The sequence below is a fragment of the Bufo bufo genome, chromosome 3 (genome assembly GCF_905171765.1).
Source record: "Bufo bufo chromosome 3, aBufBuf1.1, whole genome shotgun sequence".
Taxonomy (NCBI): Eukaryota; Metazoa; Chordata; class Amphibia; order Anura; family Bufonidae; genus Bufo; species Bufo bufo.
Genome location: NC_053391.1, coordinates 146,857,522 through 146,929,610, shown reverse-complemented (window position 1 = coordinate 146,929,610; position 72,089 = coordinate 146,857,522). Strand labels below are relative to the sequence as shown.

Here is a 72,089-nt window from a genome sequence, read left to right as displayed (position 1 = left end):
AGAAAATGGCTCAGGAGAGTCTAAATTGAAAATAAATAAATAAAGGATGGGGACATTAGGGCATTTCTACTGGCACACATAATAAGGAGAATTATTACTACTGAGGAACTATGGGGACTCTGATTACTAGTAGGGGCACAATGGGGACATTATTACTATTAGGGGCACTGTTAACACTAAGTGCACTCTTGCAGACAATTATTACTATGGGGTGCACTATTACTGTAGGGGCACCCTGGCACAGTATCAGTTTAGCACAATTAGTTTTGGGGGATGCTATGTTTACTGCACTATTAGTGTCAGGGGCACTATTTGCTTGGTTCAGTTATTTTTTAGAGCACCATGTGCCAATAATTATTTCAGGGGGGCTATCTGTTAGTGATGAGCGGGAGGTGCCATATTCGATTTCAACGAAATTTGCGAATATTCGCTTGAATATTCGTCTCATATTCGTCTAAATCGAATATTCGTCATTATTCTAGTTATCGCGATTAATATGCGATTTAAATAATCGCGTATTGCGATTTTAACTTAAGGTAACTTTCCTATTGGTTTGATATCTAGAATTAGCGAAGATGACGAATATGACGAATGTATTCGTCATATTCCTCAAAACGAAGATAACAAAGTATTCTCCATCTTCGTTTTAGCTCCATATTCGTCAACTTCGCTAATTCTAGCAATCAAATAGGAAAGTTGACTATAGAGACAGCTGTGTTTAATTCACTATGCGATTATATTACTTTGCTTTTTTTTAAATAAATAAAATAATTATAGTACTTGATAATTATTATAATTATTCTATTTATAAAAAAAAAGCAAAGTAATATTATCGCATAGCGAATTAAACACAGCTGTCTCTATAGTCAACTTTCCTATTTGATTGCTAGAATTAGCGAAGTTGACGAATATGGAGCTAAAACGAAGATGGAGAATACTTTGTTATCTTCGTTTTGAGGAATATGACGAATACATTCGTCATATTCGTCATCTTCGCTAATTCTACCAAGCCAACCATAGTAAACCAGGTCTAAGTTGAAATCGCAATGCGATTACTTCAAGTTATAATAATCGAATTGCGATTTCAACTTAGAGCTGTGTTTCTAATGGGTCTGCTTGCTAGAATTAACGAAGTTAACGAATATGGAATATAGCAGTGCTAAGTTGAAATCGCAATTCGATTAATATAACTTAAAGTAATCGCATTGCGATTTCAACTTAATTCTCACACCCGACAGTACATTCTAGTATGGAGGCGTTCCCATGGTGATGGTGACGCTCCATGAGCACGGAAGTCGGCAGAAGCGGCAACGGGCACTGACTGGAGCAGCCAGGAAGCCAGTAATCCTCAGGACAGGTAAGAACTACTTTTGGGAAGTGGGAAAGAAAAAAATATAACAATAAAAAATATATATATTCAAAATAGTGAATTTATAGTGCTATATTCTAAATATTCGCGAATTAGCGAAGTGCCGATATTTGCTAAAAAAAATCGCTATTCGAATATTCGCGCTCAACACTACTATCTGTGTGGTAATAGTATTCAGGGGTACTGATTCTGCATAGTATTTGAAAGTACAATGGGCACAATATTGGGGGTGACAGGATGGGGTGTTCAGAAGGTGGGAGGATGATGGAAAATTAGGCAACTGAGATGTCTGTTTGTCAAACTGTGCAGAGACAAGAGATGGCTGAAAAAAATCATCACGGCAGTCTGGTCTGAATGGGGAAAGAGAACATCTACATCAAAGGGGAGTCATTACCCGATGTAAGCGGTATGGGGTGCTCTATTACCCTGTAAGAATACCTCCCAACTGTTCCGGATACAGTGGCACAGTCCCATTTTGGTGGCTGTCCCGCAATCCTAAAATGGCTGAGGTATGTCCCACTCTCAACTGTCTCTGCATCAATAGGACACAAAGACAGTTGCTTGTAATGGTGACGCATGGAGCTGTCTACTCCCCGCTTCACCATTCAGCTCAGCTGCCAGTGCTCCCCACTGCTGCACTGTGTAGGAGGAGCAGGGCAGGCCGGGAATCAGCCTCTGCTCTTCCTAAACAGCCCAGCTGAGTGATGTATGGCAGCATCCTGCCTGTTGCTGCTGGGGAGCGCAGGGTGAGCTGTGATAATCATCGTCAGAACCAGGTGAGTATTTATTTTATTTTTATTTTTACTTATTGGGAATCAAAACCATCTGGACATAACTAGTGTGAAGGGGGCACATGGGGCCATAACTGGTGTGAAGGGGGTACATGTGGGCCTAACTATTGTGAAGGGGCACATCTGGGCATAAATTCTGTGAAGGGGGCACATCTCATTATAACTACTGTGAAGGGTGCACATGTGGGCATAATTATTGTGAGAAGGCACACTGTGGGCATTGCTACTGTAAAGGGCACAATGTTGGCATTGCTACTATAAGGGGAACAATGTGGGCATTACTACTGTGAAGGGGGCACATTTGGGCATTACTACTGTGAGGCTAGGACATTTGGGCATTGCTACTGTTGGGGTCACAGTGTGGGCACTACTACTGTGATAGGGCACAATGTGGGCACTGCTACTGTGAGGGGCCCAATGTGGGAACTACTGCTGCAACAAGGCACAATGTGGGCATAACTACTGCGACAGGCACAATGGGGGCAACTACTGTGTGGTGTCATAAAGAGGAAATAATTACTATGTGGGGGCATTAAGGGGATTGGATTGGATTGGGGGTGTATAGTTATGTTTTGGACGGAGTTAGAGGTGTGGCCTAGTATTAAAAAAATTGCTGCGGCACACATATTGTACCTCTTTGTGCTTTTCAAAAGTTGGGAGGTATGCTGTATATTTTGTAGCAATGTTTTCCAAGTATGTCTTTAGCAGTAGGCCAGGAGGAAGGGGTTAGGTGGAGAATTTGGCATTGGGGTGGAAAGGGGGGGCATATCAATTTTCACATCAGGCAGCAGAAAGGCTAGGTGCACCCCTGCCGCTTGCCACAAAGCACGGATAGGGGGCTCAACATTATATATTTGGGAACCATCATATCTAGTAGGTTGTAAAGGAATGTACTTATGATAAGAATTTACTAATCAAACAGTTTATTGCCTTTATATGATATCTGACTAAGGTTTGTGTGGCCTAAGTGTACTTTGTGTTCTTGAAAGATCCTATGAGTCAACCCATTCTGAAATTGGTTTTTACTTTAATAAAGTCATATAATTATTCTCTTGGTGACAAATGTTTTTATTGTAGTTTCGTATTTGCTTTTATTTCACCATGTTTGTCCCATGCTCCACATCAGTTGTTTCAGATCAATCTGTAACCAAAACATTAATTATTCCACTTAAAGGGGTTGTCCACTTTCTGGTTATTGTTGACCGATGTGTTTGTGAGATGATTATATGGCACTTACTAATATAGTCTTTGTTGAAATTCTGCACCATGTTCTACAGTTCATGAGGTATGCCCCCTTGTTTATAAAGTCTTTTGTGCTGTTCACCCAGAGATCCTGTCCATAAGATGGCTGCTGATGGAGGGTCATATGCAGGGCCGGACTGGGGATAAAAACCAGCCCTGGAAAAAGTTGCACACCAGCCCCACAGCATTGCGTCATTATTTACTTGTTTATAATAGGAGAGCATTCATTTTAAAACACGTGTGTAAACACGAATATGAAATTTGCCCCACGATAGCTCTTTTGTAGAACCCCCATGAAAACTTACAATTACTTGGCTTGGCCCTTGGGGATCTCGGACACCACTTCCACACTTTGGCCGGGGGCTCGGTGGAGCTGATGTTGTGCTTTATCCTAATGAGAAAGATTTCATAATAAGGATTTTGAGAAGGGGCAGAGGGATAGCAGAGCAGGGAGAGGCTGGTGCTGCTACTAGGGGGGTCATACCATGGGGGAGTAATAAAGCCCACCATAATGCCCCCCCAGTAGTAATAATTCTCCTTATAATGTGCAAAACATACCCCTTTGTAATGCCCCCAGTTGAGCTAATGTTCCCATAATGTGCCAATATAAAATACCCCTTCTCAGTGCCCCCGTAGATGACCCCCATAGTGCTTCTCCCCCCTTCCCCATAGTACCCACCATAATGTGTCCCAGTATAAAATGCCCCTATAAAGAGCCCCCATATAAAATACCCCTTCTTTTTAGCCTCAGTAGATGCCCCTATAGTGCCCCCCAATAATCTGCCAGTAAGATGTGCCCCCATAGATGCCCCCAATCATGTGCCAGTAATAAGAGCCCCCCCACCATCATGTGCCAGTAGCCAGAGCCCCCCATATCATGTGCCAGTAGCCAGAGTGCCCCCATATCATGTGCCAGTAGCCCCCCCATATAATGTGCCAGTAGCCCCCCTGTAATGGATCTCCTGGCACCCCGTTACACCCCCCATATCATGTGCCAGTAGCCAGAGTGCCCCCATATCATGTGCCAGTAGCCCCCCCATATCATGTGCCAGTAGCCTCCCCTTATCATGTGCCAGTAGCACCCCTTCTCATGTGCCAGTAGCCCCCCCTTATGTGCCAGTAGCCGCCCCTTATGTGCCAGTAGTCCCCCTTATCATGTGCCAGTAGCCCTCCTTATCATGTGCCAGTAGCCCCCCTTATCATGTGCCAGTAGCCCCCCTTATCATGTGCTAGTAGCCCCCCTTATCATGTGCCAGTAGCCCCCTTATGTGCCAATAGCCCCCTTATGTGCCAGTAGTCTCCCTTATGTGCCAGTAGCCCCCCTTATGGGCCAGTAGCCCCCCTTATGGGCCAGTAGCCCCCCTTATCATGTGCCAGTAGCCCCCCTTATCATGTGCCAGCCCAGTAGTCCCCCCTTATCATGTGCCAGCCCATTAGTACCCCCTTATCATGTGCCAGCCCAGTAGTCCCCCCTTATCATGTGCCAGCCCAGTAGTCCCCCCTTATCATGTGCCAGCCTAGTAGTCCCCCCTTATCATGTGCCAGCCCAGTAGTCCCCCCCTTATCATGTGCCAGCCCAGTAGTCCCCCCTTATCATGTGCCAGCCCAGTAGTCCCCCCCCCCCTTATCATGTGCCAGCCCAGTAGTCCCCCCTTTTCATGTGCCAGCCCAGCCCAGTAGCCCCCCTTATCATGTGCTAGTAGCCCCCCTTATGTGCCAATAGCCCCCTTATGTGCCAGTAGTCCCCCTTATGTGCCAGTATCCCCCTTATCATGTGTCAGTAGCCCCCCTTATGTGCCAGTAGCCCCCCTTATGGGCCAGTAGCCCCCCTTATCATGTGCCAGTAGCCCCCCTTATCATGTGCCAGCCCAGTAGTCCCCCTTATCATGTGCCAACCCAGTAGTACCCCCTTATCATGTGCCAGCCTAGTAGTCCCCCCTTATCATGTGCCAGCCCAGTAGTCCCCTCTTATCATGTGCCAGCCCAGTAGTCCCCCCTTATCATGTGCCAGCCCAGTAGTCCCCCCTTATCATGTGCCAGCCCAGTAGTCCCCCCCTTATCATGTGCCAGCCCAGTAGTCCCCCCCTTATCATGTGCCAGCCCAGTAGTCCCCCCTTATCATGTGCCAGCCCAGTAGTCCCCCCTTATCATGTGCCAGCCCAGTAGCCCCCCTTATCATGTGCCAGCCCAGCCCAGTAGCCCCCCTTATCATGTGCCAGCCCAGAAAAAAAAAAGAAGAAAACACTTATACTTACCTCCAGCGATGTGATGCGATGCAGGCCGTCTCTTCCGGCCTGTGTCCCTCGCTATACGGCTCAGGCGACGCGATGACGTCATCGCGCCGCCTGCAGCGGCCTCTGATAGGCTGCCAGCACTAGGCCGGCAGCCTATCAGAGGAACAGGGGGGGACACACCTCTCCCTCCTCTGACGCAGCACAGGCATCTGTATTGCAGTCCTGGGGACTGCAATACAGATGACTATGGAGATGAGCGCTTCCACAATGGAAGCGCTCATCTCCTGCTCTGCCCTGCCGCCGGCCGCGGCCGCCCCCACTTGTCACCAGGGCCGCGGCCTTGCGGCACTCAGGCCTGCCGGCCTACCGGGAAATTTCCCGGTATCCTGGCAGGCCAGTCCGGCCCTGGTCATATGACCAGGCAAATCACCTGTATGTGATGTCTCTTCCATGCAAAGAGACAGTGATTTGCCTGGTCACATGACCCTCCATCGGCAGCCATTTTATGAACATGACCTCGGTGTGGACAGCACAAAAGACTTCGTAAACAAGGAGACATACCTTCAAAATATAGAAAATGGTGCAGAATTTCACGATAGGTTATATTAGTAAGTGTCATATAATCATCTCACAGCAGTGACCACAAAGTGGCCAACCTCTTCAAAGGTGCTTATCCTTGTGATAGTTTGATTCAGTATTTGAGGCTAATGTAATGTGAGAACTGGATTGTAATGGGAGGGTACGTACTGTACATAGCAAAACATTTTCTTCTTTCCATTTTTGGAATCTACAAACAATTTAGCTTCAATAACTGCAACAAATAGCTGCATCGAAATGCTGCTTGTGTGAAAGTACTTTACATGCACTTACACTGAAGTCAGCATTGTATAGGTCAGGAGATAAATGTACAGTTTTGTGGTTTAACATTCACGTTAGGGCTCATTCACACGACCCTATGAATGGGTCCGCATCCGTTCCTCAATTTTGCGGAACAGGTGCGGACCCATTCATTTCAATGTGGCCGCAAAAGATGCGGACAGCACGCAGTGTGCTTTCCGCATTCGTAGTTCCGTTCCGCGGCCCCACAAAAAATATAGAGCATGTCCTATTCTTGTCCACAATTGCAGACAAGAATAGGCATTTTATATTATAGTGACAGCCATGTGCTAGTGGCAGCCATGTGCGGTCCGCAATTTGCGGAGCGCACACGGCCGGTATCCGTGTTTTGCGGATCCGCAAAACACTACGGTCATGTAAATGCACCCTTAACTTGTAATTTATTAATTTAGATTCCAGATCACGGTTTGATTTAAGAGTCCAGTGGGAGGTACCATTCAGTGATTCAAGGCTATAGCTGTTGTCAATCATTTAATTGCCCACTGTAATTTTAAAGGGACACTTCCATAAAAAATTTTTTAGCACATATTAACTGCCTATATTATATGTAACTTTTTAAATATAAAACGGCTCCCTAACTTTCACTTTGTTTGGACTTTTAGCATGGCAAACAGACTCACTTAACCTTTTCAGTCCAGCCATCGCTGTGACCAGAGAGGGCCCCCTCATAGTGACTTAATTAGAGCATCACCCATTACACTAGTAAATGTAATGCTCTTCTGTGCACATTTTTATCTAGGCCTATCAAGAGAACAATATAGCTGTCATAGTGTTATTTCAATTCTACACCTATTTTTATCATGAGCATTACCCTTCAGATAAAATCTTCCCCTCACAGCAGCATTATACTGACAATGGATTACCCACCTACTGCATATAGGAGGTTTTATCATTTGTATTGGCTGCTACAGAAGGACAATTTTTGTATTAAATTTTTATGGTACTGGGAAAATGAAAAATAAAAAAAGCCAGAAATTAAAAATGTATTGTCTATGAATGTTGAGTTTAACAAATATCCATTTCTGATGGGTGTCCTCTCATAGGAGAATGGCAACATATCATATATTCCCAGGACAGGTGATAAGTGTCTGATCAGTGGGGATCTAACCTCTGGGCTTCCCCATAGACCATGAGAACAAGGGCCCCGAGTCCCCTATTTGAATGGAGCGGCACACTGCCTTTATACTCACAGTCTACAGGGCAGCCGGCTATTTCTGGCAGTGCACATGTTTGACAGTAGCTCCATTCAAGCAGTGGACACAGGACCCCCTTTTTTGATGATTGTCCCAGTGGTTAGACCCTTGTTGAACAGACACCCAATACCTAAGGTAAAGAGTTGTAATTTGGGACACAAAAGTCCAATATGTCAAAAAAGTACGATATGGGAATACTTCTTTTAGGACCAGCCTATTTTGAGCATTCAGATACAAGCAATTTTTTTCGACACTTTCCAGGAGTTATAAATATTTTATTTCTGCTGTAGACACAGCTATACGAGGCCATGTTTTTTTGTGTATTTTTTATTTTTATTTTTTTGCAGGATGAGTTGTATTAGAATGATTTTTAAGGACATAATTTATTCTTAAATTTTTGTTACATTTTGGGGAAGGAGAATGAGACAACCCCACCAATGTGCATACCAAAAGATAAACCTGAATGAACCATATAATTTCAGAATACTTAATACTAAATATTTATTTTTATTATGACCATACATGCTACTTTTTACACAGGCCTAAGTATACCCAGTGATCATGGCAGCAGTTGTATAAAACATTTGACCATTTTTACAGCCACTATTGCCATGAGTTTTATAATTTCATAATAGTGTATTTCTTAGTCATACATACTATACAAGTAAACCACAATTTTGTTATATGATCATATGAACAAGACACATACTATTCATACTGCCTCTATTGGCAAAGAGGGATTAGGTAATTTAAACTTTGAATATGCTGAGAATAATACAGATTATGGTCTGCTGTGAGGAAACATTTTTGCCATTATGGGCATATGATGCTGTGGATTCCGTCTCAACCAACTATTGTATGACCCATGATTAGAATCACAATTTAAAGGGTTGTCCAGTTGTCCCACATACTCTATTGGGGAATTTGAAGTTAATATACAGGATTCCTCTGTTCAGAATTGTCATCTCATGGCCTAAGTAGGCATTTTTCACTCAGGTGGACCTGTCCTGTCCTGCTTTACACACTTTACACATTCAGGTGATTTCCATTAAAACTGTAATGCTTAAAATAGTTGTCCAACTTCTCAGTGTGTTTTAAATAACCTCCCCACCCAACAGGACCTGTCAAGAGAAGCATACTTGCCTGTCTGCTCCCTGAGGCTCGGTTATGGCTCCATGGGTCTACAGCTGTCTTCATGTGCTTAGGTTCCCACACATAAACTTGTTCCCGCTGCGGGGACCATAAATGTGGGGACCATAAGTCCAGAAATTGTGTGTTTAACCCCAATTTTATCTCCACGATTGCTGGATTGGTGGATTTTTCCTGAGTCAATCAGATTCTTCCCCTGCTGTGTTCTTTCCCTCGGACTTCCTATACACTTACAAGCTGTCAGGCTGGATACAATTTCAGAATCTAGTGGGGGCACCCTCAGTGAGCATCTTTGAAATCACCCATATAAATTGGGCTGAATTTGAATATGCTAGGCCCCCTACCTACCTGCTTACCTGCCTGCTCCAGTGAAGACAGCGGCTCCCCCATGGAGCTGAAACCAAGTGTGACTCCCTTGACAGGTTCCACATTGATTTAAAACATACTTAGAAGTTGTAACAATGTATACTGGTAAGTGGCTCAACCAAAATCACAGAAAATGACCAGGTGCACACCCTGCGGTATGCCCAGTACCGAAATAGGAGTGAATATTGGATAGACAGTGGGGGGCACTCTATATCTGACCACTAATGGACAGCAAATAAAACTAATGACTAATGGACAGTAAACAAAACTATTTATTCTAAAATGTCTAAAACTAGGAAATACATAGATGAGAAATCGATAAAATGTACAGATACAGTACAGACCAAAAGTTTGGACACACCTTCTCATTCAAAGAGTTTTCTTTATTTTCATGACTATGAAAATTGTAGATTCACACTGAAGGCATCAAAACTATGAATTAACACATGTGGAATTATATACATAACAAACAAGTGTGAAACAACTGAAAATATGTCATATTCTAGGTTCTTCAAAGTAGCCACCTTTTGCTTTGATTACTGCTTTGCACACTCTTGGCATTCTCTTAATGAGCTTCAAGAGGTAGTCCCCTGAAATGGTTTTCACTTCACAGGTGTGCCCTGTCAGGTTTAATAAGTGGGATTTCTTGCCTTATAAATGGGGTTGGGACCATCAGTTGCGTTGAGGAGAAGTCAGGTGGATACACAGCTGATAGTCCTACTGAATAGACTGTTAGATTTTGTATTATGGCAAGAGAAAACGAGTGGCCATCATTACTTTAAGAAATGAAGGTCAGTCAGTCAGCCGAAAAATTGGGAAAACTTTGAAAGTAAGGGCTATTTGACCATGAAGGAGAGTGATGGGGTGCTGCGCCAGATGACCTGGCCTCCACAGTCACCGGACCTGAACCCAATCGATATGGTTTGGGGTGAGCTGGACCGCAGAGTGAAGGCAAAAGGGCCAACAAGTGCTAAGCATCTGTGGGAACTCCTTCAAGACTGTTGGAAGACCATTTCAGGGGACTACCTCTTGAAGCTCATCAAGAGAATGCCAAGAGTGTGCAAAGCAGTAATCAAAGCAAAAGGTGGCTACTTTGAAGAACCTAGAATATGACATATTTTCAGTTGTTTCACACTTGTTTGTTGAGTATATAATTCCACATGAGTTAATTCATAGTTTTGATGCCTTCATAGTCATGAAAATAAAGAAAACTCTTTGAATGAGAAGGTGTGTCCAAACTTTTGGTCTGTACTGTATGTCCTCAAACAAATAGCAGCATACACTTTAAAATATGATCTTTACATATGATGGCAAGTGTCATTCACTTTCATATGTCCTTCTGTATTAATCCTCAATGGGGCTATATTGTAACCTCAATCCAGGTTCAGAGGTCCCCCGATTGATATGGGGTGTGACCCTCACACACAAAAACAAAAAAACCTAAATAACGCTTGGAGAAGAAAAGGGTAAAATCAAGGTAATGTTCCAGTATATAGGTGTCTGCAATATAGATTACTTCTGTCAGCAAGGTTAAATAAAGTCACTACATTGGAGCTAGGTTAATATATTCAGACTTGTTGTACAAGAATGGATAGAAGATCAAAACCAGTACTTTATTAATCTGAGCTGGTTAAGTCTGTACAGTCCGGCTCTGAAGCTCTTGTAGTCAGCTGTGTGTGGCAGATTCAGTAATCTGTATGTTCTGTGAGATATAAGGACCTACGAGGTGTCCCACGTGGTCCTCTGCTCTCTCCCTCTCTGTACACGTGACGGGAGTTTGCAGGGAACTGGGTCCTAGAGTTCGGTCATTATATTCCACCGGCTGGGTTCTCCTGCTTTCGCTGAATATAACAGACAAGTTCGCAGTGTTATGTTGGTATTATCGTCTACTCAGCTGAAATTCGATCCCTCACTGTTCATAACCAGACACGTTTCGGGGCTGAAAGTGCCCCTTCCTCAGTGGGAGATCACTGAGGAAGGGGCACTTTCAGCCCCGAAACGCTTCTGGTATTGAACAGTAAGGGATCGAATTTCAGCTGAGTAGATGATAGTACCAAGATAACACAGCTGACTTTTCTTCTCTAAGCGTTATTTAGGTGGACTTAGTTTTTTTCAGTTTTGTGTTTTTTGTTTTTGTGTGTGAGGGTCACACCCCATATCAATGGGGGGACCTCTGAACTTGGATTGAGGTTACAATATAGCCCCGTTGAGGATTAATACAGAGGGACATATGAGAGTAAATGACACATGCCATCATATGTAAAGATCATATTTTAAAGTGTATGCTGCTATTTGTTTGAGGACATATCTGTACATTTTATCGATTTCTTATCTGCGTATTTCCTAGTTTTATACAATTTAGAATAAATAGATTTATTTACTGTCCATCAGTCATTAGTTTTATTTGCTGTCCATTAGTGGTCAGATACTTAGAAGTTGGACAACCATCTTAATTATCCTGTGGTGGCTCTGCAGGTAACTAAACCCTTACTGCCATGTCCCTCAAAAATTACAGGTGATCACTGGAGTCCCAGAAGGAGATTGCTTTTAATCTGGTTATTTTCAAGGAAACCTACTAACAAATGGTGATTCTCCAAAGTACAGGGTGGGCCATTTATATGGATACACCTTAATAAAATGGGAATGGTTGGTGATATTAACTTCCTGTTTGTCGCACATTAGTATATGTGAGGGGGGGAAATTTTCAAGATGGGTGGTGACCATGGCGGCCATTTTGAAGTCGGACATTTTGAATCCCACTTTTGTTTTTTCAATAGGAAGAGGGTCATGTGACACATCAAACTTATTGGGAATTTCACACTAAAAACAATGGTGTGCTTGGTTTTAACGTAACTTTATTCTTTCATGAGATATTTACAAGTTTCTCTTTGTTTACAGCCATTGACATGTCGCCGAGGTTAACACGTGAGGAGCGGATAGAAATTGTGTTGATGTCTGGTGAACGCAGTAACCGGGTCATTGCAGCAGATTTCAATGCAAGACACCCTACGAGACCACCCATCTCCCATGCTACAGTTAGCAAACTGCTTGCTAAGTTTCGTGAAACTGGTTCAGTGTTGGATTTGCCAAAATGTGGACGCATGAAATCTGTCTCTAATGAAGAAATATCAGTGGCTGTCCTAGCTTCATTCAGCAAGAGCCCACAGCGTAGCACTCGCCGCATGTCACTGGAGAGTGGCATTAGTCGAACATCACTTCGGCGGATATTAGCTACTCACAAATGGCACCCTTACAAACTCCAGCTACTGCAGCATCTCAACGAGGATGACCCAGATCGGCACACTGAATTTGCAGAATGGGCAAAACAAAAATTGGAACAGGACTCTCAGTTTACTCAGAAGATTTTGTTCAGTGATGAGGAAAACTTTTATGTGAATGGTGAAGTTAACAAACAAAACCACCGCTATTGGTCTGACACTAACCCACATTGGATATATCCCTACAAGACTGTTGGAACAAAAAAATTGATGGTATGGTGGGGTATATGGGGTACAAAGATAGTGGGGCCATTCTTCATCAATGGAAACCTCAAGGCCACTGGATATGCGAAATTGCTACATGCTGATGTGTTTCCCCCTTTATGCACTGAAGCTGGCACTTTCCCTGAGTTTTTCCAGCAAGATGGTGCACCACCACATTATGGGTGTCAGGTCCGAGCATTCCTAGATGAACAGTTTCCTGGAAAGTGGATTGGTCGTCGTGGGCCAGTTGAATGGCCCCCAAGGTCTCCCGATCTGACCCCCTTAGACTTTTATCTTTGGGTTCATCTGAAGGCAATTGTCTATGCTGTGAAGATACGACATGTGCAGCACCTGAAACTACGGATACTGGAAGCCTGTGCTAGCATTTCTCCTGCGGTGTTGCTATCAGTGTGTGAAGAGTGGGAGAAGAGGGTTGCATTGACAATTCAACACAATGGGCAGCACATTGAACACATTTTATAAGTGGTCAGAAACTTGTAAATAACTCATGAAAGAATAAAGTTACGTTAAAACCAAGCACACCATTGTTTTTCTTGTGAAATTCCCAATAAGTTTGATGTGTCACATGACCCTCTTCCTATTGAAAAAACAAAAGTTGGATTCAAAATGTCTGACTTCAAAATGGCCACCATGGTCACCACCCATCTTGAAAAGTTTCCCCCCTCACATATACTAGTGTGCCACAAACAGGAAGTTAATATCACCAACCATTCCCATTTTATTAAGGTGTATCCATACAAATGGCCCACCCTCTAGATAAATCCTTTAATACTGTTCCCATTAAAACACTAACATACCCCAAAATGAAAAAAGTGAGACCCACAAGCTCTGATAATCTAGGTATGACCTCATACTATACACATACAATATATACTATAGAATGGTGCATATGAGATACAAAGATATAAGATTGGATAGATAAATAAATCATATCTATTCATCCATTTACATATCGATCTATCCCTCATGTATGCATCTCATATCTATTAGACAGGGAGATAAATATATTAGTAGATAGATAATATCAAGTCTAAACGTAGCTCCAAAGGCAAAACCAAAAACACAAATGCACTTTTTTTTTTCACAATCTTAACTAGATTTGATAATACATGAATTGCATGCCATACAAAATATAAGAAAACCTTAAAAGGGGTATTCCAGCAGAAAAAGAAAAACATTGCATGGCCATGAAACGGTAAAAAAAAAAATGACTAGCTCATGACTTTACTAATCCCCCAGTGCTGTTGGTGTTTCCATTCCAATTGTGCACAATTTCCCTCTGCACTCTTCTTCCTGCTCCTGTCTAAACATGGAAGGAAATAATTGGGAATGGCGCTAAGCCAATCACTAGCTGCAGCGATGACCCGCCTCAACCAGTGATTGACTGAGCAGCACTCCCATCTATTTCCTGCTGTGTCAAGACATCAGCAGTAAGCGGAGAGCAGCAGGGACTCAGGATCCATTGGTACAGCAAAACTGGGGGATTGGCAAGTTGAGTATAGTTTAGATTGTTTCTTTTTAACCATTTGAAGGCCATACCACATATTTCTTTATCTAATGGAAGACCACCTTAATATCATACTCAAGAATATAAACTTATAGAAAGGGATTTCCATTAGTTCAAAAAAAGTCCGCCATAATGAGTCATCTGTCTGTAAGAGTAGATGATGAAATTCCACAAAATGTTTATGTCTAATTCCGTTGATAATCTCAGGATTGTTTTCGGGGATCTTTTAAACCTTTTGAAGTCCTTCATCAATTGCCTTTCCATTTAGACAAACTGTACTATTTTGCAGATTATCCTTGGTCTCCTCATCTTCATTAAGTGCAGGTGTCTCCTCGTATCTCCTTCGATAGATCATTCGGCTTAACACCGTGGTCAGGAACATTTCCATGATGAGAAGCTGCTGATTCATGTCTGAAATGAAAATGAAAATCGCTCAATATAAATTTTAGGATAAATTATAGGCAATAGGGGGTCATTTATTATCCAGAAATACGCCTATATTAGGCGTATTTCTGGTGCAGATTGCGATGCAAATGTTATTTGATATGCAATCTGCGACTTTTTCCCTCTTATACCAGGTTTAAAAAAGTGGGTTTGGCGTGGGAGGGGAAGAATAGCAATGTAGCGGGGGCGCAGACCTAGCGGAATGCGTCTTGACTTGGAGGGGGGGACTTCAGGCAAGGTAAGGGTTAAGAGTTGCGAGTGTGGTAAGATGGGAGGTAGTTAAGGGGTGGAGTCGGAGTCGGTTTGGCGGGCATTATAAAAGAAAGAGAGGGAAGGGGCTAGGGGTAGTTGAAGAGAGCGAGGAAGTTATGGCGGACCTGGAGGCTTTGATGGTGGCATTGAGAGACGCGGCGCGGCAGCACGGGACGGCGTGGCTGCAGGATCAACTGTCTGGGGCTTTGCATGCGGTTCCTAATCCGAGTGGAGCGGTGGAGGTGAGGACCAGGACGCGCCGTTCGGTACCTCGGCGCAGCGAGAGGTCAGTGGCGGCTCGGGCCGGGTCGGCGGGGGGGGCTCAAGCATCTGCTGGGTCTGCCCCCAGGTCCGTGAGGGAATCGCGCCTGAGCGGGAGACAGAGGTCTACGGACTCACCTGCTGACGCGGGGGGAGTCCTGCTGGATAGAGGTGATGCGGTCGGGCGGGAATCTGCTGCGGCCTTGCGCGAACCGGAGTGTGAGGAGGGAGCGCGACCGGAGGCCTCAGCCGGGAGGAGGGGACAGGCGCTGAGGGCTGCAGCAGGAAACAGTCGAGGTGGTGGCGCGTCGCGGCCCCTCGCGGTGGGCCGGCGACAGGACGATGGAGCGCTGGCTGGGGGTCCGGATGTGCTTCCGCCCCCGGTGCGGCGGTGTGGCAGGAGCAGAGCGGCAGGAAATGAAGGGGAGACGGCGATTTGTGGGTCAGTGGGGAATGCGGTGGCCGGGGCCAGGAGGTCCTTAGGCTCAGCGGTTCGACAAGGAGGCAGGGACCAGGAATCAGGTTCCCACACCCTCGCTAGGAGCCATAGCGGTGGGTCATCATCTGGACGGAGCATGGAAGAAGGAGAGCTTGAAGCGGATCCTCCCCAGGCGGCAGGTGTCTTAGCAGAGGAAGAGGTGCCTGATGCTGTGCCATTATCGTGTGGGGGCCCGTCGGTGACATATGGTGGAGGAGCGACGGCTGCTGGGTCTTCTTCCCAGGGACGGCCAGGTGAGAGGACATCTGGGCATGTTGCGGTGAGGGCAGGGCAGGGATGGGGGATGCTGTGCCTAGTCAGGTTGGGGGAGGGGGTCCTGCGTTGTTAGCACAGGAACTGTTAACTGGTATGTTGACGCTATTAACAAAATTGGGGCAGGGAGCAGCGGTGTCGCCGGCGACTGTTTGGGAGCCTTTGCAGGGTGCCAGTGGTACGGGAGTGGTTGCTGGGGCTGAGAGCACGGTTTCTCAACCTGTGTTGTCTGCGGGACCGGCAGTGGGGGAGTCAGCAAATCAGGGGAGTATGCTGGGTGATGGTGTGCGGTTGGCGGATGCGGCTAAGGGTGAAGTTTACGTTTGCTTCGAGGGTCCGTTGGGTGCGCACCTGAAGCAGGAGGTTAAGGAGAAAATATGGCGGGATGAATATGTGGAGATATTCTCCCTGCTTCCGTTAGAGAAGTTTAATCTGGATAGGGGAAAACCTGACGAAAGTAAGCGGGAGGAGGAGGAAAAACGGAGGTATAGGCTCATTCCGCGTACATTTCAGAATTGGCTCCAAGCGTTTGCCATTTTTGCTAGTGTGGTGGGGGAAAAGGCTCCGGAACATTGCTCGGCGTTGTTCGGTTATATGGATGCCATCGGAGAGGCTCATCGGGTTTATGGGGGTGTGGCGTGGCTCAGATACGATGAGCAGTTTAGGCAGAGGAAGGCGGTCAGACCAAGCATTAGATGGGATCATAAAGACATTAGTCTTTGGATGAAATTGATGACGGCTCCTAAGGGTGGGTCTATGCCCTTTCGAGGGGGGGCCGGGGGTTCCTCGGCCGGTGAGGGGCAAGGCGTTGGGAGGAAGGGCTGTTGCTGGCAATACAACGAAGGCCATTGTCGGTTCATGGCCGAGTGCCAGTTCAGACACGAGTGCTCCGGTTGCGGAGGCGCCCATAGTCTGTCAAAATGCTTTAAGAGGGGGAGAGGCAAGGGACCCGAGGTTGGGCAAAAGAGGGGTGACACCGGTGAAGGTGGGAGAGATGGTGCCGTATTTAGAGAAGTACCCAAATAGAGAGGCGGCTGCATTGTTGATGGCAGGTTTTCAGTGGGGTTTCAAAATTCCGTGTCAATCGGTTGGTGATGGTACCGTACCGCGGAACCTGGCCTCGGCGTTGCGTTGTCCTGGGGTGGTGGCTGAGAAGATTGAAAAGGAGGTTGCTGCAGGAAGGGTTGTTGGTCCTTTTGTTTGTCAGCCGCTGCCAGATTTTTGGGTATCACCGTTGGGGCCAGTGCCAAAAAAGGAGCCCAAAAAATTTCGTTTAATACATCACCTGTCCTTTCCGCTGGGTGGGGCGGTGAATGATGGGATAGCGGAGGAGTTGTGTTCAGTTTCATACACTTCTTTTGACGCAGCAGACCGATATCGAGGCCGCGTTTAGGTTGTTACCGATTCATCCAGAGAGTTTTCACTTGTTGGGTTTTCAGTGGGAGGGGAGTTTTTATGTAGATTGCTGTTTGCCGATGGGTTGTGCGATTTCCTGTTCGCTGTTTGAATGTTTTAGTACGTTTTTGGAGTGGGTAATCAAGATGGAATCTGGGTTGAATTCGGTATTACACTATCTTGATGACTTTTTGTTTATCGGCCCCGCGGGATCACGGGTTTGTTCGGTTTTGTTGAGAACGATGGAACGGGTGGCGGCTCGTTTTGGAGTGCCATTGGCCCAGGAAAAGACGGAAGGACCGGCAACGGTGCTTCGTTTTTTGGGGATTGAAATTGATAGTGTGGATATGGAATGTCGGTTGCCGGTGGACAAGGTGAGGGATTTGTTGGAGGATTTGGCCTTTTTGGTGCGGGCTAGGCGGGTACAGTTGCGGAAGGTCCAGTCAGTGCTGGGCAAGTTGAATTTCGCCTGCAGGATATTGCCAATGGGTAGGGTGTTCTGTCGACGGCTGGCACAGGCCTCGGCGGGAGTAGTGGTTCCGTTTCACTATTTGCGTTTGTCCTCGGAGGTGAGGGAGGACTTACGGGTATGGCAGGCCTTTTTGGTTGGTTTCAATGGCCGGGCAATGTGGATGAAGGCGCCTGTCTCTGATGTGGACTTGGAGTTATTCTCGGATGCATCGGGTTTCGGCGGTTACGGGGTATATTGCGGTAGACAGTGGAGTGATGGGGCCCTGGCCGGTGGAGTGGCAAGAAGCAGGTTTTCTTGGGAACTTGGTTTTGTTGGAGCTGTTTCCGATTGTGTTGGCTACAGTACTGTGGGGTGATAGGCTACGTAATAAACGAGTGCGTTTCTATTGTGACAACATGGGGGTGGTGCAGGTGATTAATAGTCAATCGGCGTCGTCTCCTCCGATGTTGCGATTACTTAGGTTGTTAGTGTTACAAGGTTTGCGGTTGAATGCTTGTTTTGTTTCTGTTCATCTGCCGGGGGTTGAGAACGCCATAGCTGATTCTCTTTCTCGTTTCCAGTGGGATCGTTTTCGAGGATTGGCACCGGAAGCTGAGGTTCAAGGGTTGTCCTGTCCCCAGTGGCTCTGGAGCGTGGCCTTGGGGTCTCGGCTGACTTGATTCGGCGGTCAGTGAGTAAGGGGACGTGGTCGTCCTACTCGGCAGTGTGGTCGCTTTGGGAAGGTTTGTTGGAAAAAGTGGGGGTGGCTGATGTAGCGGAGGAGTGGCAGACCTTGTTGGTATATTGGTTGGGGGTATCGTTTAGTGAGGGGTTGTCCTTCTCTGTTGCTTCCAAGAGGTTAGCGGCAGTGTCCTTCTGGTTGCGTTTGCGCGGGATGGCGGACGTGACCAAGAGTTTTTTGGTGCGGCAGGCTCTAAAGGGCTATCGCCGTGGGGCTGTTCGCAGGGATTCGCGGCGCCCAGTGTCTTTTGAAATTTTGTTGCAGTTATGGGAGCAGGCTGGGGGGATTTGTGCTTCATCTTTTGAGGTAGTGCTTTTTAGGGCGGCTTTTTCCTTAGCGTTCTTTGGGGCGTTCAGGATATCAGAGTTGGTGTCAGCTACTCGGAAAGGGTCCGGGGGTCTGTTGAGGGAAGATGTTAGTGTTCAGGAGGGAGTATTGCGATGTAAATTGCGCAGGTCCAAAACGGATCAGGGTGGTAAAGGGGCAGTGTTGTGGTTGCGGCCTTTGATAGGGTCCGTACTTTGTCCGGTGCGCTGTGTGGAGGAATTTTTGGCGGTGCGGCCACGTGGTTCCGCTTCGTTACTGGTGCATCAAGACGGATCTAGTTTGTCGGTTTTTCAGTTTGTGGCTGTGTTTCGGTCTTGTTTGAGGGCAGCTGGGTTGCCGGCCCAGGAATATGCGTCGCATTCGTTTCGGATTGGCGCAGCGACTGAAGCGGCCCGGTGGGGCCTGGGGGATAATGTGATTAAGAGGATTGGCCGGTGGGAGTCGTCATGTTTTCGGTCATACGTTCGGCCACATTTGTTGTATGGAGGTTCTATGTAGATGCGGCCTTAGGGAATTTTCTTTTGCTGGGTTTAATGTCAGTGGTTTGTTGTTTTGTTTTGTTTTGTTTTACAGAACCGGAGACTGGATTGGCGTGGATTTTCGGACACTCGTATGTCTACTGGGGTGCATTGCGGGCGGACGTGCGGCGGAACGGTCGGCTTTTGGGGTTTTCCCCTGAGCAGTTGCAAGTACGGTGGATCGGGCTGCGGGGCCTCATGTGGGGTCGTGTGTTGCCGGAGTTTCAAGCTTACGTAGCCTTGGATCGGGCTCCTGATATTGTGGTGATGCATGTGGGGGGGAATGACCTGGGCGTCCGTAGGTCACGTGATGTTATAAGAGACATTAAACTTGATCTTCTCCGCTTGCTGTCACAATTCCCGGATCTGATCGTGGTATGGTCTGATGTAGTAGCCAGGAGATCCTGGCGATTTGCGCAGTCGGTGGACCGTATTAATAAGGCCCGGGCAAAATTAAATAAGGAGGTAGGGCGTTTGTGCGTCGCCAGGGTGGCTTGGTGGTTCGGCATCAGGAGTTGGAGGCGGCTTCTCCTCAATTTCTGAGGTCGGATGGAGTACATCTGAATGATCTGGGGATTGATATGTGGGCTTTGGGGATTCGAGATGGTTTAGAGATGGCTTTCAAGGTGTGGCGTGACTCCCACAGGTGAGGTGTCACCGGTGGTCGTTGGTGGCAGTTTCTGATGTGGGATCCTGGGGGGCAATTCATGGTTAAGAGATGCGCTAGATGGTGGAATGCGCGTCTATTGGAGTTAAAATAAGCTGGTTAATGCGCTTCCTGTTCGGCCTAAGTTGGCTAGGGGAGTTGTATACTTGGAATTGGTGGATCTGGTGTCCTTGGATCGGTGAACGCGGCCAAGGGCAAGGAAAGTCAGGAGAAAAGGAGATCCGGAAAAGACGTGTTTTGGGGTTGCCTCCCAGGATCTCTTGGAGGGTTAACAGCGGATAATGTTAAGATAATGTGTGATATTATTGTTAAAGAATATGCATGTTTGGAAAAGTTGTAAGTTATATGTTAAATTAATAAAGGTGGCCTTGTTCGGCCATATTTTACCAACAAGACTGTGGTTGAGTATTATTAAAGGAGGAGGGGGTTGTGGTAAGGGTATGGGGTAGCCGGAATGGTTCTTCCATCCCATTAAGTCATCCTATTCATCATTTTCGGCGCCTGTTTTAGATGTAGAAAATGGTCTAAGTGTAAGACAGCTAGAAAGATGGCTTACATTTAGACTGGCTCTGGATGCGCAAAGTTACCGAATGTAGAGGCCGGTGCCTCTTCATAACTTCGGTGGATCCACCACCAGATATGGGGGTAATTAAGACTGGCGTCATAAATGCCGGTCTTAATAAATGACCGCCTAGGGATTTTACTTTGGTATTGCTGGAATGTACGGTAAATTAAAGTGCACATTTAAAATCAGAATAAGGGTGAATTCACATCACCGTTATGGATTCCATTTTTGTTTTCCTTTATAACATGGTTATAACGAAAAATAACGGAATCCATAAGACGAAAGTCAAGACGGAAACCTTTAAGAAGCATTCCGTTTTGATCCTTCATAACACAAGTCTATGGGCAGCATAACGGATCCGTCCTGGTTTCCATTGTGCAGGAGTCCAGTCCTGCATAACGGAAACCAGGACGGATCCGTTATGCTGCCCATAGACTTCTATTATGACAGAATGCAACACGGTAGCCTTTAAGAGGCATTCCGTTTTGCTTTCAGTCATAATAGAAGTCTATGAGCAAGCATAATGGATCCGTCTGGTTTCCCTTATGCAGAACGGAAAAAAAGTCCTGTCGACAGGACTTTGTTTTCCGTCTTGCAGAATGGAAAACAGATGGACCCGTTATGATTGCCCATAGACTTCTATTATGACGGATCAAAATGGAATGCCTCTTAAAGAATGCCTCTTCCTTTTTGGCTTCCGTTATTTTCCGTTATAAACACGTTATAACTGAAAACAATTCCGGAATCCATAACGGTGATGTGAACTCACCCTAAGTAGCACATGACTAATGCGTACATATGTCATAGATGTATATTAGATAGATACATGAATAATGCATACATAGATGTATAGTAGATAGTTTGTGTCCCATAAATTGTGTGTTTAACCACAATTCTCTCTCCATGCTTGCTGGATGGGTGGATTTTTCCTGGTTTGATGCAAGAGTGACATGCACCCTGAGTCAATCAGATTCTTCCCCTGCTGCTTTCCTGCCCTCAAACTGCCTATAGACTTACAATAGCTGTCAGGCGGGATAGAATTTCAGAATCTAGTGGGGACACCCTTAGTAAGCAGCATATACATCACCCATATAAATAGGGCTAAATTAGAACATTCTAGGCCCAATAGCAAACTTTTGAAAGGTTGTGGGAAACTTCAAATTCCACTATGGCCTAGCCCAGTGATAGGCAAACGGAACATAACGCAATTCTATGATTTCCTGCATAACGGAAACAGGACGGATCAGTTTTGCAGCCCATGGACTTCTACACTGCGTGCAGAATTATTAGGCAAATGAGTATTTTGACCACATCATCCTCTTTATGCATGTTGTCTTACTCCAAGCTGTATAGGCTCGAAAGCCTACAACCAATTAAGCATTTTAGGTGATGTGCATCTCTGTAATGAGAAGGGGTGTGGTCTAATGACATCCACACCCTATATTAGGTGTGCATAATTATTAGGCAACTTCCTTTCCTTTGGCAAAATGGGTCAAAAGAAGGACTTGACAAGCTCAGAAAAGTCAAAAATAGTGAGATATCTTGCAGAGGGATGCAGCACTCTTAAAATTGCAAAGCTTCTGAAGCGTGATCATCGAACAATCAAGCGTTTCATTCAAAATAGTCAACAGGGTCGCAAGAAGCGTGTGGAAAAACCAAGGCGCAAAATAACTGCCCATGAACTGAGAAAAGTCAAGCGTGCAGCTGCCAAGATGCCACTTGCCACCAGTTTGGCCATATTTCAGAGGTGCAACATCACTGGAGTGCCCAAAAGCACAAGGTGTGCAATACTCAGAGACATGGCCAAGGTAAGAAAGGCTGAAAGACGACCACCACTGAACAAGACACACAAGCTGAAACGTCAAGACTGGGCCAAGAAATATCTCAAGACTGATTTTTCTAAGGTTTTATGGACTGATGAAATGAGAGTGAGTCTTGATGGGCCAGATGGATGGGCCCGTGGCTGGATTGGTAAAGGGCAGAGAGCTCCAGTCCAACTCAGACGCCAGCAAGGTGGAGGTGGAGTACTGGTTTGGGCTGGTATCATCAAAGATGAGCTTGTGGGGCCTTTTCGGGTTGAGGATGGAGTCAAGCTCAACTCCCAGTCCTACTGCCAGTTTCTGGAAGACATCTTCTTCAAGCAGTGGTACAGGAAGAAGTCTGCATCCTTCAAGAAAAACATGATTTTCATGCAGGACAATGCTCCATCACACGCGTCCAAGTACTCCACAGCGTGGCTGGCAAGAAAGGGTATAAAAGAAGAAAATCTAATGACATGGCCTCCTTGTTCACCTGATCTGAACCCCATTGAGAACCTGTGGTCCATCATCAAATGTGAGATTTACAAGGAGGGAAAACAGTACACCTCTCTGAACAGTGTCTGGGAGGCTGTGGTTGCTGCTGCACGCAATGTTGATGGTGAACAGATCAAAACACTGACAGAATCCATGGATGGCAGGCTTTTGAGTGTCCTTGCAAAGAAAGGTGGCTATATTGGTCACTGATTTGTTTTTGTTTTGTTTTTTAATGTCAGAAATGTATATTTGTGAATGTTGAGATGTTATATTGGTTTCACTGGTAAAAATAAATAATTGAAATGGGTATATGTTTGTTTTTTGTTAAGTTGCCTAATAATTATGCACAGTAATAGTCACCTGCACACACAGATATCCCCCTAAAATAGCTAAAACTAAAAACAAACTAAAAACTACTTCCAAAAATATTCAGCTTTGATATTAATGAGTTTTTTGGGTTCATTGAGAACATGGTTGTTGTTTAATAATAAAATGAATCCTCAAAAATACAACTTGCCTAATAATTCTGCACTCCCTGTATTATGACGGAATGAATACCGGAATGCCTCTAAAGGCATTCTGTTATACATTCCGTCACAGAATTGTGTTACGGTCCGTGGTAACGGAATCCATAATGCAATTCAGCTTTTACCAGTAAATGAAGTGTGAACGAATTTCAAAATATGAAATTCGCTCATCTCTACTGCTTGCAGTCTAATTGATCCTTGACAGTCCCACCAAGTTTGAATAAAGCACCAATGTGAATGCTTTACCTCAGCACCATTGAGATGGTGAACAAAGGACCGTGGGGGTCTCACCAATCAGGAACTCATGACCTATCCTGTGGATTCGTTTTAACTTGGGCCAACCTCTTTAAGGGTCTACACATGTTCTAACGTTGGACCAACTGTTCCAAATCAGCAGCAAAACTGAAATTTGCAGGTTTATTTGAAAACAAATATTTTTCAAAACAAGTAATACATTTACTGGAAAATACCGTAAGACATTTATTAAACGGAAAAATTGGTATTTTAAACAAATTCATTATTCTCGTTCTGTCTTAGTCTCTTTCCCTACAGATATGTAAAATGGAGTAAATTCTGTAAACTGTGGCTCCTATTGTAATTCCAGGACTACAAAGATGTGTAACCTCCGGTTTTGTTGTAAGGTGATAACTAATCATCGATCACACTTCCAAAGTGCATAGTAGCCCCCGTGTGTTGGTATGAGATGATAATAGAGGAAGGACAAAAGCTACACAACAAGCCTGATTGTGCCTGACAGCATATTACTTTTCTTATAGATACTGAGGATAGATTTTAACAAACTCTCAACCTCTTCTCTAGTTCCTATTATTAGTTTTGTTACATTTTCCAATTCCCTTTGTTACAAAATGTACTGTAGCCTCAATAACAGGTTAAAATAATGATACCCCAGACTATAATCTGTCTTTAGGTGGCATGTTCCATAGCTACATAAATGTTGATTTTCTATTTAATTGTGCAATTTGTTTTGTCTTGATTGTAACAAGTATTATTTATTGTAAGTATTATTATTATTGTTAGTGACAATCAATAAAAGATGCTACCAGTTCCTGATTTTTTTCATTATTACTATTACAGATCAGCTAGTGTGGATCCACTATGCCAACTAACTGGTTTAACTAAGGTCCCTTTCACAGGAGCGAGTTTTCCGTGCGGGTGAAATGCGTGACGTGAACGCATAGCATTCGCACTGAATCCTGACCAATTCATTTCGATGGTGCTTTGTACATGAGCGTTGTTTTTCACGCATCAGTTCTGCGTTGCGTGAAAATCGCAGCATGTTCTATATTCTGCGTTTTTCACGCAGCCCTGGCTCCATAGAAGTGAATGGGGCTGCGTGAAAAACGCATTGCATCCGCAAGCAAGTGCGGGTGCGATGCGTTTTTTCACTGATGGTTGCTAAGAGATGTTGTTTGTAAACATTCAGTTTTTTATCACGCGCATGAAAAACGCATCAAAACGCATTGCACCAGCGCGGAAAAAACTGAACAACTAAACGCAACCGCAGACAAAACTGACTGAACTTGCTTGCAAAATAGTGCGAGTTTCACTGAACGCACCCTGAATGCATCCGGCCACAATCCGCAACGCCCGTGTGAAACCAGCCTTAGGGCTAAACCCTAAGGCCTCTTTCACACGGGCGTTGCAGGAACACCCGCGATTTTTCCGCGCGAGTGCAAAACATTGTAATGCGTTTTGCACTCGCGTGAGAAAAATCACGCATATTTGGTACCCAAACTCGAACTTCTTCACAGAAGTTCGGGCTTGGGTTAGGTGTTCTGTAGATTTTATTATTTTCCCTTATAACATTGTTATAAGGGAAAATAATAGCATTCTGAATACAGAATGCTTAGTAGGTGATCAATTGAGGGTTAATTTTTTTTAAAAAAATTAACTCACCTTTTCCTCTTGTTCGCGTAGCTCCCGTTCTCTTCTTTACTTCTTTAATGATGGGCTAAAGGACCTTTGGTGACGTCAGATCACATGCTCCAATCACATGGTACATCACCGTGGTGATGGACCATGTGATTGGAGCATGTGATCTGACGTCACCACAGGTCGTAGCCGATAGTTCATCTTTTGAGAAGTAAAGAAGAGACCGGGAACTACGCGAACAAGAGGAGAAGGTGAGTTAATTTTTTTAATTTTTTTTTTACCCTCAATTGATCACCTACTAAGCATTCTGTATTCAGAATGCTATTATTTTCCCTTTTAACCATGTTATAAGTGAAAATAATACAGTGAATAGACTGTCACCTAGCAACCATGCGTGAAAATCGCACCGCATCCGCACTTGCTTGCGGATGCTTGCGATTTTCACGCAACCCCATTCACTTCTATGGGGCCTGCGTTGCGTGAAAAACGCAGAATAAAGAGCATGCTGCGATTTTCACGCAACGCATAAGTGATGCGTGAAAATCACTGCTCATGTGAACAGCCCCATAGAAATGAATGGGTCGGTATTCAGTGCGGGTGCAATGCGTTCAACTCACGCATCGCATCCGCGCGGACTACTCGCCCGTGTGAAAGGGGCCTTTCATTTCTATGGGGCTGTTCACATGAGCGGTGATTTTCACGCATCACTTGTGCATTGTGTGAAAATCGCAGCATGCTCTATATTCTGCGTTTTTCACGCAACGCAGGCCCCATAGAAGTGAATGGGGTTGCGTGAAAATCTCAAGCATCCGCAAGCAAGTGCGGATGCGGTGCGATTTTCACGCATGGTTGCTAGGTGACAGTCTATTCACTGTAATATTTTCCCTTATATCATGGTTAAAAGGGAAAATAATAGCATTCTGAATACAGAATGCTTAGTAGGTGATCAATTGAGGGTTAAAAAAATAAATAAAAATTAACTCACCTTCTCCTCTTGTTCGCGTAGTTCCCGGTCTCTTCTTTACTTCTTAAAAGATTAACTACCGGCTAGGACCTGTGGTGACGTCAGATCACATGCTCCAATCACATGGTCCATCACCATGGTGATGTACCATGTGATTGGAGCATGTGATCTGACGTCACCAAAGGTCCTTTAGCCCACAGCTCATCATTAAAGAAGTAAAGAAGAGACCGGGAACTACGTGAACAAGAGGAGAAGGTGAGTTAATTTTTTTCCTTTTTTTTTAACCCCTCCAGCGCTATTGTACTGTGCATTCTGTATTCAGAATGCTATTATTTTCCCTTATAACCATGTTAATAATAACATCTACACAACACCGATCCCAAACACCGATACCAAACATGCACGATTTTTCTCACGCGAGTGCAAAACGCATTACAATGTTTTGCACTCGCGCGGAAAAATCACGGGTGTTCCCGGAACGCACCCGCACATTTTTCCGCAACGCCCGTGTGAAAGAGGCCTAAGGCCTCTTTCACACGAGCGTGACGGATTAGGTCCGGATGCGTTCAGGGTGCGTTCAGTGAAACTCGCACCATTTTGCAAGCAAGTTCAGTCAGTTTTGTCTGCGATTGCGTTCAGTTGTTCAGTTTTTTCCACGCGGGTGCAATGCGTTTTGATGCGTTTTTCACGCGCGTGATAAAAAACGGAAGGTTTAGAAACAACAACTCTTAGCAACCATCAATGAAAAACGCATCGCACCCGCACTTGCTTGTGGATGCAATGCGTTTTTCACGCAGCCCCATTCACTTCTATGGTCGCAGGGCTGTGTGAAAAACGCAGAATATAGAACATGCTGCGATTTTTACGCAACGCAGAACTGATGCGTGAAAAACAACGCTCATGTACACAGCCCTATTGAAATGAATGGGTCAGGATTCATTATCCAGTGCTCCCCTGATATTCACCCTTTAACCACTGTGCAAGGTTCTGGCCTTTGCAGTAGGGAAGCAATTGGACTGCTACCTGGATAATCCTGGTGTAGTTAACAGCTAACTCATGGGGCTCAAGAACTCTGTTGCACTATAAGCTCAGGATTATGACATATGCAGTGCTCTGTCCATTGTCTCTGGTGGATGCTGGCCCATTATGACATATACAGGGTTCCGTCTATTGTCACAACAGGATTCTGGTCCATTATGACACATGCAGTATTTCGTCAGTTGTTCCTTGGAAGATGTTGGCCCATTGTGATGAGGGCAGTGCTCTGTCCATTGTCTCTGGAGAATGCTGGCCCATTGTGACATATACAGAGTTCCATTTATTGTCACAGTGTTCCGACCATGGTCCCTGAAGAATTCTGGCACATTCTGACATGCACAGTGTTCCATCCATTATCCCTGGATGATGCTGGACCATTGTGGCACATGCAGTGTTCCATCCATTGTCCCTGGACAATGCTAGCCCATTTGGACACAAGTGGAGTTCTTTCCATTTTCTCTGGAGGATGTTGGTCTATTGTGACACATACAATCTTCCGTCCATAGTTACAGTAAGATGCTGGCCCATTTTGACACACACAGTGTTCCGTCAGTTGAAAGATGCTGAACCATTGTGACAAGGGCATTGATTGATGCTGGCCTTTTGTCACATACGCAATGTTCCAACTATTGTTCCTGGAAAATGCTGGCGCATAGCAAAACGGGCAGTGTTCCATCCATTATCCCTGGGTGATTCTGGTCCATTATGGCACACACAGTGTTCCATACCACCCAACTTTTTTGATGGTCATAGATAGATACTTGCAGCTCAATATGTGAAAGATCCAATCAATGGCTGAGGCCGTTGATGTAGCCAATGATTGATTGAGCAGCATTCATAGCCATTGCAAGAAAGTAGCAGGAATTGAGGTGTAGCAGGGACCTGAACTGTCAGAACTGCAGGAGCTGGGGATCCGTGAGTAGAAGTTTGCATGGGGATGAGTGATGGCATAGTGATCACTCCTACCCATGCTGTGGGGGACATTGCTGCATGTGATAGCAGTGGTCTCCTCCGCTAGCGAGCAGGCGATTGCTGGGAGGGAAAGCTTCCACATCAGGTTGTCTAATACAGCCTTAACTCAAAGTTAATCAACTGTTATCAATCGGCCTCTGCAGGGAAAAAAGTAGCATTACATTCCGGCCATTTAAATAACTAAATGCATGGGCAGAACAGGTTCACTAGAATGGCACCTGCTATTACAGAGTGGCTCTCCATTCTAGCTCATAAAGGTGGGTTCTCGAGAGTAGGAGCTACTTCTACAACATTCATATCTCCAAACTGATCATATAGACATGGATTGTCTTTATGAGACAATCCCTTTTTTTAAATCAAATTTTTTTAGATTGCTAAAGAGATTATAAAAGCTCTGGACATTTTCTTTAACTTGAATGACATTTTCCCCATCCAATAATTGTGATGCAATGATGCAATAATTTTCAAGACCACTTAGAATTTTAGGCTGTTGAAGTCTATCAGATCCATGGGGTCTGGATAAAATATGTATAGGGACTTCCAGATATTCCTTTAACATCTGATGGCTCTACCAAGAAGGCTTTGTCTTTTTACACTCCATGGAAAAAACATGCAGGCCTGACCAATCAGGTGACTAACTACAGTCAGGTCCATAAATATTGGGACATCGACACAATTCTAACATTTTTGTCTCTATACACCACCACAATGGATTTGAAATGAAACTAACAAGATGTGCTTTACCTGCAGACTGTCAGCTTTAATTTGAGGGTATTTACATCCAGATCAGGTGAACGGTGTAGGAATTACAACAGTTTGCATATGTGCCTCCCACTTGTTAAGGGACCAAAAGTAATGGGACAATTGGCTTCTCAGCTGTTCCATGGCCAGGTGTGTGTTATTCCCTCATTATCCCAATTACAATGAGCAGATAAAAGGTCCAGAGTTCATTTCAAGTGTGCTATTTGCATTTGGAATCTGTTGCTGTCAACTCTCAAGATGAGATCCAAAGAGCTGTCACTATCAGTGAAGCAAGCCATCATTAGGCTGAAAAAACAAAACAAACCCATCAGAGAGATAGCAAAAACATTAGGCGTGGCCAAAACAACTGTTTGGAACATTCTTTAAAAGAAGGAACGCACCGGTGAGCTCAGCAACACCAAAAGACCCGGAAGACCACGGAAAACAACTATGATGGATGACCGAAGAATTCTTTCCCTGGTGAAGAGAAGAGTATGGAGAAGGAAAGGAACTTCTCATGATCCTAAGCATACCACCTCATCAGTGAAGCATGGTGGTGGTAGTGTCATGGCGTGGGCATGTATGGCTGCCAATGGAACTGGTTCTCTTGTGTTTATTGATGATGTGACTGCTGACAAAAGCAGCAAGATGAATTCTGAAGTGTTTCGGGCAATATCATCTGCTCATATTCAGCCAAATGCTTCAGAAATCATTGGACGGTGCTTCACAGTGCAGATGGACAATGACCCAAAGCATACTGCGAAAGCAAGCAAAGAGTTTTTAAGGGAAAGAAGTGGAATGTTATGCAATAGCCAAGTCAATCACGTGACCTGAATCCGATTGAGCATGCATTCCACTTGCTGAAGACAAAACTGAAGGGAAAATGCCCCAAGAACAAGCAGGAACTGAAGACAGTTGCAGTAGAGGCCTGGCAGAGCATCACCAGGGATGAAACCCAACATCTGGTGATGTCTATGCGTTCCAAACTTCAGGCTGTAATTGACTGCAAAGGATTTTTATGATTATTATTGTGTCCCATTTCTTTTGGTTCCTTAACAAGTGGGAGGCACAAATGCAAACTGTTGTAATTCCTACACTGTTCACCTGATTTGGATGTAAATACCCTCAAATTAAAGCTGACAGTCTGCAGTTAAAGCACATCTTGTTCGTTTCATTTCAAATCCATTGTGGTGGTGTATAGAGCCAAAAATTTTAGAATTGTGACGATGTCCCAATATTTATGGACCTGACTGTATATCACGAGTTTATTGAAGAAGACTCCGCTAAGAAATCTTCCTACATATGTGACCAGCTTGTCACTGTAGACATATGGATTATCAGTTAAAATACTTCTTATCACTCCATATCTTATCTATGGTTAGCTCAATCTCCAGGTCAAACCTTCTGTATTCTCGTTATGGCTGGTGTTGTATGCACTATAAAATGTTCACATACTTGTGGCGGGGACCAGATGAGTATCATCATAATTGCAAGTCAGCCATGTTGGAGGTCTGCTTTAGTATCAGATAACTCCTTTAAAGTTATGTCAGACAGAATTATATGTAGATACATTTTTTGGCTTGTCATGACTATACGCCTCATTTTTTTCCCCAATAACTAATGCAACTCCCTCAAAATATTTGCATACACAGAAATTATATGATCCAATAGCAAAACTCACAATGGGCCCATCCCAAAAATGGGAGGGGAAAAAAAAAAAAATATCTACTATCCCAGCTAAAACTGGATATTCTGTGTATATATGTTTGTCCATAATGATGTGCAGACTAGCTGTTTATAGATCACGCAACCATATATTTGCAGTGATTGGTCCTGGTACTTAAAAATTTACCACTGTAGATTTATGGCACGGGTTGAAGCCAGCTATCTGAACGATGGCTACAGCTTATTGTCAGGTGCCCAGCTGTCAGAGATTACCAAGCACCCAGGGCATAGGACAGAAGCGGATCCAACCATTTCTCTCTTCTATGATTTCACATACAAAGCACTGATGTAGCGCTGTGTATAAAATACAGGTGGCAGCAGTATTTACTCCATTTCAGGGCTCATGCCCACGACTGTGTGCCGGCTGGGCCCGTATTGCGGCCCTCAAACAGCAGGTCTGCCTTCTGGCACCACATCACGGATGCGGACCCATTCACTTGAATGGGTCAGGAAACTTGAAGGTCGGTGCGGAACTAAGGCACGGAATCCCACGGAAGCAATACGGAGTGCTTCCGTGGGGTTTCTGTCTGGGCCTCCACACCACAAAAAAGTAGTGCATGCACTACTTTTTTGCGGTGTGGACCGTCGTATGCGGATCACGGACCCCACTCAAGTGAATTGGCCCGCTATCCGCATGCGGCGGGCCCACGGTCGGTGCCCGTGCATTGCAGACCACAAATTGCGATCTGCAGCATGGGCCCTGCCGGCACACAGTTGGGGGCATGAGCCATAAGGCTGTATTACACAGCCCGATGTGGCAGACAATTGTCAGGAGGGAAGCATTACCTCAGGGCAATCACCTGCTCACCAGCGGAGGAGACCACTGCTATTACATGCAGCGATCTCCTCTGTAGCATGGGGAGGAGCGATCGCTATGCCATCGCTCGTCACCATGCTGTAAAGTGGTTTGCCGGACGCAGATCGCGGCGTCTAATAACAATCTGCCGAAAACGATAATTTTTTAACACGTCAAAAGAATGTGATTGCCCAATAAACTGGTCACAGAAAACAAATACTGCAAAAATAAAATTGATGATCCAAAAAATAAAACATTATAGTCATGCGCTAAGCTAGCATGCACTGAAATGGCTAACATTTGTTCTTGAAGGAACAAAATCCCCCAGCCCTGAACAGACTAATTTAATGATATGTTTATAGTGGCAGCCTCTATGGTAGGCAGTACCTAACTGTGCTCAAAATATATGGATTAGGGTCCTGTAAGAAAACTATTTTGGATTTTTATACCAAAAAAAATCCAAAGATTGAGGTGAAAAATGCTGACAGGTAGAGGTTAAAAGTAACAGGTTTTTAGTTAAAAGTAAATACTTAACCCTTAAAGATTTCTTTTTTCCCCACTTCCCCAGCCAAGGGTACCTTTGGGGAAATCCATATTCACCTGCTCCCTGCCGCTCCGTTCTTGAACCCGAGCTCACTAGATTTCAGGTCCCCATCACGTGCGCTGCTGCAGCCAATGATTATCCTCAACGTTATCATGTCTCCAAGCAGAGCATGATCCAGCGTTGATGTGCCACTTGGGGACACGTCACCGCTGATATCAGTCAGTGGCTGCAGTGTGCATGTGACTACATCCCAACGGAAGTTGACAGACAGGGATTGGAAGTCCAGTGAAGAGAGCCTGGAAGCCACGGAGCTAAAAGAAGGCAGCAGGGAGCAGATGAGTATGGATTTTTACACAGGTACCCTGCTTGGGGGCAAATAAAAAAAAAAAACCCTTAGGTCTTTTGCACACGACCATATGCCCTTCGAGAGATACGGTCCGTGAGCGGGCCATATGTCCCGGGGCAGCATTATTTGCGCGCATGGGAGCACACAGCATCATAGATTACAATGATGCTACGTCGGGCCACCCGCGAGGCTATTGTCCCGCACTCATACGATCTTATGAGTGCGTGACAATAGCCCCGTGGGTGGCCCGACGTCCACAGCATCATTGTAATCTATGATGCTGTGTGCTCCCATTCCGCACGATCAATGCTGCTCCGGGACATATGGCCCGCTCAAGGACCGTATATCTCGAAGGGCATACGGTCGTGTGCAAGGGCCCTTACTTATAATATTCATTGCATATTATGTTCCCCGACACATCTCTCTCCAAGTTAAAACATATTACTATAAATTAGTAAGTGACATTACTAATGTCTCATGGAGAACATGACTATAAGTTGGTAAGGCTATGTACACGTTGCATTTCTGCATTCAGTCTAAGGCCTCATGCACATAATCGTATGTATTTTGCATTCCGCAAAATGCGGATCCACAACATACAGATGGCATCCATGTTTATATTTGTAGTTGCAGACCCATTGACTTTAATGGTTCCGTGGTCCACATTTTGCTGACAAGTATGGCCTTACGCACCCAACAGTGTCCTTATTTTGCTCAGCAAACCACGGATCCGCCAAACATATTTTTCTCACTCCCATCACTAGAAATGACTATTCTTTTCCACAATATGGACAATAATAGGACATGTTCTATAATTTTCAGAAAGGACACACGGTTGCGGAGAGTTTCTGGATGACATCCTTGTGCTGTGTATTTGTTTGCCAGACACCATAGAAATGAATGAGTCTGGGTGCAATCTGCAAAAAATGCAGATCGGACACGGATGCTAAATACAGTCGTGTGCATGAGTCCTATAGGACATGTTCTATCCTTTTGCAGAATGGACATACGGATGTGGAAAGCACACAGATAATGTGCTTTCTGCATCTGTATGTCCGTTCCACAAAACATAGAACATGCTCTGAAAAATGTGGACTGTGGACCTATTGAAGTGAATGGGTCACCAAAAAGTAAGATGCAACACGGATGTCACAAGGACGTCATCTGTATTTTGGGGATCTGTGTGTTGCGGACCACAAAATACGTACGATCGAGTGCATGAGGCCTAACATATGCATTAATGTTTCCATAGGCTCCTTATTCACCTGACAGAAGCCAAAAGGGTCAGGCTGGCATGTATCTACATACCCTATTCACGTGTATAGGAAACAGCAGAATAATATGCTTTCCTATATAGAAGGCCACTGAAAAAAAACATACTATACTGTGTGATTTACTTTTTTTAGATGTCCCTTTAGGGAAAAAATTGTTACAGCGAGTACTTTGTCATAATCACTCAAGACATTGTAATAACTACCCTCAAGCTTTATGTCAGGAATATTCTTTTGTTTTATGACCCTTTAAATCATCTATCACACAAAGTTTATAGATTGTTAAAATGATTGTTACTCACATGATGCTCTAGATGGGCCAGGAAGTGGCGGGGCACATGAAATAACACCCGTGGTACCGAGAATAGTAATTATTGATGTCTGAAGTTGGCTCAGAATGACAATGAACTGAAAAAAAAAAAGCTAATGAGAATACATCAACAGCAGAGTTGGCCGATTAGATTTTGTATATTATGGAAATTTTTCTTGCCATCTTACGGGAACAGGCAGCTATATTACAAGAACTCGTTAGGTCCCTGGCAGGTTTCCTTTTCCTTAAAAAACTTTTTTCTTTTCTTTCTAACAAACATGTATAATCCGTGATTTTGAAAAGTGTGTTTGGCTCCGTGACAAAAATCATCATGAAGAAATATTTCTGGAAAAAGTATTGTCATCCTTGCAAGCATTATTTAAAGGAAGTTGTGAATACAGTAACTCTATGTTCAGACACACAAGGCTATGTTCGAAGAATTTAAATCCAATGTTTTTTCGCATCGGCAGAAATCCAAGGCTGACCTTCATGCTGCAGCCAAAGATTTGCAGTTTGTCATATTGCAGATCCGCATCCAGATTAGCCCTACTCAATTCATTATTTTTTTTCACTTTAATTCAACGTTATTGTCATTATATCAATATGAAACTGTACAGGATAATGAAACACTTCTCCAGTGTAGTAATACATGAAGAGAAAAGATAAAAAAGCACTAGCAGCTTAAAGGGGTCGTCCAGGTTCAGCCCTGAACCCGGACATACCCTTATTTTCACCCAGGCAGCATCCCTGATGTTGGCATCGGAGCATCTCATGCTCTGATGTGCTACCTTGCCCTGCGCTAGATTGCGCAGGCTCTTTTGTTTACAATAACATACTGCCGGGTGTAAGCTTCCGCCCGGCAGTGTGTTCGGTGACGTCACCGGCTCTGATGGGCATGCTTTAGCTAAAGCCAACCCATCAGTGCAGGTGACGTCACCGGGCTTCCTGGCAGCCCCATGGAGAGCCCGGTACGTCACCGGAACTCTTGAAAATGCCTTTGCCCTGCGCGATTTAGCGCAGGGCAAAGGAGAGCATCGGGGCATGAACTGCTCCGATGCTCAAGTCAGGGGGGCTGCCGGGGTGAAAATGGAGGTATGTCCAGGTTCAGCTCTGAACCCGGACAACCCCTTTAAGTTCAATTCAAGTACAAGGTTTCAACATAAAAAATAATATCTAATAATAAAACAATATGAAAATATACCGTACACAGTTTCAATAAAAATGTGGCGTGCATGCAGACCCGTGAGCTGATAAAGCTCATGCTCCAGTTGGTACTGCTGCTGTGATTGTTTTAACAGCTCGTGGGGAAAAATATAACTATTCCTGAATCTGATAAAGGCTGAAACAAAAAGTGTACAATCTGGCAAAATATTGCAAGTGTCTAGTATGAATGGTAGGGCCGCTGCAATCATGTACTGGGCAGTTTTCACTCCTCTTTGCAGGGCTTTATGTTCAGCAGCAGTAGCACTGACACACCAAACAGTGATGGATCTGGTCAAAATGCTCTCCACTGTGCACCTCTAGAAGTAGTGCAGAACCTGCTGTAGCAGGTTGACTCTCTTCAACCTTTGGAGGAAGTGAAGATATTGTAGGGCCTTTTTGATAATGTGTAATCAATCAGGGACATAGCTAAAGGCTCATGGGCCCTGGTGCAAGAGTTCAGTTTTGGCCCCCCTTCCCTCAGGGCTTTGTGACCAGGGGCTGGGAAGCACATAGCCTTGGTGCTGCCTGAGGCAAAAATAGAAACGCCCCGGCCCCCCATGCCAAATTCTTGACCTAACCCTTTCCCTCCAGCCAGAGGTGTAACTTGACCAGCATGCACTTTCTGTAATACTGGTGTCTTCGTATGTGGCACAAGGCTCCTGGGCCCGGTAGCGACTGCTACCTATGCACTCCCTATAGCTACGCCCCTGTGTGTAATGTATTAAGTGATCAAGTAAATCTTCAGCTATATGGACACCAAGGAACTTAAAACAGCTTACCTGTCACGCTTAGGTGTGGGAGGGAACCCACACCGAACGTAGGAGGGAAAGGGGTGAGGGGACAAGGCCTGGTAACTATGGAAAGGAGCAGGTCACCTCCTAGAGAGACCCTAATCAAAGTCCTGACTGACTGCAAGTATGATATGACCCCAGAGGTAGGTGAGTTCATACACGGGAACCTAAAGTCCTAACTCACCCTGTAGTTCCCTGTTACTGTCAGGACAATAGACAACCTGTTCCTCCAAACGGTAGGACAAACAGAAGTCTCCCTCAGGCCTAAACACAAATGGCAGGGAAAAGAACAACACAAGAGACACTTAACTTCAAATGGCTATGGAAGCTTTAAACCGTACAGCATGGTGGGAGAAGCCACAATAAATAGGGAAGGTTAAATGACCACATAAGCAACACCTAAGGCAAGGGGTGTGGCCATTACCAGAAACAACACAGACACAAATTGATCCACAAGGAACATGTCAGATCAAACCACGTGTTGCCAGTCTCACTGATCTCCTGTCCCCTGGCAAGGGAACGTCTGTGACATTACCATTGTCCCATCAATACTTAAAGGAAAGGTGTCACCAAAATGTTATCTGCCAGTTCAGATGCCCAAAAAAAAAGTAGCCTTAGTAGCATTTTATAATATTTATAGCATTTGAAGCATTATAGAGTAAAATAATAATATTATAACTATCTGCTATTACCACTAGGGGGAGTTTAGGTGCTTACTGTATACTATTTTATTGCTGAGTTCAATGTATAGTTTGTAGCAAGTAAGCTATTAGGCCCTCTCTAGTGGTAGCTGCAGGTAGCCAAAATGTTTATTATTTAGCTCTTTGTCTATGCTGAGGGTTTGGGGCTGTGTATAAGAAAATCTGAGCTACAATCTCTATAAAGAAATAGAACAAAATTAATCAGCACAGAATTTTGGACCTCTTTAGATTTTAGGGCCCGATCACATAACAGATATTGACACTGGTTTCTGCCACAGTTGTTCATTTTGCATGCCATGGACCAGCACGCAGCTTAGCTCTATTGAATTGTGCTGAATTGCAAGTGGACACCCTCCATGGCTTCAACCAGCAGGCATCTCTACACTATGCCAAGAAGGGTGTCCACTCCAAAATTCCGACAGCAAATTCCCCCCTGTGAATAGGACCTAAGAGAATTCAAAGGTTGAGACGTTCACAACATTGGACTTTACCCTATATTTCTGTCAGTCATAGTTTTGCCAGCATATTTGTGCTTAGAACTCAGTATCTCACCTCGTAACAGGCAAATTTTGAAGTAATGTTTTTATCCGCTAAGGAAGGTCTAACCAGGTTAAACAAGATTCCCACAGCCCAGAGTGCAGTAATAGTGATCACAGCAACGAACAGGTTAATGTAGATTGTAGCCGAGTCTGCGCGCGACTGCAAAAGAAAATAGCATACAGTAGGTATTATAAGAGGTCATGTCTTATTACATTATTGCATGCTGATATAATTGACTAAGGCTGGGTTCACATGACATTTTTCCCATCCTTTTAACATATACAAAAAACGTATACTTTAAACGGATGCCTCAGTCCGATGCCATACAGTGGCCTCCGTTCCATTGTAAAAAATTAAAAAACATATAAGTTTTCTTTACTGGACTGTGCAGGATACAAGAGCACGGTGTGCTGCGTTTTTATATCCTTTTTTTTGTAACTTATACGTCAAAATGAGGCATAAAATGTGATGTGAACCCACCTTAAACTAGATATTATTTGGCAGGAGCTATATTTATTCATAATACTACTACTACTAATACTTCTAAGGCCTCATGCTCACGGACGTTGTTTTGGTCCGCGTCCTAGCCGCAGTTTTGGCGTCTCGGATGCGGACCCATTCACTTCAATGGGGCCGCAAAAAATGCGGACAGCACTCCGTGCGCTGTCCGCATCTGTTGCTCCGTTCCGTGGTCCGCAAAAAAAAAAAACATGTCCTATTCTTGTCCGCGCTTTGCAGACAAGAATAGGCGGTTCTATTAAAGGCTGTCCGTGCCGTTCTGCAAATTGCGGATCGCACACGGATGCCATCAGTGTTCTGCGAATCTGCAGTTTGCGAACCGCAAAACACACCACGGTCGTGTGCATGAGGCCTAATACTGTGTAATTCTGCTGACCACAAAGTCATCAAAGTTTTTCCTATAATAGAAGTGACTTAGAAACGTAGTGGATAGTGTCTGACTGTCATTTACATGCCGTATTGGAAAAACGATGACATTCTTGAGAAGCAGTTCAGAGAACAGTAAGATTTTGATCAGGCGGAATGAATTGTACGAAGTGTTGGACTGAGGTGCCTAGGGCCCATCTCTAAAATTCACTGTATGCCTACATGCAAATATTACCTGACCCCATCATTCTCAAATCTTTAAAACTGTGCCAACACACACTTTCCATGACATTATACACTTCTCGCTTCCATGGTTACGACCACCCTTCGATCCAGCATCGGTGGTCATGCTTGCACACTGTAGGAAAAGCACTGGCCTATGTGCACTCCTAAGGTCCTGACTAGAGATGAGCGAATTGACTTCAGATGAAACATTTCAATACTGTATGGAGCGAGCTCTCCATACAGTATTAGAATGTATTGGCCCCTCGATGAGCCAAAGTTATTACCACTTGGAACCCAACCAGAGTTCGGGAAATGTTTTTTTACAGTGTAAGGCCTCATGCACACGACCGTTGTGTGCACCCGTGGCCGTTGTGCCGTTTTCCGTTTTTTTTCGCGGACCCATTGACTTTCAATGGGTCCGTGGAAAAATCGGAAAGTGCACCGTTTTGCAGCCGCATCCGTGATCCGTGTTTCCTGGCCGTGAAAAAAATATGACCTGTCCTATTTTTTTCACGGCCAACGGTTCACGGACCCATTCAAGTCAATCGTTGGTGACGAAAAAACGGTCACGGATCATGGGAAAACGGAACCCCGTTTTGCGGACCGCAAAAAAATACGGTCGTGTGCATGAGGCCTAAATCAATTTATAAAGTTATTACGCAAAGTAATAACTTCGGCTCATCAGAGCCAATACATTCTAATACTGCACGGAGCGCTCCCTCCGTACAGTATTAAAATGAAGTTTTATGCAAATCGACTTCGGATGTTTCATCCGAAGTCGATTCGCTCATCCCTAGTCCTGATCACCAGAGAGGCCAGTGTTTTTTTCTATAGTGTGCAAGCACGGCCACAGATGCTGGAGGTGGTCATAACCATGGAAACGAGAAGTGTATAATGGAAAGGAAAAATTAGTCTAGCCAGCAAAGCAATATAGATAATAACTATACATTAGTAAGTGCATTATATTAACTTTCCATAATAAATGCCACTTGCTGAAGTGAGACAACCCCTTTAACTCTGCTGTGGATCAGAATACTTCCTAATAAGCCTAGTGTGTCAGCAGTCTCATAGAAGTTTGTCAATGTACTATATCCAGACCAGAATTTGCACAGTAACAGAACAATACTTACATTGCCAATGGTGTATGTTCCATTGGTCCAAAGCACAACTGCCAGAAACATAATTATTGGCCTCAGCAAAGCAAACTGGAAGGTCCCCAACTTCAGCATAAATAAAGTGCAGCTGCAAAAATGGCGTATTAAAAGAGAATATTATTTATACTTACTACATATTACACATATTTTATATTATAATTTTATAGTTTAGTTTACAGGGATAATCAAATTAAAATCTCAGCCATACAAATTTTAATTATAATTCTGCAATAATATTAATTACATTTAAGCATTAATAATACTAACTAATAACTACCATAACATAGCGAAATATATCTTATTAAAGAGTATATGTCAACAGGATTTTTTTGATTACATAGAACAGCAACAAACCCTGCAGTAAAACCGCTTGAGTTGCAGTAATACCGCTATACGTTTTTTGGCTGCATAGCATACACAAAACAGATGCATTTCAATGTGCTTAACCTGCAAAAGCTGTGTGGCCTAAAACCTTTTACTGTGTTTTTTTGATGCAGTGCACATGCGACAGTTGTACAGTCATATTGCCAATTTATTCATGTGGAGATTCAACTTCACTGCTCATTCTTTGCTAACCTGGATTCTGCTTTTACCGCATCCAGCAATTGCAGCTAAGTAAGAGTTAATTTATCTTCAGTTCTCTGATCTGTGCAGAAGTTACTAATTATGTAATCCAGATCTTGCTATATTACCCAGCTTTCCCAGAATTCCCTTGGCAGTTATTGAGCTTTCCACCTGGTTTCTCTGTTGTGCCTGTTTAGGCCTCATGTACACGGCCGTAGTTTTGTGCTGCATCCGATTTGCATTTTCTGCATCCTTTCATTTTAACAGGGCCCTAAAAAATACGGACAGCATACCGTGTGCTGTCCACATCCATATGTCCGTTCCATCATAGAACACGTCCCGTACTTGTCTGTTTTGCAGACAAGAATATGGCTGTTCTCTAAACGGGGGGGGGGGGAGACGGCATGCTCACAGTCTGGATCCATGTTTTGCAGATCCGCGATTCGTGTACCATAAAACCGGCTGTGTGCATAAGGCCTTACTCAGTAGATATCCTGTGAAACTGAACTTGGCTTTGCTTCTGACCACTTCTTCTGGATTTACTCTTGACTGACTGATGACTACTAATCTGACTTTTAGACTCTATTTTGCCTTCTTGTACTTGTTGTTGTCTTGTATGCTTGGGAAGCCCCCCTGACAGATTAGATGGCGGTCTGACATTCTTCTCAATTGTATGGCCACCTATGTGTTGACAACAAGTTTTAGGTCTCCAGCAGAGGGAAGAGTAGGCTTCTGAGTGCTATGAATGAACCACTGGCCACCAGAAAAATTGTTGCATAGAAACCACATGAAAAGCAAAATGTTTAATTGGTTCTTCCCCTTTAACTTCATGGAGTTATTTAGTGATGTCTATGCCTGGCCACATTTCTGCAGTAGGAGTTAAGTGTACATGCGTCCGTACTAACCTTTAGGTGGGCTAGGAGGGGCCAGGAGAGTAGAAAATACTTAGGGCGTCATTTATTAGGACCGGCGTTTTAGACGTTGGTCTTTATAATCCCTGCGCTGGCAGTAGATCCGCCAAAGTTATGCACAGTAGATGCTCCGGCCTCTACATAACTTCAGCGGATCCACCACCAGTCTAAATCTACGCCAGCTTCTGTGCTGGTGTAGATTTAGAACATTTTCTACTCCTAAAACACTCCTATATCTTTGTATATCTGTATATATCTTTTACCATAGCTTAGTAAACACTTTAGGCATCTAAGTTGTGTTAAAGGAGTTGTCCCACAAAAATTATGCTACATTTTTCAAACCAGCACCTGGATCTGGATACTTTTGTAATTGCATGTAATTAAAAATTTAGCATAGCCACTGAGTTATTCAATAAAATGTATCTGTATACCGCCACCTGCTGTTTTTTCTTTCTTATTTCTTTGACCTGCTCACTGAGAAGGCCACATGTGCTCAGTTTCATCCTTCAACTGCCTTCTGAGCATGGGCGTAGGAAGCGGGGGGGACGGGGGGGACGGATCCCCCCCAGAAAATAATGCGGGGGGGACAGGTTTGGTTAAATCCCCCCCAGGCTCGAGGGTTGCCACCCGTCTGAGACTCCGATCGTATATTTAAAACTATCAGTCCCTCACTTCTGCGGTGGCCGGGTGATCAGCTGAGCTGTGCTCCCGAGCCTCCCCCCTCCTCCTCCAGTCTACACTACAGTCAGTGATGCGGCTGCCAGTGCCAGGCAGTGCAGCGGTTAACTCACTGTTCAGTCTCCGGACTGCTCGCTCCTCCTCTGCCTCCCAGTCCCTCCCTCCTCTCTGATAAGGAAGTCAGGTCCAGACTCCACACAGGAAGTGACATCAGAGAGAGAGGCAGGGAGGGAGAATTTAAATAAATCATTCTTCTTCTCCAGAGTAGACTCCAGTCCACCAGCAGCCTGCCCAAGTAGTGCCCAGCCCAGTGCCCACTGTGCCCTGCCTGCAGAGTGACCAAGACAGTCCTGACACCTGTCCTAGACACTTCTAAAAAGGTATATAAAACATTTGAAGTGTGTAAAAGTCTGTTTCTAATGTTAGTCCCTGCAGACATTTTTGCTAAAAAAAGCACTTTTATTATATGCTAATGAGCCTCTAGGTGCTATGTGGGCGTAAAATCAGCACCTAGAGGCTCCGTCCACTCACGCTTTATCCCGACCAGGTCCCCTGTTCTGCCCGCCCAGCTCCTCTTGATTGATGCGACGGTTCGCAGCAGCGTTGACAAAATCCCGCTCCTGCGCCGTTCACTTCTGTCTTCGGCGCAGTCGCAGTGAGTGAAGGCCGCTCTCCTGATGCCGGCTTCCTCACAGTGACGTAGTCGGCACAGGCGCAGTGAGGAATCCGGCACCAGGATCGCATCATTCACTCACTGCGCCGAAGACAGAAGTGAACGGCGCAGGCGCGGGATTTCGGCAGCGATGCGGCGGACCGTGCCATAAATCAAGAGGAGCGGGGCGGGCACAACACTGGACCTGGGCGGGATAATGGGTGAGTGGACGGAGCCTCTAGGTGCTGATTTTACGCCCACATAGCACCTAGAGGCTCATTAGCATATAATAAAAGTGCTTTTTTAGCAAAAATGGCTGCAGGGACTAATGTTAGAAACATACTGTTATGTAGTGCTGACATTAGCGCATCGCTAAAGTCAGTCAGCTACATAACAGTAATTCTGGTGGTAGAAACCATTTAAACAGGTTTCAGAATCTGTCAATCATCAGAAAAAACGTTACGTTATGTAGCTGACTGACATTAGCGATGGGCTGATGTCAGCAGTACATAACAGTTGTATAGTAAGGACCAGCACTCGCTCTAATAGTAATTTCAAGTAGATTTAATGGTCACATACAAGTGATAAGTGACGCGTTTCGGCTACTGTGAGCCTTTGTCAAACGTAATGGATACAAGTTGCAAACAATTTAAATAGCCCGCAGTGGAGCCGGAAATGACATCAGGTTACCATGACAACGTTGTAAACAGAAGACACAACAATGCAGAGATAATGATTAAACAAGTGGATGAACAGATAACTATCATTGCTTAACAGGGCACCATGCTTTGCAGTGCTACATTCTATTGATCATCATAATATTATTATAGTATAATGTTCCATACTGGATGCTAGAAACTGTAGCAAACTTATACAGAAGAAAAAGGGAAAAAAAGAACATAATTAATTCTCAGTGCACCATGCTTTACAGTGCCACATTTTGCTAAACCTTATATAATGATGTAAAATACTGAATGCAGAGGTGCTACAATTTTGCGTGGTAAACTTACGCCCTGATCAAGCACTAAATGACACGGATTGGAGTCAAGTTCTCTGTGAAAGAAAGAAAGAGGGAACATGTTGAAAGGGTTACTGCACACTGTGGCTTACAGAAAACTATTTACATCATAATCACGATTTAATCCCTTTGGTTCTAGGGTTTGCAGGCGATGAATCCAAAAGGCTTCTGTTTTTTTGAGCATCTTTCACCTGTCTCCTCCTCTCCTGGGTAGTGATACGTGCTCTATTATCTGGAAGCGCAGCTGGGAGATGGCATGTCGGTGTTCCTCAAAATGATATGGGATGGGAAGTAGTAAATTTTTCTTTCTAATGGTAGATTTATGTTTGCAGAAACGGTCTTTCATCCTCATGGAGGTCTCACCGACATACACAAGACCACAGGGACACTTCAAGAGATAGACCACGAAATTGCTATTACAGGTAAAGAAGCCATTTATTTTACATTTTTCCCCTGTGTACGGGTGGGTGAAGTGTTCTCCTTTAATGGCACTAGAGCAGTGTATGCATTGAAGGCATGGGTATGTCCCATTCTTGGGTGTTGAGAGCGTGGCCTGGCGCAGGGTATGTCTGTCGCTACCTACATCAGCCCTGACTAAGATGTCTCAGATATTTTTACACCTTTTGTAGCATATCATAGGTGGGGATTGAAATTCTGTAACATTGGGGTAGGTTCTGCTGAGAATACTCCAATGTTTATTGAGGATAGTCCTGCATTTATTGACCCAAGGGTGGTATTTCACCACAAAGGGAACTCGTGGCTGTTTAACACTAGTAGTGGAGCTGTCTTTAGGTGGTTTCGCCTGTTGTGTATTTAATAGGTCTTGCGGATAACCTCTGTCACGAAACTTGTCTAGCATTTCTTCCTGACGTGCTGTTCTCATATTGGTGTCAGACACTATCCTATTTGCGTGTGGCGGGGCGACATTCGAACACTTGAACAATTCAGGCAGTACATCAACTCTGTTTGGAAGGAACTGCAGTTCACCGTGAACTCAGATATGTCTAAAATTAATTTCCTTGACACATGGGTCATAAAGGATGAGAAGGGGCAGATACACACAGACCTATATACCAAGGATACTGACCGTAACAGTCTGCTGCACTTCACCAGTAACCATCCCCCTGCAGTCAAAAAAAATCACTCCCCTAGTCACAACTCCAGAGAGTGAACAGGATAGTGTCTGACACCGACATGAGAACGGCGCGTCAGGAAGAAATGCTAGATAGATTCCGTAACAGAGGTTATCCGCAAGACCTATTAAATACACAACAGGCGAAACCACCTAAAGACAGCTCTACTACTAGCGATAAACAGCCACGAGTTCCCTTTGTGGTGAAATACCACCCTTGGGTCAATAAATGCAGGACTATCCTCAATAAACATTGGAGTATTCTCAGCAGAGCTTACCCCAATGTCACAGAATTTCAATCCCCACCTATGATATGCTACAAAAGGTGTAAAAATATCCGAGACATCTTAGTCAGGGCTGATGTAGGTAGCGACAGACATACCCTGCGCCAGGCCACCCTCTCAACACCCAAGAATGGGACATACCCATGCCTTCAATGCATACACTGCTCTAGTGCTATTAAAGGAGAACACTTCACCCACCCGTACACAGGGGAAAAATGTAAAATAAATGGCTTCTTTACCTGTAATAGCAATTTCGTGGTCTATCTCTTGAAGTGTCCCTGTGGTCTTGTGTATGTCGGTGAGACCTCCATGAGGATGAAAGACCATTTCTGCAAACATAAATCTACCATTAGAAAGAAAAATTTACTACTCCCCATCCCATATCATTTTGAGGAACACCGACATGCCATCTCCCAGCTGCGCTTCCAGATTATAGAGCACGTATCACTACCCAGGAGAGGAGGAGACAGGTGAAAGATGCTCAAAAAAACAGAAGCCTTTTGGATTCATCGCCTGCAAACCCTAGAACCAAAGGGATTAAATCGTGATTATGATGTAAATAGTTTTCTGTAAGCCACAGTGTGCAGTAACCCTTTCAACATGTTCCCTCTTTCTTTCTTTCACAGAGAACTTGACTCCAATCCGTGTCATTTAGTGCTTGATCAGGGCGTAAGTTTACCACGCAAAATTGTAGCACCTCTGCATTCAGTATTTTACATCATTATATAAGGTTTAGCAAAATGTGGCACTGTAAAGCATGGTGCACTGAGTATTAATTATGTTCTTTTTTTCCTTTTTTCTTCTGTATAAGTTTGCTACAGTTTCTAGCATCCAGTATGGAACATTATACTATAATAATATTATGATGATCAATAGAATGTAGCACTGAAAAGCATGGTGCCCTGTTAAGCAATGATAGTTATCTGTTCATCCACTTGTTTAATCATTATCTCTGCATTGTTGTGTCTTCTGTTTACAACGTTGTCATGGTAACCTGATGTCATTTCCGGCTCCACCGCGGGCTATTTGAATTGTTTGCAACTTGTATCCATTATGTTTGACAAAGGCTCACAGTAGCCGAAACGCGTCACTTATCACTTGTATGTGACCATTAAATCTACTTGAAATTACTATTAGAGCGAGTGCTGGTCCTTACTATACAACTATCTGTGGATCTTCTCCGGGACACGCGCACCGCATCACTGAGAGCAGAAGTGCCGCTTGTATCTTCTTTTGGAGCAGTACATAACAGTGTGTTCTATAACTCCTTGCCTGCCACAGGCCGCCGTTCTCTTAAAATAAAGACTTATAGTATGCTAATGAGCCTCTTCAGGGGCGTAACGATCGCGGTGTGACAGCGACCAGGGGTGGAGGCGGGACATGGGCATGGCTGGAGGCGGGGGGGGGGGGGCTGGACCGTCTGGTATTACTGGCACATGATTCAGGGGTCTGGTATTACTGGCACATGATTGGGGGGGTCTGGTATTACTGGCACATGATTGGGGGGGTCTGGTATTACTGGCACATGATTGGGGGTCGGTCTGGTATTACTGGCACATGATTGGGGGTCTGTCTGGTATTACTGGCACATGATTGGGGGTCTGTCTGGTATTACTGGCACATGATTGGGGGGGTCTGTTATTACTGGCACATGATTGGGGGGGTCTGTTATTACTGGCACATGATTGGGGGGGTCTGGTATTACTGGCACATGATTGGGGGGGTCTGGTATTACTGGCACATGATTGGGGGGGTCTGGTATTACTGGCACATGATTGGGGGGGTCTGGTATTACTGGCACATGATTGGGGGGGTCTGGTATTACTGGCACATGATTGGGGGTCGGTCTGGTATTACTGGCACATGATTGGGGGTCGGTCTGGTATTACTGGCACATGATTGGGGGTCTGTCTGGTCTTACTGGCACATGATTGGGGGTCTGTCTGGTATTACTGGCACATGATTGGGGGGGTCTGTTATTACTGGCACATGATTGGGGGGGTCTGGTATTACTGGCACATGATTGGGGGGGTCTGGTATTACTGGCACATGATTGGGGGGGGTCTGGTATTACTGGCACATGATTGGGGGTCTGTCTGGTATTACTGGCACATGATTGGGGGGGTCTGTTATTACTGGCACATGATTGGGGGGGCTGTTATTACTGGCACATGATTGGGGGTCTGTCTGGTATTACTGGCACATGATTGGGGGGGTCTGTTATTACTGGCACATGATTGGGGGGGTCTGTTATTACTGGCACATGATTGGGGGGGTCTGTTATTACTGGCACATGATTGGGGGGGGTCTGTTATTACTGGCACATGATTGGGGGGGTCTGTTATTACTGGCACATGATTGGGGGGGTCTGTTATTACTGGCACATGATTGGGGGGGTTCTGTTATTACTGGCTGATGAGAGGCACTGGGGGCTGCTATGAGGCATGGCATGGGGCTCTTATCTGAGGTCTGATTGGGGGTCATTCATATCGGGGTCTGAGCTGAGGTGTGATCTGAGGTCTTATTAACATTGGGGATCTTACTGGGGCTGTTAGCTGAGGTCTGATTAACATTGGGGGTCTGATTGGTGGTCTGACCTGAGGTGTAATGAAAAAAATTTTTTTCTTATTGTGCCCACTTCCAGCCCGGAGCCCAGCTGCCCAGAGCACTGATCCGGAGCAGCTTGGAGAAAAAGGCCTCACAGTCTCCCACACTCCTTCTGCCCGGCCAAGCCTGTCAGCACCCCTGAGTCTTCAGAACTGTAAGTGTGTGTGTGGGGTGGTTCACACACACACACACACACACACACACTTAAAATTTAACGATATAAACAACCCGCATTTTACTGAATAAGAATATACCCGGCGAGCAAAAATGCTGTCCCCCCCCCAGATTTTTGGGGGTTCCTACACCCATGCTTCTGAGCTGTAATAGGGAAAGCATGGACACGCTCCCTCAGCTGCAGCAGAAAAGATACTCCCCTTGAATTGCCAGCTTCAAAAAAATCTAGCAGATCAATGAATGGGGAGATCTCTGGATCCATATGAGGTACAGGGCTGGTTCCAGCTTTGTTAGAAAGAGATTGTCATGTACTATATTATGTCTGATTTCCATTTTTTACATTAATCATTAGAGATAGCCTTGCGATTCGCCTGGCGGTCATTTCGCGGCAAACTTTGCTCGTTCGCGATTCGCCGAACATGCGAAAATATATCGATGTTCGCATGCGTCATATTCTTTTGTATTGCACTGAACTTTGACCCATGACACATCCATCAGGGATAGGATAGCCAATTAAGACGTTTCAGTACATGGACACACCCCCACCCTATAACAGAACCTGATCTGGCAACCATTTTACATTCTGTGTTTTGCCAGTGTAGGGAGAGGTTGCTTTGTGGAGCAGGGAAAGACTGTTAGGAACACCAAACACTAGCTAATATTTCCACAAAAGTCCTTTTAAGGACTGGTATAGATGTGTTATCGATAGTTGTGATATACTGAGGGGTGTGATATACATATAATATACTTTCTAACATAGGCTTCCACCAAATATTGATTGAGGCCGGCGATACACCGTATTCCACAAAATACTGATTGAGGGGTGCGATATACCTGCTTCCACAAAATACTGATTGAGGGGTTTGATATACCTGCTTCCACAAAATAATGATTGAGGGGTGCGATATACCTGCTTCCACCAAATATTGATTCAAGGGTTCTATATACCCGTTTCCAAAAAATACTGATTTGAGGGGTGCAATATACCTGCTTCTACAAAATACTGATTAAGGGGTTCTATATACCTGCTTCCACAAAATGCTGATTTGGGGGTGCGAAATACTGGCTTCCACCAAATACTGTTTGAGGCCTGCGATATACCTGCTTCCACAAATACTGCTCTTCTCTAGGGACTTTGGCACAGGGTTATTTTGAAAATGACAAGCAGAGGAAGAGGTAGGCCGTTCCGCAGGGGTGGTAGGGTCGGGAAGGTGCACCAGGCCGGAGCCTAAGTGGGAAGTTGGAGAAGGTGCGTGCGATTATGTTGAAGGATGCACCAGAGTTGGTTAAGTGGCTAACTCAGCTTTCCGCTTCTGCACCCACCTCATCCTCTGTATCTGCACCCTTCTCACTCTCTGCTGTGTGCACCCCCAAAGATACCACCATCACCACCACCATAGCCCCTCCACTCGAGTAAGAGGAATTATTTTTCCATCCATTCCCAGACCTTACCGATGCGCAGCCATTCCTGGTATCAGATGAGGAAGAGGAGGTAGCAACGGCCGCCACCCAGCGGTCTGATTAAAGTACCCAGATCAGCCCAAGGAGGATGCTCCCTGCTGTTGCTGCCTACTCCTTGATCTCTAATGCCAGTGGTGGTGAAGTTGACGATGATGACGTGTCGATGGACGTCACCTGGGTGCCCACAAGAGAGGAAGGGATTTCAGAGGGAGAGATGGAGCAGCAGATAGGGAGGAGAAGGAGGAGAAGCAGGCAGAACTCGCAGTGCACAGGAGGCAAAAAGCAGACTGCAAATGTATCTGGAGCGAGCCATCCACCATGCACGGTCACATCTTGCGCTCCCAGGATGCCGACACATGGCTCCACAGTGTGGGCTTTTTTAATGTGTCAGCTGCTGACATCTGCAGCCTGTGCTGTCAACGCATAAGTCGTGGTAAGCCCAACACTCACCTAGGGATGACCGCCTTAAGAAGGCACCTGGCCTCCCATCACCGAGCCCAGTGGAAGCAAAGCCGTCAGAACCCACAAAGCCACACTCCCGGCGCTTCACGTCCTGCCTCTCCACCTTCCACCGTGCCGTTGTCGCGTTCATCTGGCAGAAGGCAGGCTTCCGTGGCCCAAATGTTCAAATGTAAAAAGTTGATAACGCCAGATAACCCTCTTGCCCAATGGCTGACCGCTGGCTTGTCAGAACTGCTAGCCCACCAACTACTGCCATATAAACCGGTGGACTCGGAGGCCTGTAGAAAATTTGGGGCCATTGGACACCGCAAAGGAAGTTCCCCGGAAGGAAATATTTCTCCCAGAAGGGCATCCCAGAGCTATATTGCCACGTTCAGCAGCAATTTAATATATCTCTGGCACACAGTGTCAGTGCCATGATACATCTGACCACAGAGACGTGGTCTAGCAAACATGGGCAGGGAAGGTACATAACTTTTACTGCCCACTGGGTCAACCTTCTGACAGCCGTCAAGCATGTAACCCGTGGCCCCCCGTGTGGATTTGGTGTTACCGCCACGGATTGCATGCAGGCCTACCTCTTCTTCTCCTCTTCCTACTCCATCCTCCGTCTCCTCCTCGGCTGACTCCTCCTTTTCCACTGCTACCGCCTGCACCCCCCAAACTCCCCAGAACCTATTCAATGTGCCAGGTGAGACGTTGCCATGCTGTGCTGTGGCTGTTGTGCCTGGAAGCCAAGAGCCACACCGGTCTCTCACTGCTTTTAGCTCTGCGGTCACAGGCCGATCAGTGGCTAACCCTGCTCAAGTTGACAGTTGGTAAAATGGTGTGCGACAACGGTGCCAGGATGCTGAGACTGCTGAAACAGGGAAAAATGACACACGTGCCGTGCATGGCATACGTCCTGAACTTAGTCGTGCAGAGATTCGTTGCCAAATACCCCGGGGTCTAGGACGTCTTGTGGCAGGCCAAGAAAATCTCTGTCCATTTTAGAAGATCTTACACGGCCATAGCTCGCCTTGCTGACGTTCAGCGGAGACACCACCTGCCCGTCAGACGTCTGATTTGTGACAGCCCGACGCGCTGGAACTCCACCTTGTATATGCTTGATAGGCTGCTCCAGCAGCAAAGTGCCGTTAACGACTACCTTTTCGAACTCTGCAGCAGGACAGGTTCTGGGGAGCTTGGTTTCTTTTCACCGCGCCAGTGGCTGCTTATGCGCAACGCATGCAGATGAGATCACCAAACTGGTCAGTCGCAGCCAGGGTACCATCAGTGACATTGTACATTGCACCTTCTTTCTGTAGCATGCATTGTGACGTGTCATTGATCAAGCCGTCGAGGAGCAGGAGCTGGAAGATGAGGAATGCTGAATGAATTCCCATGGAGGGCTACTCCATCTGAGACAGCAGGAGTCTGAAGAGGAGTCAGAGGAAGATGGTGGCTGGAGGGAGGAGGGAGGAGGAAGAGCAAGAAGAGCAGGCTTTGAGGGGGACTTTAAACTTTTCGGGGATCCCTGGTGTTGTCCGTGGCTGGGGGGAGACCAAGGATGACATTTTCCTGGGCGATGAGCAGAAGCCAGGGAGCTCCACCGCTTCCAATTTAATGCAAATGGGGGCCTTCAAGCGCCAGTGTTTGAGGATGGACCCCCGTGTAAAAAGCATAAAGGGGTAAGGACCAGTACTGGATGGCAACGTACTTAGACCCCCCGGTACAAACACAAAATGGCGGACATGTTACCAGTCTGACTACATCGTGTTAACGCCCGATGTGGACGCTCTGAGAAGCGAGGAACCCCTGGACTACTGGGTGTGCAGGCTTGACCTGTGGCCAGAGCTGGCACAATTTGCCATGGAACTCTTGGTTTGCCCCTCGTCGAGTGTCCTGTCCGAAAGGACGTTTAGGGGCATCAGGGGGGATTGTGACCAATAGGCGCACTCGCCTAGCTCACGACAGTGTGGACTACCTCACATTTCTAAAAATCTATGAGACATGGATCTCGGAGGAATTCAACACCTGTGACGACCACGTGTAATTGAATTTCCTCATGCCAGCCCACACATTTCCACCACCACTCAGAACAAAGAATGGCTCCACTGGCCTACAGTAAAATAGTTATCCAGTGACCACCTAACGTACCTCCAGCCACATAATCACTTGTTCTTTTCTGTCAGGTGAATGCCTAATTTCTGGGGCCTGTACTGGCCTACAGTAAAATTGTTATCCACTGACTGTCCCTATATACCTCCAGCCACATAATCACTTGTTCTTTTCTGTCAGGTAAATGCCTAATTTTTGGGGTCTGTACTCCACTGGCCTACAGTAAAATTGTTAATCAGTGACTGCCTAATGTACCTCCAGCCACATAATCACTTGCTCTTTTCTGTCAGGTGAATGCCAAATTTTTGGGGCCTGTACTGGCCTGCACTAAAATGTTTATCCACTGACCGTCTAATATACCTCCAGCCACATAATCACTTGTTCTTTTCTGTCAGGTAAATGCCTAATTTTTGGGGCCTGTACTCCACTGGCCTACAGTAAAATTGTTATTCAGTGACCGCCTAATGTACCTCCAGCCACATAATCACTTGTTCTTTTCTGTCAGGTGAATGCCTATTTTTGGGGGCCTGTACTGGCCTACAGTAAAATTGTTATCCACTGACTGTCTAATATACCTCCAGCCACATAATCACTTGTTCTTTTCTGTCAGATGAATGCCTAATTTTTGGGGCCTGTACTTCCGTGGCCTAAACTAAAAATTACCTAGGCTCCAGCAGGGCACATTTTTGAGAATTTCCATTTAAGACGCATAAAAATGGCCCCTGATTAAAATACATATTTTTTGTGGGAATTTTTCCCCCTGATCCCCCTCTGGTATGTCACTGTTCATGTTGTGGGACTATTTGTGCACTTCTAGTAAGTATTTGGTGGCTGCAAATATGACCTAAAGGTTTTTCAGGTTCGCCTGCCATTAAAGGGAATGTTCGTCCATCACTATTAATCATGGGATAACCCCTTTAAGTATTTTTTTTCCCGAACTTCCCATCTCACGATAATACACCATATATACCATAGCACAGTTTGATGATATCATAAATTACGTGTAGACCAACCTGTGAATATTTTTCCTTGGAAAGCACACACAGCAGCAGCACAATGGACCTGTGTGGAGCTGAAGCTTTGTATCTGCGTATTTCTTCAGGAATTCTTTTTTACCACCACTTTCACTTATCAGCATTATCTGAAATTTGTGTATAAGTACAGCCAGAAACCTAATAGAGAAGAGATAATGCTGAATATTGTGCCCACTTTGCCGCAGTTATATCATGACATGAGTGAAAATGGCACCTGAAATAATGATTTGACCTCTGTTGGTGCCCATAGAGTCACATGATCAATGGCAGCCAATATATTTTGCTGGCGTCAGTGACGTTTCAAACTCATTTTTCAATATTGGAGAGCTTTATGTTTTCTTCCTTTATAAAACTGTCTCAGAAAAAAAACTATATTTGTTGCCCATAGCATCCAATCAGAGCTGAGCTTTCTTTTCTTAAACTGCTCTGGTAAAACGAAAGCTGCATTGTGATTGGTTGCTCTCAGCAACAAAGAAAGTAATTTTTTTCCATTTTTGATAAATTTGCCCCTTAATATTGTATATTAGATTCAGTTGCAACAAACAGACACTAAAATTGAAGTATATATTACATATAAGGTATTCAGTATTTTTTTTAATCAATTTTTTGTCATTTTGCCATTTTTGGGAGGATATACTTTTATACCATTCGACTTGCAATATAAATAATATACACTGCTCAAAAAAATAAAGGGAACACTTAAACAACACAATGTAACTCCAAGTCAATCACACTTCTGTGAAATCAAACTGTCCACTTAGGAAGCAACACTGAGTGACAATCAATTTCACATGCTGTTGTGAAAATGGGATAGACAACAGGTGGAAATTAGGCACAGCCCTCCATGTGCTCGCCAGAGGTAGCCTGACTGCCATTAGGTACCGAGATGAGATCCTCAGACCCCTTGTGAGACCATATGCTGGTGCGGTTGGCCCTGGGTTCCTCCTAATGCAAGACAATGCTAGACCTCATGTGGCTGGAGTGTGTCAGCAGTTCCTGCAAGACGAAGGCATTGATGCTATGGACTGGCCCGTCCGTTCCCCAGACCTGAATCCAATTTAGCACATCTGGGACATCATGTCTCGCTCTATCCACCAACGTCACGTTGCACCACAGACTGTCCAGGAGTTTGCAGATGCTTTAGTCCAATTCTGGGAGGAGATCCCTCAGGAGACCGTCCGCCACCTCATCAGGAGCATGCACAGGCGTTGTAGGGAGGTCATACAGGCACGTGGAGGCCACACACACTACTGAGCCTCATTTTGACTTGTTTTAAGGACATTACATAAAAGTTGGATCAGCCTGTAGTGTGTTTTTCCACTTTAATTTTGAGGGTGACTCCAAATCCAGACCTCCATGGGTTGAAAAATTTGATTTCCATTTTTTTATTTTTGTGTGATTTTGTTGTCAGCACATTCAACTATGTAAAGAACAAAGTATTTCAGAAGAATATTTAATTAATTCAGATCTAGGATGTGTTATTTTTGTGTTCCCTTTATTTTTTTGAGCAGTGTACTAAGACCCATAACAATTTTCGTTTTCAGTTGATGCAGCTGTATGAGAGCTTTATTTTTGCAGGATAATTGTATTTTTTTCGGGGCCATTTGAGAATACATATGACTAGATTTGAGCGAATCGAAGCTGACAAAGTATAATTCAATCCGAATTTCCGGAATTATTATTCGATTCACACCAAATCCGATTTTCCTCACGCTTCATGGTAATGAATCACATTTTTTCCTAAAATGGCTGCTGCACATGTTAGGACATGGAGCAAGGAACTTTGGGAACGAGGGATCACCCACAATGCCATGCATGCAGCCAATCAGCAGCCAGCCCCTATAAATAGCCTCAGCCATCTTGGATTCGTGGGGCCGTGAACGGCAAAAAGGGCTTACTTACGATATTTTTACTTACGATATGGCATACCATCAGCACTCTGTGATTGCATTGAAAAGGCAATGATGGTCTTACAGAGGGAGCCTCCTGCCAATGTCTACAGCGGAGGTAACTGATCCCAGCCGTTGTAGCAGGGGACGTTGCAGAGGGAAATAGCCCCTGCTATTAATTAACAGTTCCCCTTGTGCTGACACTGCATCCTAAGCTCTGCTTGGCATATTATGGCATCAGACATTGGCGCACATGGCTCAATGATGCTCATTACTAGATACATGTATTTGATCTTCAGTAATAGTGGCCAGCCCCTTTAAGTATTTCCGTACACGTAAGTGACCGAGCTTCTAATACCTACACAGAGGCAGTAAAATCTGTAAACATTGTGCTCCTAGGAATCCACATTCCAACACAGCTTGTCATAGCTATTATCTGTAAAAGAAGAGAACAGACTGTTAAAACACAGATGTGTAAGGCTACTTTCATACTTGCGTTTTTTGCCTGATCCTGCAGGGATCAGCAAAAACGCTTCCGGTTTAGATAATACAACCCGCTGCATCTGTTATGAATGGATCCGGTTGTATTATCTTTCAAATAGCAACGATGGATCAGGCATTACAACCATTGTAAGTCAATGGGTGCCGGATCCGTTTTCTATTGTGTCCGAGAAATCTGTTTTGCTCCACATCCCATGCTGGTATGGAAACTCAACCAAACGTAACGAAACGGATTCTGGTGCACTTATTTTTATTCAGTTCAGTTTTGTCCCTATTGACAGAGAATGGGGACAAAACAGAAGCGTTTTTCTCCCTGTGCCGGATATCAATACCGGAAAAGTACATGCATATGTGAAAGTAGCCAATTTTTTTTTTCTAGTTATTGCTAAATGTAGTGATTAATATTTTTTTCAGGTACATTAAAATGACAATGTCCTCTCTTCTGATGAGTCTGGTTTCCTAAATTATTGCGTTCCTCATGAAATAACAAAGCTGGAGAAATTTTACTAGAACTCAGCACTGTGTCGTTGCTCTATTACGCCTCATATAGAAGTAAATTGACACCTGGATGTTACTATTCCCTTTGGTAATGGAGCATGCTCCTTCACTTCTGACACTATGAGCAGTGATTGGGCAGTGTCAGAGTCCATTTAATTAATTGGTAGTATTTTTAAAATCATTGCTCAAACAAAAACAAGCACCGTGGACAATTGCGTAGAAAGTCAGGTCACATTTCAGTACGTTTCTGGAGTGGGATGGGAATATAGAGCCAACAGACAAAACTAACAAAAGTGCAATGACAATACACAAATTCCAAATAGTTACTGCTATTTCCCTGCTTTGATAAAAACTTAGGAGTGCAGTAACCAATAGGCCACAGTGCTGTTCCTAGTTCAATACAGAAAAATCATATGTTCTCATATGACAGTATATGATTATGATGGGATCAGGCTGTATTTTAAAGCCATGTCTGAACCTATATGTGAATATCTACAGTATATACGGTGTGTGTCTATATATATATATATATATATATATATACAGTACAGACCAAAAGTTTGGACACACTTTCTCATTCAAAGAGTTTTCTTTATTTTCATGACTAGGAAAATTGTAGATTCACACTGAAGGCATCAAAACTATGAATTAACACATGTGGAATTATATACATAACAAACAAGTGTGAAACAAGTGAAAATATGTCATATTCTAGGTTCTTCAAAGTAGCCACCTTTTGCTTTGATTACTGCTTTGCACACTCTTGGCATTCTCTTGATGAGCTTCAAGAGGTAGTCCCCTGAAATGGTTTTCACTTCACAGGTGTGCCCTGTCAGGTTTAATAAGTGGGATTTCTTGCCTTATAAATGGGGTTGGGACCATCAGTTGCATTGAGGAGAAGTCAGGTGGATACACAGCTGATAGTCCTACTGAATAGACTGTTAAAATTTGTATTATGGCAAGAAAAAAGCAGCTAAGTAAAGAAAAACGAATGGCCATCATTACTTTAAGAAATGAAGGTCAGTCAGTCAGCCTAAAAATTGGGAAAACTTTGAAAGTAAGGGCTATTTGACCATGAAGGAGAGTGATGGGGTGCTGCGCCAGATGACCTGGCCTCCACAGTCACCGGACCTGAACCCAATCGAGATGGTTTGGGGTGAGCTGGACCGCAGAGTGAAGGCAAAAGGGCCAACAAGTGCTAAGCATCTCTGGGAACTCCTTCAAGACTGTTGGAAGACCATTTCAGGGGACTACCTCTTGAAGCTCATCAAGAGAATGCCAAGAGTGTGCAAAGCAGTAATCAAAGCAAAAGGTGGCTACTTTGAAGAACGTAGAATATGACATATTTTCAGTTGTTTTACACTTGTTTATTATGTATATAATTCCACATGTGTTAATTCATAGTTTTGATGCCTTCATAGTCATGAAAATAAAGAAAACTCTTTGAATGAGAAGGTGTGTCCAAACTTTTGGTCTGTACTGTATATATATATATATAGTAGTCTCACATTCGCACATTCCTGAAAGTCAAAAGTTCAAAACATTGTTACCCTTTTGCTCGTCAGTGTATATATATTTATTTATTTATTTTTTAACAAAAAAAGTGCATATATTTCCTCTCCTGGCTCTTTATTTCCTCCTTTGTTTGGCCTTTTAGTACAATAGACAGATTTGCTTGACTTTCTCTGTCAGACTCATTCACCTCAGCCAGAGAGGGAAGGGGAAATGAGCAGCTAAATTAGAGACCATTCATTATACATGCAATGCTCCTCTGTGGAAATCTTTATCGAGGCCTATCAAGAGAACGATAGAACAGTCATACTGTTATCCTGATTCTACTAATCTACAATTTTACTAACAGATAGAATCTTTCCCTGCTGGCAGCTTTAAAATAGCAAGGAGATCCCTATATAAAAACAGCCAAATAAAAAAAATATATGGTTTTCTATGAATATATGAAAACTATATTGAATTTTTAAAAAGTACCCCTTTTGACAGAAATGTCCCTTTAAAGCTGGCACACATTATAAAATCTATATACACTGAACAAAAATATAAAGGCAACACTTTCGGTTTTGCTCCCATTTTGCATGAGCTGAACTCAAAGATCTGAAACATTTTCTACATACACAAAAGACCCATTACTCTCAAACATTGTTCACAAATCTGTCTAAATCTGTGTTAGTGAGCACTTCTCCTTTGCAGAGATAATCCAACCCACCTCACAGGTGTGGCATATCAAGGTGCTGATTAGACAGCATGAATATTGCACAGGTGTGCCTTAGACTGCCCACAATAAAAGTCCACTCTGAAATGTGCACAGTTTTACCTTACTGGGGGGGGGGGGAGCAGGGTCAGAAAACCTGTCAGTATCTGGTGTGGCCACCATTTGCCTCACGCAGTGCAACACATCTCCGTCGCATAGAGTTGATCAGGTTGTTGATTGTGGCCTGTGGAAGGTTGGTCCACTCCTTTTCAATAGCTGCGCTAAGTTACTGAATATTGGCAGGAACTGGAACACGCTGTCGTATACGCCGATCCAGAGCATCCTAAACATGCTCAATGGGTGACATGTCCGGTGAGTATGCTGGCCATGCAAGAACTGGGATGTTTTCAGCTTCCAGGAATTGTATACAGATCCTTGCAATATGGGGCATTATCATGCTGCAACATGAGGTGATGGTCGTGGATAAATGGCACAACAGTGAACCTCAGGATCTCATCACGGTATCTTTGTGCATTCAAAATGCCATCAATAAAATGCACCTGTGTTTGATGTCCATAACATACGCCTGCCCATACCATAACCCCACCACCACCAAGGGCTACTCGATCCACAACATTAACGTCAGCAAACCGCTCACCCACACGACGCCACACACACTGTCTGCCATCTGCCCTGAACAGTGAAAACCGGGACTCATCCATGAACAGAATACCTCTCCAACGTGCCAGACGCTATCGAATGTGAGCATTTGCCCACTCAAGTTGGTTATGACGACGAACTGCAGTCAGGTCCAGACCCCGATGAGGACGACGAGCATGCAGATGAGCTTCCTTGAGGCGGTTTCTGACAGTTTGTGCAGAAATTCTTTGGTTATGCAAACCGAGCTGTTGATGCAGCTGTCTGGGTGGCTGGTCTCAGACAATCATGGAGGTGAACATGCTGGATGTGGAGGTCCTGAGCTGGTGTGGTTACACGTGGTCTGTGGTTGTGAAGCAGGTTGGATGTACTGCCAAATTCTCGCCTTTGGAGACGGCTTATGGTAGAGAAATGAACATTCATTGCACGGGCAACAGCTCTGGTAGAGATTCCTGCATTATGCTGTGTGATCAAACTGCACATTTTAGAGTGGTCTTTTATTGTGGGCAGACTAAGGCACACCTGTGCAATATTCATGCTGTCTAATCAGCACCTTGATATGCCACACCTGTGAGGTGGGATGGATTATTTCAGCAAAGGAGAAGTGCTCACTAACAGATTCAGACAGATTTGTGAACAATATTTGAGAGTAATGGATCTTTTGTGTATGTAGAAAATGTTTCAGATCTTTGAGTTCAGCTCATGCAAAATGGGAGCAAAATCGAAAGTGTTGCGTTTATATTTTTGATCAGTGTACATTATACAATATATTCAGTTTTACATACTGGTGCTGCAGCGTTCACCCAGATAATGATTTCCTTTTTGGGTCCGGATAGTTTCCTGTATATGTAGTATACTTCTTCTAGGAATATCAGCACACTGACTAGTGTCATAAATGTTAAAACAGCAAACAGCAGCATTCCAGTGACGTCCAGCTCTGGAGGAACAAATGATAAAAATGATTGTCAGCACAGTATGATCCAACTTGTATCCAAGCTGCACAGTCAAGACATTCTCTCGGCGATAATTTTATTACCTTGTAAGATGTTACTGTAACATTTTGCAGACTGCATAATTATATAGGAATACCATATGCAAGAAACAAGTCGACAATAGAAGAATGTGGTCGGTATCCTGAAGGTATAAAGTGAGGATGAACATCATCCAACGGTATATATACCACAGAAGCAGACCATGCAACTGGCATGGGGCCTGGTGAAGATGGAAACATATTGGCCAACTATCCCTTCCTCTTGACTGGCACATAGTTCCTCCCTTTTGGCAATCATTATAACATTAGCAAAAAATGGATGGCACACTTGCCCTACTGTCCTGTTATAAGGCGGGGGGGGGGGGGGGGGGGTTATAGTTTTATGAATACGCCCAAATATTTTGCACACATTTTATTTTACAGTTGACAAGTTCTTCACTTGATCCCTAATGACAGCATGGCATTACTGTAAGAGAGGTTGCCCTTCATTAAACAAATACCGGTGCACAGAGGGCAAGGTGGTGGTGCATCAATATCTGTCAGAGTGCATGCACCAGGGTCATCAACAGCTCAAGATGGTGAATATGGAGAAGGCTGAAGACATTGGGGGTCATTTATTAAACTGGTGTAAAGTAGAACTGGCTTAGTTGCCCATTTTACAAAGGAGCTGTCCAAAATCAAAGGTGGAATCTGATTGGTTGCTATGGGCAACTAAGCCAGTTCCACATTACACCAGTTTAATAAATTACCCCCATTGTCTTTTCTTTAAGGGAATCTGTCACCAGGACATTCACTGCGAGCTCAGCTGAATGTAATGGTACCTTTCACTTAGTGCTCCTCCTGCTTCTTCTAGCAGCCCCTCCCTTTGCTTCTTGCTTGACACAGCAAAGCATGATGACTATTTAGGAACCTGGCCCTATCAATGAAGAAGGAGATCCTGCAGAGGAAGCAGGGAGAGCAAGGGTGCACAGAGTGGCTAAGGTCTGCCCTCAGTGCACTTAACTGCTCATTTGCATATGGATTAAAAGTACTTTTTCTCCAGACTGAAGCAGAAAATTGCTAAGTAAAAGGTATCATTATATTCGGCAATTATCAACACTGGCATTCCCATATGTCAGTCTTGATGCCCTGTGTGCTGGAGCAAGATGTGCCTAATTTATTAAGAGGCTGATACCGCCAATATCTGGTGGAAGTTATAGTAAATCTGAAAAAAGTTCAAAAAAGTCACAAATTATGGCACAAATGTAGTGTGTGCCATAATTTTCAACTTTTTAATAAAATGCATTGATGAGTTCCCCTTATTGTGCATGAAGTCTAAACATAGACAGACAGACAGATATATACTGTACATACATAGATAAACCTGCATAGAGATTTCTCTATTAAGGCACATGGAAATCATGGAAGTGGGGTCCCCCGCTTGGGACCCTTCTCTATTGGCCACAGTGGAGAAGTATTTGAATAGTCGCTGAACCCCCAGCGATTAGCTGATTGGGCGGCATGCATTGGAAAAGGGGTTTTCAAGTCGGGAAAATGCCAAGCTGTACAGTATATCACAAAAGCTTGAATCAATGGTGTAGAATCCATCCAATACATATTTTCAGATATGAAATGATTTTCAGGCGTGAAAACTATGTTTTCTAGCACAAAGAACCAAATTATTGAATTCTTAGAGATTGGCAGCAATTCGTCATCCAACATATCAACTGATCGCTAGCTGGCAATATATAAAATATACTGTATATTTACAGTAGGTGCAGTCGGAGTTCATCAAGCCTGTCATATGTGGTGTCAAGAAGAAAAACAAAACATTTAGGAACATATTTCTTTAATACACTTTAAGGCCTCTTGCTGACGAACGTAAGGGCTCCGTGCCCATGCTGCGGACCGCATACGGCGGTTCCGCAATATACGGGGGCACCGGCCGTGTGCATTCTGCATGGGTCCGCAAATCTGGAGATGCGGTGCGGAACGGAAGCACGGAACGGAACCCCACAGAAGCACTACGGAGTGCTTCTGTGGTGCTCTGTTCCGTTCTTTTGCTGCGCATAAAAATTTAACTTTTTGCGGAATGGATGGATCGCGGACCCCATTCAAGATCCTCATGCGGTCCGCAGCACGGGCACGGAGCCCTTACGTTTGTGGGCAAGAGGCCTAAGTCATACTTTTACACATAGATTGACAATATCGCAGAGTGCAGGGCACATGGCAGCACTGAGTGTATCATAAACTCTGAATATTTATCAGGAGTAATAGCTGCTGACTGACAATGAGTGAGAAGTATGGGAAAGGTTAAAGTTGAGTTTTACACATGTCAATCACCTTTAATAAAGCCGAGGAACGCCATAAAGAGGTGTGTCAGCAGTGCGTTCTGTCATCACAGGTTATTTACCTTCTCTTTTATGCTAAATCAGTGCCAATGCAGAATAAAATGTATTAACCCATAAATGACTTCTGTACTAGACCTGTATGTGATGACAGCGCCGAGGTTATAGCCTACGCTACACCTGGAACTTATTATATGTATATATAATATAGATTATATTGGGTTTTAGCTTTAGATTCAGTCAGGATCACTCAGAATTAATCGGTTGTCTCACTTCAGTAAGGGGCATTTATCATGTAGAGAAAGTTAATACAAGGCACTTACTAATGTATTGTGATTGTCCATATTGCTTCCTTTGCTGGCTGGAATTTTTTTTCCATCCCATTATACACTGCTCATTTTCATGGCTACGACCACCCTGCAATCCATCAGTGGTGGTCGTGCTTGCACACCATAGGAAAAAGTGCCGGCGTCTCTGGTGCCCAGGACCATGGGAGCACACTTAGACCGGTGCATTTTCCTATAGTGTGCAAGCACGGCCACCGCTGTTGGATTGCAGGGTGGTCGTAACCATGAAAATGAGCAGTGTATAATGGGATGTAAAACTGAATCTAGCCAGCAAAGGAAGCAATATGGATAATAACAATACATTAGTAAGTGGTTTGTATTTACTTCTTCTACATAATAAAGGCTATTTGCTGAAGTGAGACAACCCCTTTAAATATGATGCGAAGCCTGAATTACTGTAATCATTTAGTGGGTGATCCAGACAGGGTGAAGACACCTCAGATGCAGAGAGGATTGATGAGGTCTAGCTTTAATAAAATATGTACACAACTACATTCTAATATAAAATAAAACATTAGGACATTTTATATTTAGTCTTATTAAAAAAGCAGCCTACTGGTCTGTGCCTACAGCTGCTATGCCTAAACTATTGGGGTTATTTATCAAACTGGTGTAAAGTAGAACTGGCTTAATTGCCCATAGCAACCAATCAGATTCAACCTTTCATTTTTGACTGCTCCTTTAGAAAATGAAAGGTGGAATCTGATTGGTTGCTATGGGCAACTAAGGCTACTTTCACACTTGCGTTAGGAGCGGATCCGTCTGGTGTCTGCACAGACGGATCCGCTCCTATAATGCAAACGCTTGCATCCGTTCAGAACGGATCCGTCTGCATAACTGTTTATTTCAGATCTGATTTTTCACTCCGGAAAACTCAGATCCGACAGTATATTCTAAACACAGAAGCGTTCCCATGGTGATGGGGACGCTTCAAGTTAGAATATACTGAGAACTGTGTACATGACTGCCCCCTGCTGCCTGGCAGATGCTGCCAGGCAGCAGGGGGCAGACCCCCCCCCCTCCTGTATTTAACTTATTGGTGGCCAGTGCGGCCCCCCCTCCCTCCCCAGTATTAATTGTAACCAGTGCGGCCCCCCTCCCTCTATATTCATCGGTGGCCAGTGCGGATTCCCAGTATTAAATATGACCAGTGTGGCCTCCCCCTCCCTCCCTCCCCAGTATTAAATATGACCAGTGCGGCCTCCCCCTCCCTCTATATTTATTGGTGGCCAGTGCGGATTCCAAGTATTGTGACCAGTGCGGCCTCCCCTCTTCCCCCCCCCTAATTAAAATCACCCCCCCCCATCATTGGTGGCAGCGGAGAGTACCGATCGGAGTCCCAGTTTAAATCGCTGGGGTTCCGATCGGTTACCATGGTAGCCAAGACGCTATTGCAGTCTTGGCTGCCATGGTTACTTAGCAATTAATAGACGCATTATACTTACCTGAAGAGCTGCGATGTCTGTGTCCGGCCGGGAGCTCCTCCTACTGGTAAGTGACAGGTCTGTGCTATAGGCAATGCGCCGCACAGACCTTTTACTTACCAGTAGGAGGAGCTCCCGGCCGGACACAGACATCGCAGCTCTTCAGGTAAGTATAATGCGTCTATTTATTGCTAAGTAACCATGGCAGCCAAGACTGCAATAGCGTCTAGGCTGCCATGGTAACCGATCGGAGCCCCAGCGATTTAAACTGGGACTCCGATCGGTACTCTCTGCTGCCACCAATGATGGGCGGGGAGTGATTTTAATTAGGGGGGGGGGGAGAGGGGAGGCCGCACTGGTCACAATACTTGGAATCCGCACTGGCCACCGATGAATATAGAGGGAGGGGGGCCGCACTGGTTACAATTAATACTGGGGAGGGAGGGGGGGCCGTACTGGCCACCAATAAGTTAAATACAGGAGGGGGGGGGGGCTGCCACCTGCTGCCTGGCAGCATCTGCCAGGCAGCAGGGGGCAGTCATGTACACAGTTCTCAGTATATTCTAACTTGAAGCATCACCATCACCATGGGAACGCCTCTGTGTTAGAATATACTGTCGGATCTGAGTTTCACGATGTAACTTAAATCCGATAGTATATTCTAACATAGAGGCGTTCCCATGGTGATGGGGACGCTTCAAGTTAAAATATACCATCGGATTGGAGAAAACTCTGATCTGATAGTATATTAATAGGGACTCCTGACTTTACATTGAAAGTCAATGGGGGACGGATCCGTTTGAAATTGCACCATATTGTGTCAACATCAAACGGATCCGTCCCCATTGACTTGCATTGTAAGTCTGGACGGATCCGTTTGGCTCCGCACGACCAGGCGGACACGAAAACGCTGCAAGCTGCGTTCGGGTGTCCGCCTGCTGAGCGGAGCGGAGGCCAAACGGTGCCAAACTGATGCATTCTGAGCGGATCCGCATCCACTCAGAATGCATTGGGGCTGTACGGATCCGTTCGGGGCCGCTTGTGAGAGCCTTCAAACGGAACTCACAAGCGGAGCCCCGAACGCTAGTGTGAAAGTAGCCTAAGCCAGTTCTACTTTACACCAGTTTGATAAAGGACCCCATTTACATCTTCATGGTAACTGAGTACAAACAAACCCTGTGAGTAATCTGCACACTCTTTTTGCAAACCTACAGAGAGTAGAAATTGGAGTATTGGGGTGGGATAGGGTCGTATGGAAGAAAAACAAATTTGTTTTGCAGTCATGGAAACAAATAGGTCTGCAAATAAGTACACAAAAAGCTAGATATTTTTTTCATTTAAGACTAGTTGAAAGGGACAGAGGAAAATGTCCCACCTTCCAGCTTCATCTGGATTTCTGTATAAAGCTTTCCTTAGGTGGTACATAATGATTGCATAAATAAGGGTACCTTACCACTGAATGCTTGATAGTGCATACTATATCTCACCATCCACTACAGCTTCGAACGTGAGACTACCATCATTTTATAGACAGTCATCTTGGCTATCTCATACATAAATTGGACTTGCCACTATTTAGCATATGATTAGTTATGTAGATTCTTGTCATGTAACTGCATTGTTAGGCCCCTTTCACATGAGCAAGTATTCCACGCGGGTGCAATGCGTGATGCGAACGCATTGCGCCCGCACTGAATCCGGACCCATTTATTTCAATGGGTCTGTGTACATAAGCGTTGTGAAAATAGCAGCATGTTCTATATTCAGCGTTTTTCACGCAAAGCTGGCCCCATAGAAGTGAATGGGGCTGCATGAAAATCGCATTGCATCCGCAATCAAGTGTGGATGCAATGCGTTTTTTCACGGATGGTTGCTAAGTTTTTTATTACGGTAGTGAAAAAACACATCAATGCGCATTGCACCCGCACGATAAAAACTGAACAACTGAACGCAATCCCAGGCTAAATCGAATGAACTTGCTTGTGAAATCACGCATTTATAACTGAACGCATCCGGACCTAATACGTATCGCTCGTCTGCAAGGGGCCTTACTGTTTTGCTCCTGGTGGTGGAACACTCTTCTTCTTGTATACTACAAATTACAACCTGTTCTCACATTCTCTAATAGCTCACTGTGTTATTATGTTGATTCCCAAGCAAAAGGTCTCTGGTTTGAATCCAGGAACAGCCATGAAGAAGATTTCCCAAGAAAAGAGATTCTCGGCCAAGAAAATTGCCAAACTGCATCATGTGAGTGCCATGACAGCTGGAAGAATACGAAATAAAGTCCATCCATTTCAAAGCCAAGAGGTGGATGTCCAGGCAAAATATCGGAGTCAACAGGTCAGCTCATCACAAGTTCTGGCGTGACAAGGCAGCTGAGGCGGTTTGCATGCCTTGTAATAGTGAGATCATAGATGTCCATGCAAGCACCATGCGACACGCATTACAAAAATCTGGAATGGCGACCTGAAAAAAGGTGAAGAAGCCTCAACTTCAATTAAAAAAAAGTATGAACAGTGGACAATAGAAGATTGGAAATGGGTGATTTGGAGCAATGAGACAAAAGTCAATAGACTGGGCTCTGATGGGTGCAAATGGGCCTGGAAGATACAAGGAAAAAGGGGACTAATGGATCGAGAAATTGAAGGAACTGTCAAGTTCGGTGGAGGAAGCCTGATGATATGGGATTGTTTTACAGCCAAATGCATTGGATACTTGACCAGGATCGATGGTAGTCTCAATGTGAGCTATATGTGAGTATTCTACAAGACGAGTTACTTCATACACTCAAGTACTATGGGTATGAAAAGGACGACATCGTGTTCTAGCAGGACAACGACCTGAAGCATCGAGATTGGTTCAATGACAATGAAGTTGAGGTGCTGGATTGGCTCCCGCAGACCTCATCCCAATCGAACACTTGTTGGCAGAGCTGAAGAAAAGGCTGTATTTGTACACAAGTGAGTTGACCAGTATGCACCAACACTGGGACGCGTAGAAGAGACCTGGGAGCAGATTTCGGTCGAGAAATGCTTGAATCTGATTGAGAGCATGCCCAGAAGGATTCAGGCAGTGTTGAAAGCCAAAGATGAATTTACAAAATAATAAAAATTTTAAGTTTGAATTTTAGGAGCAAAACAATAACAATGTAGTTACATGACAATAATCTGGATAACTAATCATATGCTAAATAGTTGCAAGCCAAGATGATTATAAAATTATGGTAGTCTCATGTTCGAAGCTGTAGTAGCTTAAGCTGAGTTGTATACAGATCTAAAACAATGTTTAACCTGACAAGTTTCCTTTAAGGAACCTTTGGCAGAACTTATCTCCTGGGAGAACACAAGGTTTAGCATGTCAAGTTCTAAGATTTCATATTTTGTTTCACCTGATGGCAGATGTAATTGGACAACCATGCTGCACTCACAAACATTAGAGTTAGTTGGATCTCCTGTAATTAATCTAATGTGCAGTCAGTAAGCATTACTCACATGAATATACCGTGGCACAACTTCGCACCCTTCTTTTTCTCAACTCTTCCCCATCTTTTGGCCCTCAGGGTATTCAATAATCCTAATAATCACCTCAAGAAAAACCTATTATATGGTATAGTAGTAAATGTAATTTGTGCATCCTGCTCTCACATTGGCACCCAGATATTATCCATTGTGAAAATGATCAAGAATTAGTTCCAGGCTATATTTTCATTTGTTTTGGAGGCTCTGTCAATTTCATGAAATTTGAGGACAACAATAATGCTCTATATACACTAATACTGGTGTCAACACAACAAAAACCATGATGTAAACTAGGACACAACCTCAAAGGAGCCCATTATACATCAATGGGGTCTGTAGGGTGGCTTTGGAAGCTGTCAAATGACAAATATGGGACATCATTTTGGTGTCTGTTATGAGCAGAAGCTTTTTTGCATATGTTAATGGAGTCAATTACACAGATGTCAAATGACAAAACCACCACAATAAACAACTTATTTTCAGCTGCCGATTCTGGGATTTATTTGCACTGATTTTTCTGCTGTTGATTTTGCCACATCAACATAGCCTGACAAAGCCACTATTTTTGAACAGCCTTTCTCCTTATTAGTCTTTCTCCTTATTCCAATAATCCCACAAACATTGCAATTTTGTACAGTTTTCTTTCCGATATACATTTATTCTGCATTCACGTGTGTACATTTGAACTCTCTGTAGCTGAGATAAGCTATTCTACCTGTCTTAATGACTCGTCTACTGATAACATCATTTGTTTCCTTATGAGAACGGAATATTGCTAAAGTGTTCTGGTCACCGGGTGGTAATACTAGTGCATGACTTACAAATCCTACAATATATTCAAAAATACAATTATTATGGCTGTATTATGTTTAAAACACCAAAGTAGAGATATTTGTACTTACGTTGAATAATTTCATATGTGTATGGTGCTTGTCTGGTTCCGCAGATTGGATTAAAAGGAGGCTTAGTTACATTTGGAGTCACCGACGTCTGTTGTGTTGTATCCATTTTGTCCTCAACTTTCTGGGGACACTTTTCTCTTCTACTCCCTGTTGCTCCTTGCCTTTCTTGTGCTATATCTGACAGTCCAGAGCTCACTCTGATTTATTTTTGTCTCCAGAGGAAGTCAGTGTCGTTCAATAGGCAGATCTACAGTAATGCTGAAAAGTTGTTAAAAAATGTTTTACAAAGTGGAGGTGGACTCTGCTGCTCTGAGCTTCTTATACCTGGCTGTGCATATCTTAAAGACAAGGCAAGTTCAGCTAAACATCAACCAAAGGATATAAAAGCAGGTCGTAAATCACTTGTCCAAGCGCAATAGAGAAACTTGGGTTGTACCTGACTCATCTGAATGGTACTGATAAAAGATATAACCGGTACAGTCACCAGGGGGACTGTGATCACTACTTCACTTTTACTTTTTCCTCTAGGTTGATTTTAATTTGCAGACTTGAGACAAATTTAAAGGGGGAATGCCATGTTTCTTCTAATCATCCAATACACTGAACAAGTGGTAACGTAAAGGGGATGAGAAGGATTTACTTGTTTAAATTCCACCCCCACTTCCCTGTGCCTATGAAGGAAAGCATACATGCGGGGACCAAAGCGCAGTGAAGACAGCCAGACACCCACAGAGCAGGAACTGAGCAGCTAGGAACAGGTAAGTATGCTTCCTTTCACAGGTTTGGGGGTGGAGGAAAGCAAGAATTAACAAATAGGTCAATCCTGGAGTACCTGTATGCCTTTAACGCAATGAACCAATCTAAGTCTCACTGTGCAGCAAAAAAAGGCACACATTAATACTTTAGTACCGGGGATATTTTAGATCCTTATGACCCTACACTTTTATGCATAAGCAGGTCCAATTGCCATGTTACATAGTTAATACTGTTGGGAAAAAAATTAAGTCCATTAAGTTCATCCAGAGGTTGAGAGGGAAGGTGAATTATGGGAAGGGAGTTGTGAAACCCTAATTCTACCCATTATTATAAGCATTAAGAGGGTTGTCCCACAAAAAATATTCTACAATTTTCAAACCAGCATCTGGAATTATTCAATAAATTGTATCTGTGTCATAGGCGTGCGCACGGGGTGTGCCGGGTGTGCCTGGGCACACCCTAATCAAGCCTGCTGGCCGACGATTACTAATGAGCGCTTCCATTTTGGAAGCGCTCATTAGTACCGGAGCACCAGGAAACGGTGAACTCTATGTACTTACCGCTTCCTGGTCCTTGGCTGTCGGCTGTGCAGGGCTGCGCACAGCGTGAGGCGCTTTGTGACGTCACGCTGTGCGCGCCAGTTCAGAGAACAGCCGACAGCAAGAGGAAGAGGATGACAGGCGGTGAGGAGGTGCGGCATCCAGGAGCAGAGAGGTAAGTGTTTTTTTATTTTATAAAAAATTAGGCTGCTGGGGGTATAATGGAGGCTAATGAGGCATATGGGTGCTAATGAGGCATAAGGGGGCTAATGAGGCATATGGGGATAATGAGGCATATGGGGGCTAATGAGAGGCATATGGGGGCTAATGAGGGGCAAATGGGGGCTAATGAGGCATAATGGGGCAAATGAGGCATAATGGGGGCTAATGAGAGGGATAAGGGCTGATGATGGGGGCTAATGAGGCATAATGGGGCTAATAAGGCATAATGGGGACTAATGGCATAAGGGCTGATAATGGGGGCTAATGGCATAAAGGCTATATATATATATATATATATGTTAAGAAAAGGAGTTAATGGGCGACAGCAGCCTCACGGTGACGCGGATAAGGGTGGGGCTGTTGCCGTGCTTGATACGAACAAGTGCATTGCTGAAATCTTGACAATTAAGTGACACCAGTATCTATACACTGATTGATGCTGATCCTAAGTTTCAGATAGCAGACAAGATTAGAAATGTATTAACGGAAGCAGTTGTGGCTGGGATTATTGATTCAGAGCTCAAGGACTATCTTACAGTAACACATCCAGTTACTCCGGTTATATATATATTACCAAAGGTCCATAAATCCTTGATTGATCCACCTGGTCGTCCCATAGTGTCTGTCTCTGACTCAATCTTTAGCCATATTGCTGTTTTTCTTGACAAGATACTGCGGAGTTTTGCCATTGGAGCTGACTCATATATTTTGGATACATCAGATTTTTTGAAAAAATTACATAACATTGATTTATCACATGCGGATGAGGTCCTTTTGGCATCATTTGATGTGGTCTCGCTTTACACCTCCATAGACCACTGTAAGGGACTTAAAGCTGTGTCACATATGCTTCAACATTCCTCTTTCCCGGAACAGGCATGTCAGTTTATTCTAACATTGTTGGAGATAACGTTGCGGCATAATTATTTTTTGTTTCAAGATCAATATTATATACAGCGACAAGGCGTGGCTATGGGGTCCAATGTGGCCCCAACTTACGCTAATATTTATATGCGGACCTATGAGGAGGATGTTGTCTATGTTTCCCACCAATACAGACATGTTCTGACGTGGTGGCGTTATGTGGACGACATCTTCCTCATATGAGCCGGTTCTCTGACGCAATTATTAGAGTTTCATGACTCTTTGAATAGTATTGATGACACTTTACAATTTACTGCAAGAAAATTTAGACTAAAACCTTCAGAATCACAGGTGCAAATCCATGAAGCAAACATAATTACAAAAAACAAAATGGCTGCACACCGTTATATATACAAACAATAGAGCTAAGAAATGGGGGTCATTCTAGATAAAAGTGGTACAATACCGACTATAAATGAATAATGGAAGCTCTTAGCGCACATGCGTGTCGGGCCCATCTGCCAGGCGTCAAGGTGGCTTCCGCAGAGGGGTCCCTATCACTAAAGATACTGCCTCACTTTGGACTTACTTAAGCCTACAATATTCAGGGCAGTGTAGGAACAAGCTACAAACGTACTTTGCTCAGAAGTCCCAGGTAGATGGGCATGTTCAGTCTAAAAGAGGTGCTACCCTCAATATATTGCAAGAAAATTTAGACTAGAACCTTCAGAATCACAGGTGCATATCAATGAAGCAAACATAATTACAAAAAACAAAATGGCTGCACACCGTTATATATACAAACAATAGACCTAAGAAATGGGCGTTATTCTAGATAAAAGTGGTACAATGCCGGTATTGTACCACTTTTATCTAGAATGACCCCCATTTCTTAGCTCTATTGTTTGTATATATAACGGTGTGCAGCCATTTTGTTTTTTGACTTTACAATTTACATTAGTGCACTCTCACAATGAGATACAATTTTTGGGTACTAAGGTTATCCTCTCTGATGGTAAACTATGCACGGAAGTATTTACGAAACCGACTGATATAAATTCTCTCCTTGATTACAATAGCAACCACCCAAGGTCTATGATTAAATTTTTACCCTATTCACAATTCATTAGGGCACAGTGTATTACTTCAGATCCAGGTGCGCTTGATAGTACTTTAAATGTGATGATAGACACATTTCTGGATCAGGGTTATCCGTATAGACTCCTGAAGCAACAAAGGGATAGGATCCAAGATAGGGATCATGCATTAACCTCTAAAAAGCAGACCCGTATTATTATGAAAAGAATTCCATTTATCTCTACATATACGGAACACAGCACAGACATCTCGAAGATCATTAAAAGACATTGGAACATACACTGCTCAAAAAAATAAAGGGAACACTTAAACAACACAATGTAACTCCAAGTCAATCACACTTCTGTGAAATCAAACTGTCCACTTAGGAAGCAACACTGAGTGACAATCAATTTCACATGCTGTTATGAAAATGGGATAGACAACAGGTGGAAATTATAGGCAATTAGCAAGACACCCCCAATAAAGAAGTGGTTCTGCAGGTGGTGATCACAGACCACTTCTCATTTCCTATGCTTCCTGGCTGATGTTTTGGTCACTTTTGAATGCTGGCGGTGCTTTCACTCTAGTGGTAGCATGAGACGGAGTCTACAACCCACACAAGTGGCTCAGGTAGTGCAGCTTATCCAGGATGGCACATCAATGCGAGCTGTGGCAAGAAGGTTTGCTGTGTCTGTCAGCGTAGTGTCCAGAGCATGGGGGCGCTACCAGGAGACAGGCCAGTAC

General features: G+C 44.3%; 1 protein-coding gene across 1 annotated transcript; it reads right to left on the bottom strand.

Moving 5' to 3' along the window:
- Positions 1 to 13,655: 13,655 nt before the first annotated feature.
- Positions 13,656 to 68,075, bottom strand: LOC120993274 (organic solute transporter subunit alpha-like). The gene is made up of 8 exons (XM_040421822.1): positions 67,885 to 68,075; positions 59,158 to 59,309; positions 54,873 to 54,946; positions 52,601 to 52,759; positions 39,521 to 39,632; positions 37,293 to 37,439; positions 34,038 to 34,143; positions 13,656 to 14,662 (listed from the first exon to the last, which is right to left on the bottom strand). Exons 1-8 carry the CDS (start codon positions 67,988 to 67,990, stop codon positions 14,478 to 14,480), a joined length of 1,041 nt encoding a protein of 346 aa, XP_040277756.1. The 5' UTR covers positions 67,991 to 68,075; the 3' UTR covers positions 13,656 to 14,477.
- Between the last annotated feature and the right edge of the window lie 4,014 nt (positions 68,076 to 72,089).

What these genes read in the sequence shown, in the direction of transcription:
- LOC120993274 (XM_040421822.1), bottom strand. Translation starts at nt 67,990, where the DNA reads ATGGATACAACACAACAGACGTCGGTGACTCCAAATGTAACTAAGCCT. An exon ending in GGGTGAACGCTGCAGCACCA is followed by an intron (nt 54,947 to 59,157) that starts GTATGTAAAACT and finishes CTTCTTTTACAG; the next exon opens with ATAATAGCTATGACAAGCTG. An exon ending in CAAAATTTGCCTGTTACGAG is followed by an intron (nt 34,144 to 37,292) that starts GTGAGATACTGA and finishes TTTTTTTTTCAG; the next exon opens with TTCATTGTCATTCTGAGCCA.